Source organism: Miscanthus floridulus, chromosome 6 (genome assembly GCF_019320115.1).
Source record: "Miscanthus floridulus cultivar M001 chromosome 6, ASM1932011v1, whole genome shotgun sequence".
NCBI classification, from domain to species: domain Eukaryota; kingdom Viridiplantae; phylum Streptophyta; class Magnoliopsida; order Poales; family Poaceae; genus Miscanthus; species Miscanthus floridulus.
The window spans coordinates 145,462,422-145,533,236 of record NC_089585.1 but is presented as its reverse complement, the minus strand read 5'-3'; the positions used below and the strand labels follow the sequence as shown (position 1 = coordinate 145,533,236).

The 70,815-nt window shown below is 44.4% G+C and overlaps 6 protein-coding genes across 7 annotated transcripts; 5 read left to right on the top strand and 1 right to left on the bottom strand.

Moving 5' to 3' along the window:
* Positions 1 to 17,769: 17,769 nt before the first annotated feature.
* On the top strand, positions 17,770 to 24,402 carry LOC136457255 (amino acid transporter AVT6C-like). 2 transcript variants are annotated; one of them, XM_066457324.1, is made up of 5 exons: positions 17,770 to 18,304; positions 18,438 to 18,590; positions 23,095 to 23,298; positions 23,398 to 23,863; positions 23,947 to 24,402. In XM_066457324.1, the coding sequence occupies exons 1-5, from the start codon at positions 17,893 to 17,895 to the stop codon at positions 24,095 to 24,097; spliced, it is 1,386 nt and encodes a 461-aa protein (XP_066313421.1). In that variant the 5' UTR covers positions 17,770 to 17,892; the 3' UTR covers positions 24,098 to 24,402. The 2 variants fall into 2 exon arrangements, with proteins under 2 accessions (XP_066313421.1, XP_066313420.1); XM_066457323.1 differs by lacking the exons at positions 17,770 to 18,304; positions 18,438 to 18,590 and adding exons at positions 18,606 to 22,660; positions 22,760 to 22,909.
* Positions 24,403 to 24,710: 308 nt separating this feature from the next.
* On the bottom strand, positions 24,711 to 28,285 carry LOC136460086 (succinate dehydrogenase subunit 5, mitochondrial-like). Its single transcript, XM_066459920.1, has 4 exons — positions 28,054 to 28,285; positions 26,592 to 26,896; positions 26,326 to 26,511; positions 24,711 to 25,063 (listed from the first exon to the last, which is right to left on the bottom strand). Exons 1-4 carry the CDS (start codon positions 28,190 to 28,192, stop codon positions 25,007 to 25,009), a joined length of 687 nt encoding a protein of 228 aa, XP_066316017.1. The 5' UTR covers positions 28,193 to 28,285; the 3' UTR covers positions 24,711 to 25,006.
* A 6,172-nt stretch (positions 28,286 to 34,457) lies between these two features.
* On the top strand, positions 34,458 to 39,515 carry LOC136460084 (TOM1-like protein 7). Its single transcript, XM_066459919.1, has 9 exons — positions 34,458 to 34,740; positions 35,608 to 35,686; positions 35,805 to 35,903; positions 36,848 to 36,961; positions 37,425 to 37,573; positions 37,660 to 37,741; positions 37,826 to 37,911; positions 38,080 to 38,304; positions 38,385 to 39,515. The coding sequence occupies exons 1-9, from the start codon at positions 34,592 to 34,594 to the stop codon at positions 39,280 to 39,282; spliced, it is 1,881 nt and encodes a 626-aa protein (XP_066316016.1). The 5' UTR covers positions 34,458 to 34,591; the 3' UTR covers positions 39,283 to 39,515.
* Positions 39,516 to 40,688: 1,173 nt separating this feature from the next.
* Positions 40,689 to 41,225, top strand: LOC136461442 (uncharacterized). Its single transcript, XM_066460733.1, has one exon. It carries the CDS (start codon positions 40,689 to 40,691, stop codon positions 41,223 to 41,225), a length of 537 nt encoding a protein of 178 aa, XP_066316830.1.
* Positions 41,226 to 44,243: 3,018 nt separating this feature from the next.
* LOC136461440 (uncharacterized mitochondrial protein AtMg00810-like) lies at positions 44,244 to 44,730 on the top strand. Its single transcript, XM_066460732.1, has 2 exons — positions 44,244 to 44,371; positions 44,448 to 44,730. The coding sequence occupies exons 1-2, from the start codon at positions 44,244 to 44,246 to the stop codon at positions 44,728 to 44,730; spliced, it is 411 nt and encodes a 136-aa protein (XP_066316829.1).
* Positions 44,731 to 51,373: 6,643 nt separating this feature from the next.
* Positions 51,374 to 62,814, top strand: LOC136461439 (EP1-like glycoprotein 2). The gene is made up of 2 exons (XM_066460731.1): positions 51,374 to 51,796; positions 61,675 to 62,814. The coding sequence occupies exons 1-2, from the start codon at positions 51,374 to 51,376 to the stop codon at positions 62,812 to 62,814; spliced, it is 1,563 nt and encodes a 520-aa protein (XP_066316828.1).
* The last annotated feature ends 8,001 nt before the right edge of the window (positions 62,815 to 70,815 follow it).

The following is a 70,815-nucleotide window of genomic DNA, read 5'->3' as shown; positions in this document are numbered from 1 at the left end:
CATCACTTGACTGTTTTCATGCGACAGTCAACTGTTGAGATCGAGCGACTATGGTTGAACAGGGGCAATGCGTGGCATGCATTCATTGACCGGATGCTGGCAAGGTGCATCCGGTCGATCTGACCGGAGCGTCCGGTTACCCCGAGCTGTGCCCAGTGAAGGGGTACAATAGCTCTATTTTTGTGGGGACTATAAATAGAAGGGGTCTCGGCCTTGGGCTATAGTAGAGTGCCTAGGGGGGACTTTATGTCCATGCTTGGTAGTGCTTGGGAGCCCTCCATCTCATGTATGCTTGATAGTGATCATTCGATTGTGTGAAAGAGCGATTTTAGTGCGATTGCATCATGGGGTCGCATCGAGTGGCACTAGATGGTCGTCTTGCAAGCTAGTGGTGCTTGTTACTCTTGGAGGTTGCCACCTCATAGATGGCTTGGTGGTGATCTCCGTCGAAACCCGCAAGAAGCTTGTATGGTGCTCTAGAGAAGAGCTTTGTGAGGGGCATTATGCTCGCCCTGTGGGAGCCACAAAGAGCAACTCTAGTAAAGCAAGACGCGAAGGATGACAAGTGGTCCGGCCGAGTCAAGTGCTAGAGCTTATGGTAAGCACTCCACATGGGAGTGTGTGACTTGTGGGTCACCACTAGAAAGAGGACCGGCGGCAACCTTGGAGCTTGTCTCAACGGAGACTAGCGTGTTGTCAAGCATGTGAACCTTAGAAAAAAATCATCATGTCATCCTTGTATTCTTGTTGGTTTGCATCCTCGCTACATAAGCTTGTAATTACTTTCATATATATTGTGCTTGTGTAGTTGCTTTTGTAATTAGTTAGCTTGTGTAGCTTGCTAGTTACCTTCTATCTTATGTAGCATAGAAGTAGCTCCCTTGCATGACTAATTTGGTTTGTGTAACCTTGTTAGTCACATTGCTTAGTTTGTATAGCTAAGTATTTGCGCTCTCTAATTTGGCATTGGTTGCCTTGTTATTGAGCATTGCTAGTGAGCTTAGATGGCTTTGTGCTTTTGCTTACTAGCATGAGTAGGAGCTCCCTTATTGCTTGAAGTGCTAGTGGCATAGGTTTGTGTGACCTTGCTTCTAGAATTGGTTAAGTGAGCTCTAGCTAGCCCTGCACCTTTGTTGCTTAATTAGGATCTTTTCAAGGTGCTAGAGAACATAGATAGAGGGATATAGTCTTGGTAAGACCGATTATTTTAATTCTGCATTTGTTTTGGTTAGCCGGCGCGATTAAGTTTAGAAATGACTATTCACCCCCCTCTAGTCGCCATCTCAACCCTACAAGTGGTATCATAGCTAGGTCTCTCATTTGTGGTCTTCACCGATCTAAGAGGATGGTGTCTAGTGGGCTAGATATTTGTGAGACATATATTTTTTATGGCGCAAACTTTGCACTTTGGAAAAATCACATGCTTGATCATTTTCGTGTAATGGGACATAAGTTTTGGTGGATTGTCACTAGTGGTCTCACCCATGTCTTGGATCATAGAAATCTCACCAAAACTGAAAGAGTTCTCTATGAACTTGATGCACATGCTTGTTGTTTTCTAATGGATGCTTTGAGTTTTGATTTGATGAAACAAGTAAACATTACAGGAACCGCTCGTGAGATATGGGAGTCCATCAAGCGTACCTTCGGTGATTCCTCCACATGAGATGATGGCAAATTCAAGGAGGATGAGCCCAAGAAGGAGGCGCATGAGTGTGTCGAGCATGACCACAATTTGGTAATTGTAAAAGATTGCTCCACCTCATGGTCAAGTGATAATGGTGATGATCAATCCACCACAAGATCACTTGATAAGGTTGATAATGATGCCACAAGTGTTGAACATGAAGATTCTACCTCAAGCACACTTGATGGTGATCTTGACGATGTTGGTTCATGCTCAAGCCATGATGTTGATGCTACTACAAGCTCTCCAACTACATCATATTGCTTCATGTCACAAGGTGATACTAAGGTATCTAATGTAAATGTGATTGATCTTGATTCATATGAGGAGCTTCTAGATAGATATGGTTGCATGATCAAAGCTTTAGAAAAAGAGATGACTAAAACCGAGAAATTGAAAATTGAAAACTCTCTTCTAAAGAACACATGTGAACAACAAAAGCATCTACTTTATGTTACTACTTGTTCACATGAGGATCTAAAATTGGCTCATGAGGAACTCAGTGTTACTCATGATAACTTGGTACAAGACCATGCTTTTCTCACTAAAGAACTTTCAAATAAAAAAACTAAAAATAGTGAGAGCTCATCACATGGGTCAATTGATTAATCACATATTGTTACTAACCCTTGTGATGTAGGCAAGAAGCATATATCCACCTCTTGTGATGATTTATTAAAAATGTCATGTTCTTCACAGATAGATGCTTGTTCTACTTCTATGTCTTGTGAGACTATTTTGAAGGAGAACAATGAGCTCAATGAACAAGTGAAGAAATTGAGCAACAAGTTGGAAAGGTGCTACAACTCTTAAGTCACCTTTGAGCATATGTTAAAAACTCAAAGAAACTTTAGTGACAAGAGTGGCATCGGCTTCAAGACTAGCAAAGTCAATCATCAATAAAGCCGTAATGACATGAGTGGCATTGGCTTCAACAAGACCAAGATCAAGGGCAAGAGATGGGGTAAGAGAAGATATGAAAGAGAGATGAAGAAGCAAGAACAAGAGAAGCTCTCTCATTTCATGTGCTTCAAGTGCCATGAAGTGGGACATCTTGCAAATGGTTGCCCCAATGAAGAAAAGCACAAGTTGAAGAAAGAAGAAGAGAGGCTAAGGCATGTTAAGTGCTTCAAGTGCCACACATGGGGTCATCTCACCACTATGTGCCCAACCAAGAAATTGATGAAGCAACAAGTGAAGCCTCAACCAAAGCCATAAGTTGAGCAAGAAAAGACACCCGAAGAGCAAATCAAGATCAACCATAATGGTGGTGATTTGATGATAAAGAAGAAGAAAACTAGAAGGGGTGGAAAAGCAAGAGAAAGAGCGATGCGTCTAAGGATGAATCAAGATGCAAAGCAAATGAGCAAGAACAAATAAGAGAAAATAAAGAAGACTGCTCACATGAGGTGTTATAGTTGTGATATATTGGGTCACCTAGCTTTGAGTTGCCCAAATAAGCTTGAGAAGAAGGCTTAAGCAAACAAGGAGAAGCAAGGCAATGAGAAGCACAACATGAGCAAGGAAGATAAGGCTCAAGCAAAGAGAAAGTGCTACTCATATCGGGAAAGGGGACATATGGCACATTCATGTCCCCTAGGTAACACTCCTAAGCCTATTTCAATTGATGATGATTCTATACTTAGGAAGAATAGTAATGGTACTTCTATGATTGCTATTGCAAAATATCCCGCTAAGTATGTTGCTCCTAACTTGAGAGGACCCAAACTTATTTGGGTACCATTAAAAAGTGGATGATTTATTGTAGATACCATCGGCATTGGAGACTTGATTCAATTGATTTCATATTGATTATCATATGTTGAGTCAATATATGAAGCCTAGTGCACATCCAAACACAATGCCATGTGAAAATTGAGTGAAGTCCAAGTGCTATCAATATACAAGTGTCATATTCAAGTTGTAGTGATTTATTGGATTATTTGATGGCTTGCAAAAATATTTGAGTTGAAACTTGCTAATTGAATGATCATGAGCTAACCAAGGTATATCTCTTGTTGATCATTTCATTTGGGTGCATACGAGTTGATTGAATAGGATAAATATGCAATGTTGCTTGCTATAAGATGATTGAATGGATAATTGCTTAGTAATCAAGTTTGGTTTGATTTATGTTGGATAAGTTCATAATATGACATTTAGTAAGTGGATTGAATGGATTGATGTCTTGTGAAAGTATTCAAACAAGTTAGTTTCAAGTTTGATTCATATTTGATGAAGTATAGCTCAAGTGATTGAAATCTGTCCTAAATTAAAAATCTAAGCTAGCTGTGATCTTAACCATGTTTGAGTGATCAAAACTTATTGGATTGATGTAAAAATTAGTGTACATGCTCTAGACTTATGGTATAAGATTCTATACAAATTTCATAAGAATTGGATAAAAGATACTTCAGATTTGGAGTGGATATTGTCATCTATAGGGGAGCAGTTTTCAGTATGTAGCAGTGGTGAAAAATTTGAAATCTAGTAGCAATCTAGAAGTCAAATTAAGCTCAAATTTTACAGCTGCTATATAACTTAGTGAAGCATATCTCCACCAAATTTTGTGATATTTATATTTGTATTTTAGGAGATAAAAGAGTATAAAATCTACTAGAAAAGTGGCAAATATTGGATTGATCGAGCGTCACTTTGATTGAAAGGTCCTCAAGTTGGAAACTTGTTTATAAGTAATTGAGGCACCTAAGTTTGGTTTTGAGATGATCTAAAAGCATGACAAGCAAAGGATACAAAGCCATTTGATTGTGCAGTGTACTTTACACACATTTGATACTCAAATTGGAAAATCAAGATCAAACTCAAGATAAAGATGAAGTTTAAGCTGTAGTGACTATTGGAAATCATTTAGTAGAAAGAAAATGACTTAAAGAAGGAATCAAGGTTACTCATCAAGTTAAATCTATCACTTGGATCAATCAATCAAGTTATTTCAAATGGGTATCAAGAATGGTTCTTGGAGAGAGGTCACTTCTCCCTAGTGTAGGGGCTTGCCGCCTATGTGTAGGTAAACCAAGTGTAGTACTTGGAAGGCTAACATAGAATTGGTGATTCGATGGACATTTAAAATGCTTAGTTGAAGCAATCAAAAGGATTGATCAAGAAAAGCAAGCAACACCCAAAAGAGAGCTAGTCATGATATTTCAAGTGGTACTCTCGCATTGATGCTCTTATGCAAGCATTGATCAAAACATGAAGCAAGCTAACCACAACAAGATAGTACACTTGATCATATTAGTGGTTCTCATTTCATATGGGTGAAGAATAGAATTCAAAATGGTATCTATTGGTCTTCACTAAGCTTATAATTGGACTTCACATTACTATTGGAGTAATGGATTGGAATATAGGTGACTATCCTCTACTCCAACATATCAAAGGTATCATTGTAATGTGCATGATCATTTCATCCCTTACTAGTATGCGATTAGTGCATATAGTACATGCTTCATAGGATCATGCATAACAAATGAAATATTTAAATTCATAGCCTACCACTTTTGCTTGAATGATTAGTTGATCTAGTGGTTAGTACATGAATTTGTTCAGGAGCTAGTGAACCCAAGTACTTGATTTAATTTGGATTGCCAACAAGTGACAAGTACAACATTGGCAAGATAACCCTTGCAAGAGGTGTGAAAAAGCTTGTCATTGGTTCAAACCGGACTTGATAGCTTAGGCAAATCAATTTAGTTCAAATCAACCATAGAAGCTCATGATAGTGATAAGAGTACAAGCACAAGACAACAATATAAATAGATATCTAGTTTGTTTGTTTCAAGTGGTATCTAGACTTAAGTATTTCATTAAGAATTCACAAGTGATGTCTAAATCAACTCACAAGTGATATCCTATAAGTGGTACTCATTAAGATAGCAAATATTCAAGAAATGATCAAAATTGACAAATCCAACAAGTGGTTCCATACTAGAAGATTCTTTCAAGTGGTATCACATCTACACGTGATATCAATCATGCAAGACTATGGTTCCATAAGTGATCCTCAACTTTAAGTGATCATCAAATGAAGAATGCATCCCTCACCTACAAGAGCTCAAGTTTATCAAATAGATGACCCATGCTATGACATAAGGGGAGGTATCCCATCAATTGGTATCAAGATCAAAGATCCTATGTGTGGTATCTCAAGAAGCCATGCAAGTGGTATCTACAAGTGGTGTCATTCCAACAATGAAGTGATGTCCATAAAAAATGCAAGATTCAAGCCTCAACTATCTACCCCAAATGCAAACATTTGCATCAATGAGAAGCACACCTTTTATAGAAATTGATGACAAAGGGGGAGAGATTATACAAAGATATGAAAGCTAAAAATTTGGAAGAGTGTACAAAGATATGAAAGCTAAAGCTTTGGGAGAGATTGAGACAAAGAAGTAGAGGTTGTACATAGACATGGACAAAGAGAGAGCAATATTGAAGAAGAGAGATGGATCAAAATTCTTGGACATAAGAAGCACACAAGTAGGGGGAGCAAGCTCATGAACTTTGATTGGTTGCATTTGATATGTGCATAGTCATGTGCTTGCTTGCATTGCATAAGTTTTTAAATTCAATATGCATGCTTGTGTGGTGTATGCTAGTTGTAGAATTTGATTGATAAAATAAAAACTAGCATGCATAGGATGATAGCTAGACACTTGATATGCTTTTCAAGTAATACTAGTACCTTGCTTTTAATGTTGATCTCACGAGGTATCTAGTGCTTTGATTTCCAAGTAATATGTAGCTAACTATGGTGCCAAGGATGAACTTAAAGGTGCAACTCCAATTGGTATCACACTTCAAAGGTTTACTCTATACACCTTAGCATCATTTGGTAGTAATTACTCTCCCATGATTCTAATCTATGCATATGAGCAAGCTTTAAACTAAACACTCTAGCACATATGTAGGGGAAGATAATACTACCATTTTAGGTTTGTGGTACTTGTCCAAAATTATTTACACATGGTAAAATTGCTTGGGCAAGCAACATGAATCCAAAAGAACTTAATTTCTATATCTTTGTAGAATTGTCATCAATTACCAAAAATGGGGAAGATTGAAAGGTCCTTATTTGGTTTTGGTAATTGAGTGACAACCTAGGTGGACTAATTGTGTTTATGTGAGATATATAGGTGATTAGTCTACATGTACATGTGTATGAGCAACATATGCCATGGAGATAGAAATGGCTTGGAGATGTTGTAAAGCTCACACATGTGATGATAAAGGAGCTCATTGCACATGAGATATGACATTGAGTCATATGATCAAGGTGGAGAAGATCAAGACATGACTTGGCTTGATGGACCGGTTGCAAGCATGAAGGTCAAGTCAGAGGCTTTGGAGCGATGGACCACGTGGTGGTAAAGCTTGAGCAAGACTTAGCGCTGATGGACGAAGGCAACGGAGAAAAGCAAGTTAAGTCAAGATCGATGAACCAATACGATCACGTGATGATATAAAGTAGATCATATCATTATTGATCGTGTTGGTACATGTGTTGCATCGACATTGGAGGAGATGGAATGAAATACGCAAGGCAAAGGTATAACCTAGGGTATTTCATTTCATCAGTCATAGGTGTGTAGAGAAGTTAATGATCGAGTTTAGGATAGGTGGCCATACTATCAAGAGGAGCAAACTTGTTTGCATATTGGTCATCTAGTGCCACTCGAGTGATCTAACTTTGCATCATCGCTAGGATTGAGTGGCATGACAAGTTGAGTGGCTAATCCTTTGGAAAATATTTGTGAAAAGCTAACCCACATACACATGGTGGTATACACTTGGTGGTGTTGGCACATTTACAAAGGAGAAGGAGTTGGAGTTGAAATGGATCCACTCGGTGAAGAAATGGAGGCGAAAGGAGGTCACTGTAAGTGACCGGACGCTGGCCTCGGGAGGACCGGTGCGTCTGGTTAGTAGCAGCAGTGAGCACGCGGTCTTGGTCTTGTGACCGGACGCTGGCACAAAAAGTGACCAGAAGCTCTGGTCCTATGTCCGGTCAGTGCTGACGTACAATGACGTGGTGGCATGAGGAACGGCAGTGGCGCGTGGTAGTCGAAGAATGACCGGAGTCAGGGCTGTGTCCGGTTGTATAGGAGCGGACGCATCCGATCACAAAATAGAGGCTCGAGGAGCTCTCTAGAAATGACCGAACTCTGGCTTGTCTGCGTTCGGTCGTGATCAAACTGACGCATCTGGTCGTGCATGGAACCTATCTAGAAACGATCAGACTCGACAGAGGTGCGTCCGGTCTTGGCACTGTGCTGCGTCCGGTCATCACTTGACTGTTGGCGCACGGTAGTCGACCGTTGAGATTGAGTGACTGTAGTTGAACGGGGGCGACATGTGGCATGCATCCGTTGATCGAACGCTGGCAAGGTGCGTCCGGTCGATCTGATCGGAGCGTCCGATCACCCCGAGCTATGCCCAATAAAGGAGTACAATGGCTCTATTTTTGTGAGGGCTATAAATAGAAGGGGTCTTGGCCTTGGGCTGTAGTAGAGCGCCTAGGGGGACTTTATGTCTATGCTTGGTAGTGCTTGGGAGCCCTCCATATCATATATGCTTGATAGTGATCATTCGATTGTGTGAGAGAGCGATTCTAGTACGATTGCATCGCGAGGTTGCATCGAGTAGCACTAGGTGGTCATCTTGCAAGCCGGTGGTGCTTGTTACTATTGGAGGTTGCCACCTCCTAGATGGCTTGGTGGTGGTCTCCGTCGAAGCCCGCAAGAAGCTTGTGCGGTGCTCCAGAGAAGAGCTTTGTGAGGGGCATTGTGCTCGCCCCGTGGGAGCCACGAAGAGCAACTCTAGTAAAGCGAGACGCGAAAGGGCGATAAGTGGTCTGGCTAGGTCAAGTGCTAGAGCTTATGGTAAGCACTCCATGTGGGAGAGTATGACTTGCGGGTCACCACTAGCAAGAGGACTAGCGACAACCTTGGAGCTTGTCTCAACAGGGACTAGCATGTTGACAAACACGTGAACCTCGGAAATAAAATCATCGTGTCATCCTTGTATTCCCATTGGTTTGCATCCTCGCTACACAAGTTTGTAATTACTTTCATATACATTGTGCTAGTGTAGTTGCTTTTGTAATTAGTTAGCTTGTGTAGCTTGCTAGTTACCTTCTATCTTGTGTAGCATAGAAGTAGCTCCCTTGCGTGGCTAATTTGGTTTATGTAACCTTGTTAGTCACATTACGTAGTTTGTGTTGCTAAGTATTTGCGCTCTCTAATTTGATATTAGTTGCTTTGCTAGTGAGCTTAGGTGGCTTTATACTTTTGCTTACTAGCATGAGTAGGAGCTTCCTCATTGCTTGAAGTGTTAGTGGCATAGGTTTATGTGACATTGCTTATAGAATTGGTTAAGTGAGCTCTAGCTATCCCTGCACTTTTGTTGTTTAATTAGGATCTTTGCAAGGTGCTAGAGAACATAGATAGAGGGGTGTAGTCTTGGCAAGACCGATTGCTTTAATTTCGCATTTGTTTCGGTTAGTCGACGTGATTAAGCTTAGAAACAACTATTCACCCGCCTCTAGTCGCCATCTCAACCCTACACTCCTGCAGCTAGAGACCACGAGGGCGTCGCGGCATGCCATACTTCGCGTCTGCCTTGAGGCTCCTCGTGTCCTGGTGCCCCAGAAAAACAAACTCTCGGCAACCAAGTCTGTGGTGCTTTTTGCTCCGCCATTTCCCAGCCCCGATCTGCCCATCAAGACGGTTATCAAGTTTTTCAACACGCTTGACATGTTACAAATGTACGTTTTAAGTGTTTCAGATGTCAAATGTTTTATATGGATGTTACAAAAGTAGATTAAGTTATTGCATATGTTACAATGGCTATAAATGTATGTTGCAAACGTGTGTTCCAAATGTTTCATCTGTTTTTTTAGGCGTAAGTTGTAAGTGTGTTTATCTGGATGTTGATATGTTTCACACATATGTTGCAGGTGTTTCATGGATGTTGCATATGCTTGTAATGATTTTCGAGTGTTTTTCAAGTGTTTTGCAAGTGTTTCAGATGTATATTGCAAGTGTTTCATCTGTTTCGGACATATGTTGTAAGCGTTTCATCTAGATATTGTAAAAGTAGATCGGGTGTTACACATGTTGCAATGCGCGTGAAAAACGGAGGTAGCTCGAGTGGTCCCCAGGCGCGGTCTGTTGACGTGGGCCCATGTGGGCGCATGCGGACGCGTGCTGGCGCGAGCGAGCATGGAGTGCAGGCGCATGCACAGAAAACGGAATGTAGCGTGTCCGTCCGGATGTCCGGTCCTAGCACTACCCAATGTTTTTTTCGTTTCCATTCTTCTTTCGGACTGTACAGGTTAGACTGGTTCAAGGCCCAACTAAAGTTTTTTTTTGTGACTCAAGGCCCAACTATAGTTAGTCCCTCGCGCCGAGTCTGCGTGCTTTAACGGCCCATGTATGAACCCAGCATCTTATCCGCAGGCCGCTGGAGCCCAAAACATGCATCAGACCGAAGAGGCCACAAATTTATATTTGGGCTTTGCCGAGGTTTAGAAAGATGGAGAACGAACGTAAGCGAGGTCAGCTAAACCCGTACCAGGTCTACAGACTGCAGTCATCACATCCGTGATTCTAAATTAACCTGTTCAAGCTTCGGATAAGACTGGAAAAAACTGTTTTTTTTTTTCATCGGACCCTTTAACATTGAGCCTAGAATTTTTGGCCCCAACCGTTTTGTTTTGGCTGATTGGGTGTGCTTACTATGCGGCCGATGAAGTCTAACCAATAGTACAATTATGTAATAATTATTGGTCACATACTCACATACATCGTCTGATATAGAAACCAGGACTTTTTCATTTGCTTGATGAAATAAACTCCCTATATCTAAAAAAATGTGATTATGTCAGATTTTGTGTAAACTAAAACTACAGAACGAACCAGGCTGTTGTCACTAAAATCATGGTCCACACCCTCCCTCCCAATGCACAATAATAATTTGCTTCTAAATAGCCTAATCGCGCTCCCCCCCCCCCCCCCCCCCCCCCCCCCCTCTCTATGATATATAGATTTAAGAGGGAAATCTGCTACGATATTGTCATTGGTTCCATTATTGCATCTAATGATATTACTCGCTCCATTTTTATTTACATGAAGTTTAGGAAAACCAATCAATTTGAAGTTAGACTGATTGGCTTAGTGTATATTAACGGAGGGAGCACATATGTTAATATTTTGAACTAATACTTATTCCTTCTCAACGTATTTTGAATAGGAAAACGTTATACAAAATAGATTTTGATTCTTAATTTCTCTTCCCACGCGTTGCCATCTGCCAAAGAACCAGTTGCATCATAGAAACACTTCAAGTACAAATCTATTGATACAAGTTTCATATTCTAAAGTCACATTTATACTATAATTTAATTAGTTGTTTTGCCAAAGTTTGTAGTGTTTTTTTATTGTCCTTTATTTATATAAAATGCGCTTACCATTCCGGAATGGGTGAGTGAATATTATTTCGGGGCGTGATGGTAGAGTCGCAAACAATGGTATAACGATCCAATGTTTTGGTGAACGAAGTAATGTCTAGATCATCAGAAACGTATACGTCGAACAACGGGATTCACACGAAGATGTTAGTATCGATGTGTGTACCTCTGTGACCGTAGGATCGGGTAAGCTCCTTCTCGCCTTCACTGTTGCTGCACAGCAGCAGCGTAGACGTCGTTGTAGGGGCAGCTCCGGCTCGGTGGCGATGCCGCGAAGTCCAGTGGCTTGGTGTAGACCTTGCAGAGGCGCGACGGCGGTGTCGGTGGGCTCATCCTATCGCTGGCAGCACCTCTTTGATCGGTTTAGGGTTTCTCTGTGTGTGGGATGGTGGCTTCATCGAACCTCGTTAGACGAGCCCTGATCCCCACCTTATATTTTATATGTGCTGTGCGACAGGGGCCCACCAACCGTATTAGGGTTGGGCTCCCCCGATCAGGGAGCAGAGGCAAGGGCCCAATAGGCCGTTGGGCCTATTGGTGGAGATCATCTAACATTCTCCCCCTTGATCTCATTTCATCTTTCACTTTAATATCATTTACTTTTGTTCATTCCATTACAGATTAGCTCATAGATCATGTCTCATCGTCACGGTCTATTACCGATAGACTTAACAGCTGCAACTCACTACTCTGTTCTAAAATAGATACTTATCTTTGGGCCTTCTTTTGTCTAGGAATATTTTAGGCTTTCCCTTAAACCCAAGCTAGCTACATGTTCTCTGAACACCATGTCCTCTGAACATGTTGGGTGGTAAGCCTTTTGTAAGCGGATCCGCGAGCATCCTTTCTATTCTTATATGCTCAAGACTTATGACTTGATCCCGGACTTTATCTTTCACAGCATAATACTCTATGGCAATGTGTTTGGCAGCACCACTTGACTTATGTTGTGAGCATCCTGTACTGCCAGATTATAATCGCAGTATTACTTTAGTGGTCTATAGATGTCGTCAACCACCTTCAAACCGGGTATGAACTTTGTTAGTTAGTTCACCTGCCGTTGCCTCATAATACGCTATAAACTGTCATACATTGTGGACGATGTAGTAACAGTTTGCTTTGAGCTTTTCTATGAAATAGCTCCCCTTTGCAAGATGATAGAAAATCCACGTCTAGATATGTATTCACTCTCGCATAATCAGAATATGAATATCCCACTATGTGGAATGAATCAGATCTTCTATATGTCATCATGAGGCCTTTCATTCCTTGCAAATAATGCAAGACTTTCTTTACTAATTTCAGTGTTCTATTTCAGAATTGCTCTGGAATCTGCCAAGTAAAACCTGGTAACAAATGCCAAGTCAGGGCGCTTACATACTTGAGCATGTTGCAAGCTTCCGACAGCTGAAGCATATGGAACCACTTTTACTTTATCGATTGAGCTCATATTGGTTCCTGGGGCATTTAAAATCCCCATATATGTCGCCCTTGACTATAGGAGCAGGTGAGGGACTACATTTGTGCATACTGAATTTCTTTAAGATCTTTTCCATGTATGCCTTTTGTGACAGTCATTATACCCTTTCTCTTCTATCTCGGTGAATGTCGATCTCTAGAATGAACGAGGCTTCGTTAAGATCTTTCATATCAAGTTTTGAGGACAAAACTTCTTTGTCTCCTATAGTAGACTGACATCACTACTAGCAAGTAAGATATCATCTACATACAGGATAAGGAAGATAAACTTTCCATTCTTAAACTTTGTATAGACACAATTGTCCTCTACATTCTCTTTAAAACCCAAAATTCTTTATTGTCTGATCAAACTTCAAGTACCACTGTTTTGAAGCTTGTTTTAATCCATAAATGATTTTCTTTAGGCGGCATCCCATTTGTTCTTTTCCTTCCATGACAAAACCTTTCGGTTGTGCCATGTAAACATTTTCCTCTAAATCTCCGTTGAGAAATGTTGTCTTTACATTCATCTGATGTAATTCTCAATCGTAATGTGCCACTAATGCTATTATGATTCTGAAGGAAACTTTACATGAGACTGGAGAAAAGGTCTCATTGTAATCAATCCTTTCTCTTTGCATAAAGCCTTTTGCCACAAGTCACGCTTTATATGTCTCTATATTCCCTTGAGAGTCAAGTTTTGTTCTGTAGACCCATTTACAGCCTACTGTTTTGGTTCCTTTAGGAATTATTTCTAGGTCCCAAACTTTATTAGCATTTATTGATTTCATTTCATCTTCCATGGCCTCAAGCCACTTCGATGAATAATCATTTTTCATGGCTTCTTCAAATGAGGTGGGATCATCCTCCATTTGAAATTCCTTACTGTTGTACACTTCATAATCAGCAGAAATAGTTGATTTACTAACTCTTTGAGACCTTCTAGGGGCCTCCACATTTGGCACACCTTTTGTTTGAGGCTGTTGTTGCTCCCCCTCATGTGTGGCAATAGGTTCTATAGGATCCTAAAGAACAGGTTTCTCATTTTCATTCATTGTTGCCATAGGTGGAATAACAACAGGTGCTGACACCATAGTATCTTGTACTGTCGGTGCAGCGACAGCATGTAGTGAGAAAATTGGCTCATGAATCATTGGAGTGGGCGCATACACCCGCTTCACTTCAAGGTTAATTTCTCGAGCTACCATGCTCTCCCTCATCTTTTCATCCTCTAGGAAAATAGCGTGTCTCGTTTCCATAAACTTTGTATGTCACTCTGGATAGTAGAAACGAATACCTTTTGACTTTTCTTGGTAGCCAATGAAATGGCAACTTACTATTTTTGGATCTAGTTTCCTAATGTTTGGGTTAAATACTTTAGCCTCAGCAGGGCTCCCCCACACACTCAAGTATTTAGTGAGGGTACTCTTTCTGTCCACAACTCATACGGTGTTTTAGGCACCAACTTTCTTGATACTTTATTGAGAATATGAATGGCCGTTTTCAACGCCTCCATCCATAGGCTCAACTGTAAGGTGGAGTAACTTATCATACTGCCCACCATATCCATCAGGGTGCTATTGATTCTTTTAGCTACTCTATTCTGCTGAGGTTCACCCGGTATAGAATACTGGGCTACTATACCATTCTTTTAGGGTATACCGACCGCAGTACTCCCCCATGGTCAGACCTGACTATCTTAATCTTTAATATCTTGAATTTATCCAGTACATCTTTTCTTTCTTTGATTGGATAAATATAGCCATAATGGCAGTACTCATATGTGAATGTTATGAACGAATCATAACCATACACACTCTTTACAGGAAAGCTGATTACAGATGTCTGTGTGAATAATATGTAAAATTCCTACGCTTCGTTTATCATCTTTCTTAATCTTCTTTACAAACTTTTCTTTTATGCATTCCCTGCATTGAACTTAATCTAAGAGCTCTAATGGAGGAATAATAGCATTCTTAACTTGTCTTTCTATTCTCCCCCTCGAAATATGGCCTAAACGACAGTGCTATAATTTCGACAACGCATCGTGAGCTCTCTTATGCCACCTTTTCTAGATTAACACTCTGTGACCAGCTGCTTTATCAGCTAAGTGGCATATGTCTTTGAAGAGCCAGTGAACTGACTCTTTATTCTATCGAGGAACTCGGTGACCGTGTCACATTCTGAGATTGAGCCCATAATTGTAGGTTCAATCATGTTCTTTATCACAGCCAAACATTTCTTGTTTGCAGTGACCCACTTTCTATGCTCAAAAGCCATAGAATATCTTTTGGGATTCAAAATCCCTTTCTTTAGTTGCCCAAGTGGCATCATTCTCTTTTGTCTCCCTCACCGGTGCCACAATCTCAGTGGAACACGGTGAGGTGACTACTCAGTCCACCTTAGACAAGATGAAAACTAGGTCAAAACTTTTCTTAACATAAAAATAACAGCATTTGCATGCCTTGATTTCAACGTTGGTCAAAATCAAAACATACAATTATTCTTATACACTAATTCTACATCACCGTTGAGCAGAAATATAATTAATGTATAAATCTTTAACTTTCACAACTGTTCTTACACACTAATTCTACATCACCATTGGACAGAAGTAGAATTAATGCATAAATCATTAAAATTAACATCTGTTCTTATATACTAATTCTACATCACCGTTGGGCAGAAGTAGAATTAATGCATAAATCATTACGATATTGTTATTAACAACGTTGGTCAGAAAATAACAACATCATAATCCATGACAAATCTCTTTTTCTCCAATTAAATACCACATTGGTTCAAAATAACTGGAGAATCAACAATTTCTTTAGCAGCGGAAAAACTTTCTTTTGCTCCAATTAAATATTACGTTGGTACAAATTAACTGGAGAATAAACAATTTCTTTGGCTGTGGAAAATTCTCTTTTCCTTGAATTTTACCCACAGGGAAAATTGTTTTTTCTATTTTCTTTAATCCATTAATCAATTTCCAGGAAATAAGCATTTACTGGAAAAACTTTCCTTTTCTCCAGTTAAATATCATATTGATTCAAAATAACTGGAGTATAAACAACTTCTTTAGCAGCGGAAAAATTTTCACTCAATTTCTTGAATTTTACCCACAGGGAAAAATTACTTTTTCTATTTTTCTTTCGAGCTATTTTTCATTTTCCAGAAATTAGCAATTACTGGAAAAGAAAAAATCAAAAACTGATCTGGATTCTTTCACTGTTTTTGGCCCAACAGGCAAAGCGGCCCACGGCCCACGTCGGCGCTCGCGCTGTCCCGCGCGCTCCCCCGCGCCCAGGCCGCAACCTAGGCCTGGGTCGGGAATCCGGCCTCGCGCGCACGCCCGCCTGGGCCGGCGATGGGCCGATCTGATCTGTGCCGTTGATATCGATCCGACGGCCGGGCGCTCGTTTCGGGTGGTATAAAAACCCACCGATGCCGCAGCCGGTGCAAACCCTAGCTCAGTCTCTCCGCTGCTCTCTCTCTCTCTCTCTTCGCCCTCTCTCTATTTCTTTCTCAGCCGCAGCGCGACCGAGTGACCGAGAGCGAGACGGCGAGCGAGCGGGTGGCTGAGCGAGTGCCATGGCGCCGTCGCCGGCCCCCTCGCCGACGCGCGTGCTCCCCGACGGGTGAGCACGCCGCCGTCGAGCGGCCTGGCCGCGGCGCCCCCTTGGCCGAGCCCGGCGAAAAATCTTCCCCGGCTTGGTCTTTCTTCTCCCGCGCCGGCAAAAGGCCGGTGAGGTAGGTCCACCCCTTCCCCTTCGGATTTGGATCTCCCTTTTCTCTTATCCGAATCTGATAGGTGGGGATTAGGGTTTAGGTCTTGGGTTAGGGTTCGTGTGCCGACCCTGTTCTTTTCCCCTTCCCTTTTCGGATTTGCTTTTGGATCTTTCTTTCCGAACTGGTTATAGATCTAGGGTTCGGAATCCGATCTGTCATCTTTTCTGATTTGTCTTTGTGATCTTTCCCTTTTTTTTCTTTTCGGAGTTCATCCGAATGGATCTAGGGTTAGGGTTCGGTTGAACCCGGATTCTTTCCTCTTCCCCTTCTTTTGGGATTAACCCGATTTGGGATTAGGGTTAAAGTTAGGGTTAGGTCTTAGGGTTTGGTCAAATCCGAACCCACTCTTCATTTTTCCTTAGATCCGAACTGGATCTGTTCGGTTCTTTACTTTTGCCGTGCGCCGTCGAACGGTGCGGCTTCTTTCCCCCACGCGCGGTGGCGGTGATGACCGGTAGACCGTGATGTCCGCCACCCCGGTCACTCTTTTCTTTGCTTTTACCCGGTTAGGGTTAGGATTACACAGAGGTAACCGGCTCTGGTACCATTGTTAGTATCGATGTGTGTACCTCTGTGACCGTAGGATCGGGTAAGCTCCTTCTCGCCTTCACTGTTGCTGCACAGCAGCAGCGTAGACGCCGTTGTAGGGGCAGCTCCGGCTCGGTGGCGATGCCGCGAAGTCCAGTGGCTTGGTGTAGACCTTGCAGAGGCGCGACGGCAGTGTCGGTGGGCTCATCCCGTCGCTGACAGCACCTCTTTGATCGGTTTAGGGTTTCTCTGTGTGTGGGATGGCGGCTTCGTCGAACCTCGTTAGACGAGCCCTGATCCCCACCTTACCTTTTATATGTGCTGTGCGACAGGGGCCCACCAACCGTATTAGGGTTGGGCTCCCCCGATCAGGGAGCAGAGGCAAGAGTCCAATAAACCATTAGGCCTATTGGTGGAGATCATCAGACAGAAGAAACTGGCGTCGTCGGCCATCGTTTTGCGACCTGCTGAGAATGACCGCACGACAAAATTCGCAGGAAATGGTAGCCAAAGTGTGATTTGCTGCTGCAGGCATATAAGCCAAAACGCAAATAATGGGCAATGGCTGGCCGGCCAAGCTCGTGTCGCCGTCACTGCTTGTGCTAATTGGTAATTGCTAAACAAGTCCCGCTTCACCGTATAATCGCGAAAGACGAACCCGAACCGCGTTCCCGTCCAGGTACACCACAGCATTGGAAGAGCCCACGGAGGCCACTTCACCTCCAACTCAGTCATACCTACCTCGCCTGTCGTGTCGAACATCTGGAATGACCAAACTGCACCCCCTCCACCGGTTACGAGCTCTCCGTAGCCTTCCTCACCACAGAAGAGCAAAACAGTAATTTCAGAGCTGGTACCGGGCGCGTGCTATTTTAAGTACTGGCTCCCGGACGAGCGCCACCCAGCACCCACACGCCCGACAACACCCGCGAAAATGACGCCGCCGGCGAGCACAGGCCAGCCGGCCGGCGCGATAGACGACGAGCCGCTGCTGCCGGAGTTCTCGGCGGGCGGCCACGGCCGCGGCGGGGGGTCGGTCTCCGGCGCCGTGTTCAACGTGTCGACGAGCATCGTCGGCGCGGGGATCATGTCGATCCCGGCGGCAATGCGCGTGCTCGGCGTGGTCCCGGCGCTGTTCCTCATCGCCGCCGTCGCCGCGCTCGCCGACGTCTCCGTGGAGTTCATGCTGCGGTACACGGGGTGGGCGGCCGGCGGCGGCAAGAAGGCCAAGGCCACGTACGCGGGGATCATGGGCGACGCCTTCGGCCGCGCTGGCGCCGCCGTGCTCAACGTCTTCATCGCCTTCACCACCGCGGGCACGCTCGTCGTCTACCTCATCATCATCGGTGAGATATACTAGCTTGCTTGCAGCTTCAGCGAGCCGCGCTCGCGGGCGCTGGAGTCTATCCTAGCTTCATCGAGAATTCAGGTCGAATCGATTGTGATAATTAATGTCTGTACGTCGTGCGCGGGGCGCAGGGGACGTGATGTCTGGGAGCGTCGGCGGAGGCGACGAGCACGCCGGGGTGCTGCAGGAGCTGTTCGGCCCGCAGTGGTGGACGGGGAGGCAGTTTGTGCTGCTCGTCACCGCCGTCTTCGTTCTGCTGCCGCTCGTGCTCCGCCGCCGTGTCGGTAAGTTCACATTTCAGCTGTGCCGTGTATTGGTTGATTTTTTTTGTGTGAAAAAAAAATCTCAGAGTAATAGTTTCGTTGATATTACTCGCTAAGAAAATCAGTTCAGTTGAGATTGTATGGCAGCAATTGGCGAACTGGCCAATCTGATTTAATATAACAAAAATGACCTTGCACGGGCGATATGATAAAGTGATAGTACAACGCATGTGGATTTGGATCTGACCCTAAGTTTTAAATTAAATAGACAGTTTGGTGGGCGGTCCATGGTGATGAAGATATCATGGTATCACTTGAACTGCTAGTGTATGAGTTCCGACACGCAGGCTGTGGCCTGTGGCCACAATATTATTCTTGTTTATTTTGATATTTTCTTGGGAGGATGGGTTTAACGTTGAGGTAGTTGGCATTGTTGGCTAGCTGGAGCGCGAGCGTGTATCTTGCATGTTTCAACCTGTGGCGTGTGGCTTGCAACACGGTTCTTGCTGCAACGAAATTCATCTGTGGATGAAACAGAAAACAACGCACACAAGCATTACCCCTCTAAACAAAAACCCCAACAGCAAACAAACATAATATCCCCAAAAGAGGCGATAATCTTACCTGACGCGTGCACTGTTACAGAGCGCGCACTTTTTCTTCTTCTTCAGGAGCCCTAGCCGGCCAGCCCCACCCCCGCACGCCTCGACCGCCACCTAGGCCGCCGGCGACCTCACCACCCACCTACCACCCCTGTCGGGTGAACCCGTCCTTCCCTAATCCCAATCCAATAGTTTGTCGGCAACTCCTCGCCCCCGCCGCCGGCACCACCCATACGGTTATCTCCCTCCGCCCGTTTGACGGCACCGCCGCCGTCTCGCTCACCACCCCTCAACCCTCCACCACCATCGGGCCGCCCGCCACCCCCGGGCCCCTCCTTCTAAGGCGCCCGATACTGGATGGTCGCAAAACCTGAAACCCTAACCACCGTCACCGCCGCCTTGTCCACCGCCCCCGCCGCGACGACCTCGCCGCTGGCCATTCCGCCCGCCCCCGCCCCCTTCCTCAGTTCCGGCCATAGGGTCGTCGTATTCGTCGCTTCAGTTAGCGGCGCACGCGTGCCCAATAGTGATTAGGCAAAAGAGGCGCCAAACAGGGAATAAAAAGAGAAGACACTACACAACTTTCACTGATCTCTTGACTGCGCCAAGTGCCATGAAACTCTCTCAATCTCCCTTCGCGCCCAGCTTTTTTCCTCCTCCTTGAGCAGAATGCTCCATTTATGTGGCACTACTATAGTAGAAGTCCAATTTTAGCAAATGGCACTAGGCACCTCATGGTCATGGGACGGGAAAGTTCATCAAATGTTACATAAATTCAGCACAAGCATATCCGGCGATTTAGAAATGAGGTAGTCGCCATCATGAGCATTTGTTGGCACGATCAGTTTTGCATGCCAGAAGGTCAAAACTCAATAATGAGTGCCACTAGTATTGATCCAGCTATCGTTTCCCCTCTCCAACTAACTGCCCAGTACAGTGCAATATCATCTTATGGCTCGGCTTGAAGGTTGCTGAGATTGATGTTTATTGGCATTCGAAGTTCCAAATATGACCAACCTTCTTTCAGGAGGGAAGTTCTGCTTGTTCTGTGCTAAAGCCTAAACTCTGGGAGTCTTGGTCACGTGAGTCACGCTGAGGCAAAAGAATTGAAGCAAAACGCAACAAGCCAAAATCTGGGACATAGTCACTCACATATAATCATACTCATATCGCTTGCACTTGCACGACACTACATTACCGCAGCAGGCTATTATTGGACATCATTTTCGTGGATGACACCCATTAAAAATTCTTACAAAATACACGGGCCAGTGGGCCACTTGACATGACCAGCTAACGACAACCCCGGCCCCACTTGCCAGCGGGTTGTGTGGGCACTGGGCAGCATCAGCACGACTGCACGAGGCGCCGACGACGGCAGGGCATCTGCCTCACGTGTGTGACTCAGCTCTTATCCCAACGCCAGCCCCACGCATCGTTTTCTCGCCACTTCGCCACGTTTATACGCTCTCGACCCGCCGAATCCCAAACATACGCGCGCGCACCAAACAGTCCCAGCGGAGCTCCACTCCTCTTCTATCCCACTCACTGGTACAACAGAAACAGGTTTTACTTTTTAATCAGGAGCATGAATCCGAGACTAAAGGACCTCTTCTTTAGTCTCGCTTTCTCGCCCGGGCAGTTGTTAATATCAACCGGGGCTAAAGAGGTCTTCCGACCTGGCCACGTGGGCCGGCCCTTTAGTCCCGGTTGGTACCAACCGGGACTAAAGTTTTTTTTTATAAAGGTTATAATATGGTAGCTGTTGTTTGGTTTTTTTTTTGTTATAATATGGCTGCTGTTTGGTTTATTGTTATAAATATTAGATAAAAAGTTATGATAGCTGTTTGGATTGCAGCCGCATGTTAGTCAAAATGTCCTGTATATATTCTCACTAGGAAATGTTTGAATAATCATCACAAGCACACGAGAAGCTTAATAATGTTTACTAAAACAGTAGCATTAGAGCAATATACTATCAGCTTCTAGCTTTTACAAAATAAACAGACAGCCACTACAAAATCAACAGCCGGCCTTCCGTTCTTCATGACGAGACAGTCCTTGCCTTCCATTCTTCATGATCAGATAGTCAAAATAACACATGCAAATGTTCAAAAGAAAGATAAAATTAGTAATATAATAAACTAAAATAGCTTGGAATACAAATGTACCGTATGAGCTAATTTTGTCAACAACAAAAAAAAACTTCTAACACCACATACCAAATCTGAAGATTTCCTATATATTAGTTAACAAAAAAATTGTCTATTCGATAGCAATCTTGCCTAGATTAAAGAAACGAAGCACCTGCAATGATTTGTCCATATATACTAAAGAAAGGAAGCACTAACTAGTAAGAACCAGATGGATTCACCGTATCTCTGCATGGATTTATTCTTACAAAAATCAATGGAAAGGAAAAAATGAAAATGCCTTCTCTGGCGGCTGCAGGGGTTGCTGCGCCTGAACCTTCTTCCGCACAGACTGGATCTACATGAATCACCACCACGAGATGGATGAATCTTCACTTGGCTGATTAATTTGCCTCGGTTGTGACTTCCAATTCCATATCCATAATATCACAGCTTCTACAAGACAAAAAGTATATTTTAGATCTACGTAGATGGGAAAAAATGAGATTAGCAGATGGTAACGAGAGAGAAGATGAGAAGCTGCACAAGTTCATCACCTGTGTGGACGGAGAAGATACCTGTGCTCAGCGGGCAGGACGGTTCTTGTATATATATATAGGAGGGGACCTTTAGTCTCGGTCCTTTCTAGTCCCAGACGGAACCTCCAACTGGGAGTAGACTTTTACTCCCGGTTGGAGGGACCAACCGGGAGTAAAAGTTAACCTTTAGTCCCGGTTGGTAGCTTCAACCGGGACTAAAGGTCCCCTGCAGCAAAAGCCTGCCGCAATAGCTGTTGGGCAGGGACCTTTAGTCCCGGTTGAAGCTACCAACCGGGACTAAAGGTTTCTCTAATCCCGGACGTGAAAAATACCGGGACTAAAACCAAATTTCGAAGTGGATCAAAAAAAAATTGTTTGTCTACTGGTGACTGAAACCATGGTGTCCAAGAACCTGCCGTTCTCAGCTACGCCCAGCGCCGGCAGGGACACCGCGACACCGGAGAGGGCAGCGCTGCTGCTGCCGGAGCACGCCGGGGACGACGCCCCGTCGTGCGGGGGCGGCTCAGCTTCGGTGCTGGGCGCGGTGTTCAACGTGTCGACGAGCGTGGTGGGCGCCGGGATCATGTCGATCCCGGCGGCCATGCGCGTGCTGGGCGTGGCGCCGGCGGTGGCGCTGATCGCCGGCGTCGCGGTCCTGGCCAACGCCGCCGTCGACTTCATGCTCCGGTACACCCGCGGCGCGCCGTCGTACGCGGCGCTGATGGACGACGCGTTCGGCCGCGCCGGTGCCAAGCTGCTCAACGTGTTCGTCGCCTTCAACGGCTTCGGGACGCTCACCGTCTACCTCATCATCATCGGTAACGCCACGAGCCCCACACGGCCATGCGGCCATGCCAGCGCTAGCTGCTAGCGTGCGAGGCTGTTCCGGCCGGTGCGAGTGACTAGTCGCCGTGCAGGGGACGTGATGTCGGGCGCGGCGAGCGGCGAGGAGGCGCACGCGGGGGTGCTGCAGGAGTTGTTCGGGCGCCACTGGTGGACCAGCTGGGAGGTGGTGCTGGTGGCAGCCGCGGCGATTCTCCTGCCCCTTGTGCTCCGGAAGCGTGTCGGTACGTGAGCGGTACCTCGATGCGAATTGTGTAGAACGTGGGCAACATTGGTTGGTCCTGCTGTATGTGGGGCTATGAAAAACTTGGCTGATTCCGGCGTCGCGACTTGTCACCGTGCCAATGGGTATATGTAAAGATCTGTCGGTGTTTGCCCATGGTATTCACCAGCTTGTTTCAACATGCAGATTCGCTGAGGTTCACGTCGGCCATCTCCATCCTACTGGCGGTAGTGTTCATGCTCATCAGCTTGGGGATCGCGCTGTACGCGCTCTTCAAGGGCACTGCAACCATGCCGCGGATGCTCCCGGACTTCTCCAGACTCTCCTCGCCGTTCGAGCTCTTCACCGCCGTACCCGTCATCGTCCTCGCATTCACCTTCCACTTTAACGGTACTGCTGGTTTCTTCTGCAACCACCATGCATGCATGATGTTGCCTGGCACGCTGCTCGACTTTGCCTCATCCGAAACGTCGCTGGCAACTGATGCAGTGCACCCGATCCGCGCGGAGCTGAGCAAGACGTCGGACATGAAGACGGCCGTGCGCATCTCCCTCGTGCTCTGCGCCGCCATCTACGCCGCCGTGGGATTCTTCGGGTACCTCCTCTTCGGGGACGCCACCATGGCCGACGTGCTCGCCAACTTCGACCGCAGCTCCGGGGCCGGCGTCCCGCAGGCGCTCAACGACGCGGCGCGGCTCAGCTACGCGCTGCACCTCGTGCTCGTGTTCCCGCTCCTCCTCTTCTCGCTCCGGGTCAACGTCGACGAGCTCCTCTTCCCGGGCCGCCGGCCGCTCGCCGCGGACACGCGCCGGTTCGTGTCCCTGACGGCCGTGCTCATGGCGGTGCTCTACGCGCTGGCCATCGCGATCCCCAGCATCTGGACGCTCTTCGAGTACTCCGGGTCCACGTTCGCGGTCACCATCTCGTTGATCTTCCCTGGCGCCATAGTTCTCAAGTACGACGGCCAGATTCTGAACCACTTTTTGCATTGTCAATGCTATGCTAGCTTTAGAATCTAACACTGCGATTTTTCTGCAGGGATGTTCATGGAATAGCGAAGCGCAAGGACAAGGCATTGGCGGCAATGATGATCATTCTGGCCGTGGTCACGAGCAGCATCGCCATTGCCTCGAACATCATGAGCTCCATCAGTGACAAAGTCCGAGGAGGTCATGTAGCTAGCAGATGATGGCTCAGATCAAATCAAAATGCTGTTATTGTTTGCAGGCCAACCGCTTGAAGGTTGCTGTTATTCTTCCTTGCAGCGAGATTGCTTCGGCCCATGAGATGCAAGTTTAGCCTGTGCCCCCCTCATGTTGTAGATGTTTGTGAGGAGATACGTAGGTAGATGGCTGTAACCTGTAAGGAAATTACCAGCTGGCCAATGTTGTATACTTATACTGGTCATACATTACTGTGTAAAATAGAAATCAATGAGCTTTTCTTTTTCAGGGCTGCAAATAATTACAGGCCACTTGTTAGCCGTCTCCCTTATATGCCACCTGTCTTGTCACCTACTGTGAGTAAAGGCACCTTGTCAATAAACAAATAATTTCCCTAATATTTATAGCGTACAATCTATATCTATGCCCAATATTAAAATGAGCAAATTTACGCATATGGCATACACATCATTTTAATTAGTACATTTTATATTTTAAGTGATTGGAAAAGGTCTAAATTTAACATGCTATAATCCACTAGTTAATATAGCAATCACATATTGAGATTGTTAAACCCTTGCATAAAAGAATGGCAGGTCACTGTATTTTTGCAATGCTGAAGGAAGTTGAGTAGCGAGGGAAGGCATATGATCAGTGCTTCATGAACAAAGTATACACTTCACAACAGTTGAACAAGAAATCAGGCGCAAGCCAAAAACTAACAGAATTGACTTCACGCACATGAAACACATTCTTATTACAGACACAAAGACGGCAGTATTTGGGTTACTTGAAGTGCACAGCTGTTTGATGATCTCATTGTTATTGCCATGGTAGCTACAAAGGGGAAAGGAAAATGCAGCGCGACATATTCTGATCTACAGACTTCCTCAGCTCATCGATGATTTCCATGGTTCTGATCTGCAGACTTCCCATCATGCCCTTAGCTCAACATAGGAACCTGAGATCCCTGAGGTGCCAATCAGGGAGATCTGCAAGTAGAAAAATTAAATTATGAGTAAGGAGTCCTAAATATATATGCTATTTCACTAGCTTCAGTCCTGACACAACAAGCAGGCTCGACGTGTATCGAAACGAGAACATAATTCCATACGTGCTATGAGGTCGAGCAGGACATAATTCATTTTCATCATCAGAAAATAATCCGATGAAAAACAAACTAAAGAAGAAGGGTACATTTTCATAGTAATAACGACACGGGACCAGAACATCCTTTCCCCATAAATGGTACACTATGATTATGTGCACGAGGTGTTCGAAAAAGCACACCCATGTGATTCTTATAAAGCTGCTTGCCTGCTAGTAATGCCGTAAGATCATGGAAGACCAGAAAATATTGGCCAGGAATCAGCCTGAATGCATGCTTGTTTTGCTAGTTTATGGTCAAAGTCAGAGAAAAAGGGAAAAAATTTACCAATTTGAAAAAACAAAAGTTACACTGAACCAATAAAGCAAATCTAACTCACATATCACCAATTCCAAAATGTCCGATATACTTTTTCTCAAAATCCTACCCGCAGAGAGGATTGACATTAGCTTGTCCCTGGTGGTAACAAAACAACCGGTTGCTGTCACCTCGTCACAGGCAGAAGGGGAACCATATTTGGTACTTCAGATTTCACATGCAAAGTGCAATTGGATGTAATTTCCAGTACCAAGAGTTATATGACATACATGACAAACTAATTTAACAATCCTTGCCAGATCTTGCAATGACATTCAGTGCATGAACACTTACAGCAAGACAGCCAGCTATGGTTGGTTGTTACATATAATTTGCTTAAAATTTAAATCTTTTTTTGTACCAGGTGAAATACAATCAATATCAAGGTTTAGGATCCCACTTGCAACTGAACAATTAACACCAGTTCTGGAAACCATGGGCTTCCACATATGGAAAATAATGGATGGATGGTTGAGGAAAATACAGACTCAGATTTTTAATAGATTTTCTTGCGATAGGCAAAAGACCAAGCATGGGAAATTCAATGATACAAAAATCAGTCAAGCAATAAACAAGATAAAATTCTATTAAAAATGCAGCAACACTACATATGGAACAAAAACTGACCATCATCTTAAAGGAACTATGGCACAGTTAGAGAAACTTCAACAAAGTACAAACATCAAGAATCACAAGAGTATCAGGCAACATATTTCTAATTTTCTACAGTATAAGACGATACTGAAGTAAAACTGTACCACAGGGACAAGTAACATTCAGAAGTCATACCTTTCCCCACTCAGAACCTATGCCACTGCATCTCATCTTGAGGTGTATCATTTTTGTCCCCAACTCAGTCTCCACCTTCTTTCTTAGATAATTTTCCTCAGGGCCAAAGGACTCCAGGTATGTCATGTAGTGATTATATGCAGCTTTAACAGCATCTTCAATATAACCAGGTAAGGGACCCACATTCTGCAAAAGATTTGTCTTGATCAGACTGATATAAGCACCCCAAAAAAATACATGAGGAAACAGAGATAACAAGTACCGACTTCGCCAGTCAGGCCGCAAAGATCATCAAGAGCCATTCTTAGGGTAACCAAGGTTCCACTAAATTCTTCACACGCCTCAGCTGCACGAAATACATTTTTCAAAGCCTCTTGACCAGCCTTATCATCGGTGGCTTTAGATACTGCTTTCTTTGCTTCTGCTACGAGAGAATCTGGAAGTTCATTCCAACTAGCAGCCAACAAATCCTTAAATGCAGATTCTATCTCTGGGTCAGATATTGCAGGCAAGTGTTTTTCATTTGAACTGAAGAAGCGCCTCAGTTTCCATGAGATAGGATTGTTCCCACCTGAGCTTATAACATGGACAAGCTAATTAAGAATGAGAAGTTTTAAGTGAAGTGCAGTACTAGAATCACATCATAATAAAAACAAACAAGGCATTTGAGTCTTCTAGCATTTTTCCCCCAAATATAAAAACACAAATCAAAGAAAAAAAATCCACAGCTCGAACGATTTCACATAAAACAATTTAATCTCGTTAAAGTAAGTTTAATCACTTTGAATCCTCTTTAACCATTTCTCTCACAGAATTCAGCGCATATTTTATTAGAATGAAAGATTAGTATTAACCAAGTATTTTCTTTGCAAAATAACATGGAAAAGGCAACCTTTGTATTCCCCTATTAGTTAATGACCATATCCCTAAGTTCAAGATTAAGAACACAATATATTGGAACAGAACTATTGGGGTTACATAAAAGCACCCCCCCCCCCCCCCCCCTCCTCCCCCATCCCCAAACGTGGTGTGTGAAAAAATACAAGATGTCCCTTATTCCCTTCGACCTTCACTCAAACCAACCCTCCTTGCAGCCATCAGCACAGGATGGGCCAACCCTAAACAGTCACAATCTCATGGCACCCCTGACCTCATGCATGAAAAACATAAATAATGACTTGTTGTTGCTGACTTCCTGAAGCCCGTGTACTCAAACAAAGGCTAGACAACCTTTTGTCTAGTTGCTTCATAAGCAAAGGCCTCATTGTCAAGTAACCGATGTTCTAGCTTTCAAGTAACATCACTCGAAATACATGTGTTCTATAAACAAGAAGTGAGTGCATTCAATAGTTTGATTGGACATCAGCCTAGAAAGAAACACTCTATGACCACACATTTCACATCTGAGCAGGTATGCAGGTGTCCTGTCCAGGCAACTCTCTATCTTCATGTTGATATACACAGAGCTAGAGTATGTCGACCCCAGTAAATCATAAACTCTCGCATAGTAACACCCTTGCCTACGGAGTAATAGCTTCTGGCCTTGCAATAAATCTCCCCACGAGCATCAATCTAGAGTTTTAATCTCCCTAGTAATTAGAGCAACCATATCTAGGAGGATCCTAATCAGGAAGCAACCCGAAAGCACCCGATAAAGAGATCAGTCTGATCGAGGCACCCACATGCGGTAAAATCAACAAGTAGTCAGAGAGGCGTGGGGAGGAGTACCTGAGAGCGCGGCGATCGGGCGCGAGAGCGGCGCCATCCCGGCGGTGGGCCGGGAAGCAGCAGACAGAGCCGACGAGGCTGCCGGGGCGAGGCGCAGGAGCCGGCGTGCGGCGGAGGAGCGGAGGGCGGCGGCGGCCATCGCCGAGTCAGGGAGATCGCCGCGAGATGCAGGTTGAGGCGCTCTTGCGAAGTTGCGTGGGGTTGATGGCGATGGACGGGCTGTCAGACGCAGCGGGAGGAAGCTGCTATTTGAGGCTTTTACCATTATAAAAATTGGTAATTACCCTTGAGCCAAAAAAAAAATTGAGTTTTCACGGGTGCCATTGCTCTAAACTTTTTTACTCTTCGCGCCACTTCTGTCAGATTTGACTTTAACGGTGTCAAACAGCGGATGTGAAAAGTCAAAAATACCATCAGGTCTAAATATGCAATTAATTTTTTTGAGCATCTTAACCATCTCAAATTAAAAAAAACTCAAAACTAGAAAGTTCAATGTTTATATAAAAATTATCTTTAATTAATTCCGTATAAAAAATATAATTTTTCTAAGACATATTAATCATATCAAATCATATCTTTTTTGTGCGGAATTAAATGAAGATAATTTTTATATAAAAATTGTAGATATTGTTGAGGTCTATAACTTTCTAGTTTTAAGTTTTTCATTTGAGCTCATTAAGATGCTCAAAAAATTAATTGCATATTCAGATCTGAGGGTATTTTTTTACTTTTCACACCCATGGTTTGACATCGTTAGAGCCAAATCTGACGGAAGTGGCGTGAAGGGCAAAAGAATTCATAGCAATGGCACATGTGAGAACTCAACTTTTTAATGGCTTGTGTATAATTATCAACTTTTATAATGGTACCAAGGTAAAAGTCTCCTGCTATTTCTGGCTTACCACCGAACCAGCCCAAATGAACTTTGCTCGCGAACTACGGGCCCAGTCCGCAAAGCCCAAGAACGACAGTTGCTTAGAGTCATTTTATGCCAAACGGATAAAAGCAAATGACTTCGAAGCCTTTTAAATCGTGCTTTTCACACAGGATATGCGGAGGGTGAAGTCGAGACAATAGTGGCTCCTCCCGGCTTCACCTCGCCCTGGTGTGCCATGCATGGGTTTTTGTGAAAGCATGTTTTAAGGAGCTAGACATGTGAAGTAAAGTCATGTCAAACGGACCTTATTCTTTTCATCTATCATGTGAAGCTGTTTTATCAAACGTTTCTACCAGCAACTTTAACTCTACCTGTGAAATTATTCTAGAACTGAAACTGAAAAAGGATGATCCACCAATGAAGCGGAGCTATACCAAACACACTCTTTTTAAGCAAACCTAAACATTAAATTTAAGGTCACATCTCACTCTGAATTTTTATGTCAATCTAAGAATGTCAGTGCTCTTCTTCCTCAACTCCAGTAAAGTTAGAGCTAGGGTTTGAGGTTCATGAGGTTACCTGAATTCAACGGGCTTAGAAGGATTGTTGGGCCCAATGAGAAGTTAGGCCCGGTGCTAGTGGCGAGCATGGGTTGGGGGGTGGCATGGGGCGAGGCGATGGTGGCACCGTGACGGACAGTGGGGATTAGGCAGGGAAAGGACGAGGGTGTGATGGAGATAATTTGAGGATCTCCATCGGGCTAACGTGGTGGCGGTTGTAGGCGGTCGAGCGCTGCTAGAGACGGGCGAGAGGTGGTGGCGACAGGGGAACTTGGCCGTAGATGAAGAAGACGTCAAGGAGGAAGCACACATCTGATGGAATTCAGGACCAGGACGTGGTGGACAGCGATAACGGAACAACTGGAGCTAGGTAGGGAGGTGTAGGTGGCAGGGGCAAGCGAACCGTCAGGGGGTCAAGTCGAGTGAGGGTGCGCGGAGGAAGAAGGAAGATAAGATGGAGAGGGGGGATTTGATCTAGGACCTTTATTTTGTATCTATCTAAGGGCCAAAAATCGAGTGATGCTTGTCCTAAAATTACTCCGCTGTTGACTAGACTTGCTAAAAAAATTGTTGCCTAAACAATTCAGTGGTTGGTGAGTGTTACGAATCTCAAAACACTCTTATATATATTGAGAGAGAAAAATACTCTTATGTTGTTTTGAGTGGCTACCGGTTCTCAAAATAAATTCATAAAAGTAAGGTGGTCATCTTTGGATATAACTAGGAAGAAAATGAGATGAAAGCAAATGCGCTTAACTACAGGGGGCTGCCCACGAAGAACCCATGTATTCCGATTTGTGATAAAGATCTAAGTGTGGTGATATATTTCAAGGGATATACAATAAAATGGTCAAAAGGTGGGACCTCTAAAAAATTGATTTTAACTAATATCTGCCTCAACAATCTTCTTATGTACGCACACATTTTTACTGTCCTGCAAAGGGAGCTCGTGCAAAAATGGATACTATTGGTTTAGTTATTTTTGGGAGTTTTTTTTTCAGATGCTACCTTTGAAGTATCATATATGGCTAGATGGACTTCAATGTGTAAACCCAATGACCACCGTGGTTAACATATGAAAACAATGAATCAATGCCTAATCTATAAATGGATTTGGAAGATTGAGACATGCTCACACGACGTGTGGTGTGCACTATTAAAACTTAATATTCTAGGGGGGGACTTCTTTGGCTCCAATCATAAGGGATCTTCACAGTTTTGAAAAAAAGGTGCACAATGTGTCAATGTCAAGCATTTGTTTAAATGAGTTCTCAATATGTGGAGTACACAGAGGAAACTAGGGACAATATCATGTACGAAAACAACGAGGGGCATGCCCCCATCGAGTTTGAAACCTCCACCACTCACGCCATCATCCATGTTGGGTCTAGATTTCCTCCATACCCACCACCCGTATGGGTGACATATACCCATCGAATGGCATACGCGTGTGGACGGGGGGGGGGGGGGGTGTTGTTAAAATGCTCCATACTCATACCCTAATAGGGTTGTTTACTCTTCAGGTTTTGGGTACCCATTGCCATCTCTAGAGGAAACAAGGCAAGATTTTTGAAGTGATGCCCGGAGAAAAGGGGCGCCTCTCAAAATTCAATTCCATAAACTTTATGAGATATGTGGGAACCCAGAAGCACCAGTGCAAAGGGTATTGGGAATACGGAGAGTGGAAAGTTCTCTTCAGGAGAAGTTTGTTTAGGGAGCTGATGCAATAGAATGAGTTATGAAAACTCCTTTTGAAGATGGAAATAGACAAAACTAATAGGGATAAAGTAGTTTGGACTCTTGATAACTCCAAAATTTTATCAACTAAGTCCCTGCATTACTTTTTGAACCAAGAGGGCATAGTCAATCTGGTAGGCTTATTGTTTGAAAAGGTAAGCTCCTCTGGAAATCAAAATCTTCACGTGCCAAACTTTCTATTATAAGCTACAATGCACCACTTTCATGAGGAAAATTAATCCCCAATTGTTGCATATGCAATAAACCTGAAACTCCGAGTCATATTTTTGAATGTTGCATTTTTTAGGTCAATTACGGGGGGATCAAACCGACCCCCACCTAATTTCATTCTACAGAGATGCATGCAGAGCGGGTGGGTGGAAGGGACCGGAGCCCACCAAAGTACAATGGATGACCCTTGAAAGGTCCAATAGGGTACAAGAGGGGGGGAGAGAATAAAGACATAAACAACAACAACAACATGATTTGGCTACCAGCCCAACCTACTAACCAAAGCGAATGCAAACACTACTTCCTAACAAGTGCCACCATCAATGACAGACTCCAAAGAATTCTAAACCACATGCAGCTGTAAGGCACTGAGTGGGATCCAATAGACGATAGCCAGGAGGCTGTAAGGCATTGAGTCGAAGCCCACAGACGGCAACAGCGAGATGCATCGCCTGTGAGTGCATCTGGGCTCCAACCGACGTCCACCAACACCATTTGGGAGAAGAAAGCCTCAAAGGGGGAGGACCATCAGGGAGAGAACGAGGATATCTAGAGGAGATCAAGGTCCTCGCAACCCAGCATATGATGAAGCGAAGCACTCAAGAGATTTTAGAGGACAACAGACCAAGACGTTGTTGGCGAGCACCTGGTAGCAAGTGGTGCATACATAAGCCAAGGGGTAAGAGGGTAGCTAGATCGATAACATGATAGGGATCGAAGAGCAACTAGCACGGATAAGGACAGGTGTGCTTGTGTCGATGCCTTCGAGAAGAAGGAAAGTGACATCCATCGTCGACAACTGAAGCTACATCGACGCCTCCAGGGAAGGGAGGTAAACGGCGCCGGATGACGTCGCCGTCGATCGCACAGTTGCACGGCTTTCGCCTGAACTCCTCGTACCCATGAACTGTAGTCCTCATCTCGGAGCTACGAGGACGGCAATGGTGAGCCAGTTGGCCATCACCTTGCGGAAGCCAGCTGAACGCAGAGCCGCAGGACGCTGCCTTACCTTGCCCGCGTGCGAGCTAGGGTGGGGATAGGGCGCAACTACAGCCCTTGTGGGCGCGCGCCGGCCCGGACCCACAGGTAGCCACTCCAGCGGCGTGGACGAAGTTGCGGCGGCTGGTGATGCATAGCGCCGAATGCTCCTCGTCGGTGCGCGTCTGCGTCTCAGAGCCGGTGGTGGCCTCGAAGTCGAGGAAGAACTCGTCGCAGGTGAAGCGCCTCAGCAGATGCCTCTCCCCCAGCACATACGGGTAGCTGGCCGCCAGGCGGTGACCCAGATCTGGCCGCCCGGCCCACGTATCAATAATTTTGGTGCTGCATTCAAGAGGTCTATGGATGTGATAGAATCCCAACATCAGTACAAGGACTTTCTCTCAAACTGGTTGCCAAAGAGGCTTGGTCGCTTGGAGTTTTTCTAAGAGCGGTTTTCTTCTTTTTTATAGGTTTAACACGGGCACTATATATATATATATATATATATATATATATATAGAGAGAGAGAGAGAGAGAGGAACCGTAACATAATGATGATTAAGAACTTTTTTTCCAATAACCCCAATGTTGTGATTCATGGGCCGGGAGTATCAAGTTGCTGTAGATATGGACAAAGCTATTCAAGGAGAAAGACAAACACCCTGTTCGCTTATTGGTTTCAGCCAGCCCAAACCAGCCAGCCAACAGTGTTTTCCTCTCACAACAAACCAGCACCAGCCAGCCCAAACCAGTCCAGAAACCAACCAGCGAACAGGCCGAAAGTCAAGATGAAGAAAGGCGGTTCGCTGCTTAATTGATTTGATGAGCAAGGAAACTATGAAAGAGCCCAATTCTCATATCATGGCTCTGTAATAGGAATAGCTCTTTTGTTTGATGTCTGTTGGAGCTGGAAGCTTCTTTTGTTTAGCACTGTTAGCTGTATCCCCAGTTTGTATGACTTTTATACTGTCTTTTTTAAAAGCTGAGATAATCTCTTTTAAAAAAGTGGTTGGTATATTGCATGGGCTAGCTAGGCTGAATCTGAATATTCTTCGGTTCCAATAAAAGAATCTTGTAAAACCGTTATATTCTTTTCCTTATATATTAGGTATAGATTTACATGCTCAAGAAAATATGATATTCTCACTGTTTATCCAATAGTCAGTTGGATGTACCTGATGTACGTGTATCGCAAATCAAAAGTTGCTCTCCCTTTGTCAACGTTTTTTTCGTGTATTTGGAAGCACCAGGTAGTCAAAATCACTCGTTCCTGACCTGACACCTGTAAATGGTACATCTTTGTATTTTTTTTATTATCATGGAAGCATTCTCCATTAACAAACTACCAATCCCAATTTCACATACTCACATGAATAAATTTTGTTCATTAACAGCAAGCTTTCGCCGCTACCGGCTCCAAGGAGTGGTTAGCTGTTACATCCTTGCATTGGAGGGCAACACTATTTTAAATTCGATGATCCTGTCATCCATGACCATGGACCTCATCACCCCGAGTGGATACACTAATATACATAACACCTCGACGATGGCTCCAAAATGAATCGTCCAATCACAACAAACAAGAGCTAGCACACCGGTTTTAAGGTTCTTGCAAGGCTCTGTTGAAAGGAATAATCACCATAAGAAATCAAAAGAGTACTGAATGATGATATCTCTGGATTGTCGACAATTCGTACTTTATTTTGTTTTTTTTGTGTAATCTTATTAGAACTACTAGTAATAATAAATACAGATAGAAGGCTGAATATTTTATGCTCAAGTTTCAATGTTTTCACCGAATCGGAGTATAAAAAATTAGCGCAAACAAAGGCGGTGCTTACCACGTAATTCACCCTGGGATGAACAAATGTGCTACCTAGTTTGATGACCAACTATAAAGCGTTTGTTCTCGTGACAGGGCCCACTTGTCAGTAGCGAGACGTGTCACGAGGGCTTGACAGCTAAGCACCCCTCCTCTGCGCTTCACGACGGTTGATATTGATAACCGGAAAAGTCTGCTTCCGCAGAGCCGCCTTAACGGCCCCTGATTTTTCGCAAACCTCGTTGCTAATAACGGCGCCGGTTCCCTTCCTCCAATCCTCCTCGTCCGGTCGGAACCCTAGCCCTTCCCGCCAGCGGTGGGCGGCGGCTGGCGATGTACCCGTCAGGGGCCATGGTGGGGGCGGCGCCCGCGACGCGGCCGAGCGCGTCGTCGCGGGTGGACAAGGCCACGAGCCACCTGCTCATGGGGCCCGACTGGGCGGTCAACCTCGAAATCTGCGACATCCTCAACGCCGACGTCTGGTGAGCGCGCTGCCTCCCACTCCTCGTCGAGATGGCGTGGCGAATTTGTAGGGGATTTCGGTACTGGCTTTGGCTTTTGTGGGTGTTGGCCGGCCGGCGCAGTCGCCGTTGTGTTTTGGCCAGAATTTGGTGGGGTTTGACAATTGGATGGAGTCTGCTCCGCCATGCACATTCGAAGCACAATAAGATGACCTCTGTATCTCGGTGTAGTGGCGTTGAAACTAGATGCTGTTATTGCCCTTAACTTTAGCCTTTGGCGTACGTTGGGGAAAAAATAGTTTAGCTATATAGCTTGGCTTTTGCCCTCTCGCATGGTTATTTTTGTAGGTAATATAGCCCCTCCAATTGTGAACTTTACCTGCATACAAGCATGTGAGAATAAGAATATTTATATTTGTGAACCTTGTGTGGAAAAGGCAATCAAAGTGATAAAATTCACAAAGGGCCACAGTTAGGATTCTAGCATATATTGTTTTTTTTGGGTACGGGAAACTTCCAGTAAGTGTTGCCCTTGTTGGAATGATAAATGAGTGTGTCAATTACCTTGTTATTTTTTATTACAATCCCATGAGCTGAGTGGAACAACTGATGCTAACATTGTCTAACTTTTCTTCTTAATGATTATTCATGATTAAGACAAACTGTGGCCCCATGCCATTGACATGCAGACAAACTTGAAATTGCGGTTTGTTTTTACCTGTATGGTGTATAGGTTTTGATCTTATACTAAGATTTCATTTAGCCTTTCTGCTTGGAAGAGCCGTATGGTTTCGTTACACTACCATGACTGGAGAATTTTAAGATTTATTGGTTCTGGGCTTCCGGTACCTATCAGCTTATCGGACTGATTTTGAACATCTGAATCAGGCAAACAAAGGATGCGGTGAAGGCAGTGAAAAAGAGATTGCAGAACAAGGACCCAAAGGTTCAGTTTTTTGCTTTGACGGTATGTACTTTCACTGTGCATGATGAAACATGCGAGAATTATTTAATATAATACTTTAATACACAATATGAATACAAGCTTTATTTGTTTTATTCATATCAGTTATAAATTGGTGCAGCTTTTGGAGACAATGATGAAGAATTGTGGTGAATATGTTCAGTTTGAAGTTGCTGAACAGCATGTTCTGCAAGAAATGGTTAAAATTATCCAGAAGAAGGTATATATATAATATAGTATTCTCCTTATTTTACTTTTATATTTCCTATATTTTTTTTAGTGTACAATTTTTAACCAGATTTTCTTTAGTCTTGAACAGTTTCAGTAGCAATTGTATGTGTTGAACTAGTTCAGTGCGTAACTGGAGAGCATACTAATCCCCATGAATATTTTGGTCTGGAAACTTTAGATTCTCATTGGTGGTAACACCATGAATTAACTGGTCCTAGAACGTGATTAGATGATTGTTTGTGCCAATTTTGAACTGTTGTGCCAGAACCTCTTATCTTTCCAAAAAAAAAAAAACTAATAAATCGAAGCTACATGGATAATGTCCATCATCTTAGTAGTGGTGTCATCGTATGCCTGTTTCTATTAAATACCACACTAACGAGTCATTATTAGCATGTCTAGCTTTTCTAGATACATAAGTCGTTCTGGCTTTTCTAGGTTGAGTACATAACAACAGTTATGCATCTAGCTATAGTGTATGTTTAGATACATAGTAATAATTATGTACCTAGAAAATCTAGAACGACTTATAATTTGGCACAGAGGGAGTACGTCATTATTAGTATCAGAGTGTCAAAGTAGTGAGTTTTTTCATATCCATATGCCTACAATTCCATATTCTGCAGCTACCAGAACACACCTTTTCCTTTGTAAGTATTTTTTTTAAAGTCCTTTGCAATGAGAAGCCATAAATTATTGTTTTTGTTGAGTCGAACCATCATTGTTAGAGACCTAGAGCAGCTTCTCCTTCTCTAACTATCACGACATTACGTATGTTCCTTTGGATCATCTGACATGCCATAGTTTTTGGTTCTGGAAAGATCCATTTTAATTTATTTGTGATCTATTCCTTTCTTGTTTTCTCACTACCTCCAATAACCTGACATCCATTTTAGGATTTTAAGCAATCTCTCTTTTGGAATTTGCTTTCAGAATGATATGCAGGTAAGGGATAAAATATTATTACTTCTAGACTCCTGGCAAGAGGCATTTGGTGGACCTGGAAGTAAATACCCACAATATCATTGGGCATATCTTGAAGTAAAGGTATGCAACTGATCTTTGTTTGAAATATCTTTTATGTTATATGTTGTCAGTGCATGGTTTCAGAACCATGTCCTGCGTTCAACATGCATCAATAATGTGGTTATGCCAAAGCATCCCCTTCTTTCTGCCAAATTTGATTTTAGCAAGCTACTAAAAAACATGGCGCTTGAAAAGAAAAATGTCACTCTGTTTCCTTTTTTTGAAATGCCACTCAAGTTTCTCATTGCTTTCAAATCTATCTTTCTACTTTTGTTTCAATCCCTGCCCTTATCTCTCATTTCTAGGAGAGAAAGATGGGAAATAAGAAAAGGGAGAGAAAATGTGATATTTCAAAGCAACAGAGAATTTGAGTGGCATCTTCCCAAGTAAAAAGTACTGAATAGCATTTTTTCCCCAGATTCTGTTTTTTTAAGTGGCACTTTTGGTTGCAAGTATCTCTGCTAACTGACAAACTTTGCTGCAGACGACAGGTGTGGTGTTCCCAAAGCGTCCTATAGATGCCCCACCAATATTTACTCCTCCAGCTACGCATAATTCTCAGACCTATGGTTCACCCAGATATGCTGTGGGAAGTCTAAGTGACAGAATGTCCTCAGATGTTGAGACTCTGAGGTTATGCCCTTTTCCTTACTAATTTGGCCTTTTCTCACTCAATTAACCTGTCTCATGATTTTAGCAGCGTTTTTCTTTGGTTACAGTTTAGGAGATTTGAGTAAGATTCGAAATGTCACAAACCTACTGAATGATATGGTGTATGCTTTAAACCCATCTGATCGAATGGTATGTAAGAATTATCTTCTCTAATTATTCTTGCTAACTCTAATTGATGTGGGTGACTGACCCCTTAAATTTGTTTGGACCTAGGCTATTAATGATGAAATTATCACAGATCTTGTGACCCAGTGTCGCTCAAATCAACAAAAGCTTCTGCAGTTTGTCAGTACATCAGGGTAAATATTTTGCGGTGTTAATATTGCCACTCCTGTCTCTTTGATCTGCAATGGTCTTGCATGGTTCCCATTATTCTTTCATATCCATTGTAGTTTATTGGAGTCATGGCATTGCTGTGTCTGCTGTATAGCACGCGTGTGACTTTTGAGATGTTTGATGCTATTTAGGAACGAACAGTTACTAAAGCAAGGACTGGAGATAAATGATCTCTTACAAAGCGTACTTTCAAAGTATGATGCTGTGGCCTCTGGTGCTCCTTTGGCGGTTGAAGCACCTGTGAGAGAGGCAATTGAGGCTCCTAGGGAGGCTCCTGCAGTAAAGCCATCTGCAGCCCCTGAACATAATGATAATGTTAAAGAAGAGGAAGATGAGTTTGCCCAGCTAGCTCAAAGGTATGTCTGAGCAGCCTGTAGAACGCCAACTTTACTTTCCTGCACAGTATGTTAACGCTTCATGCTTTATGCATCTGCAGGAAAAACAAATCCGTAGTAAGTAGCGACGATGCATCATCCAACACTGGGGCGGACCTTGCCCTTGTACCCATTGATCAAGCAGTTTCAGAATCGTCATCTTCTGTTGCAAGCAATGCACTGGTTCTTCTTGATCCTGCTCCCAGTACTAGCACTGAATCAAAAGAGCTGGACATGATCGACCTTCTAAGCCTCACCTTGTGCAGTCCTACTATTGAAACCTCAACAGATTCTTCAGCACAGGATCAAAATGGACACCAGCAACCTGCAGTTACACATAATCAAAATGGGCCTCAGGAACCTACAGTTACAAATGGGCAACAATATCCTTCTAGTGTGCCACAATATCCTTCAAACTACCAGCCTCACACTGCAAACCAAGGATATGCTCCACAGAACAGCAACTACGTTGCACCTTGGGCCCAGACCGGAGCATATCCACCTCAGCCTCCTGCATATGCAATTGGCTATGTCTACCCTGCACCACCATGGGCGGCACCTACACATCCTGTTGATTCTAACCCTTTTCTTTCGGTTAATTACCAAGATCCTCGCCCTGTTGCCACTCCTGTTGCTCAAGCAGCCACCTATGCACCTCCCCCAGCTTCATACCTCCCTTCTTCAATATCTTATACACCATTTGCAGCCCCCCAGTTAATTCAGCATAACAGTCCTGTGGGTTCACCAAGCAATGGGCAGACTGCAAATCAAGCACAAATGAATGTGAATCAACAATCAAAAGATTCTTCGGCAGCATCTAGCAGACCATACTACATACCTGATAATCTATTCAGCGATTTGATCGATGTGAAAAGTTTTGGTGGTGGAAATAAGATGGGCGGGCCCACTGCAATGGGTAGCTCAAATGGTGGTCAACCTATGATTGGCGGAAAGAAATAGGGTTATTTGTCTATATATACAGCTGATGGTGATCGGTAGCTGCCTTCTTGTTATTTATTACTACTTGGTTCGGTGTACATTTACTGTATATCGCCATTCCCTCCTTTGACAGATTTGGCTGCATTGGTTGATTCGTGGGTGCTACTGTTAAGTTTAACAGAGATGTGGACAATTGCTCATGTACATAAATGATTAATAGCATTGCTCCACTGAGGTGGATGGTTGTGGCGAAATCTGTTTGTACTGAATGTCTTGAGTCCTGACGGTGGTCCAGTGCTGTGTCATTCTATCAAAGAATGGTAGCCGTAGAAGTACTCAGGAAACGTTTTTATATCCGTCCCCAAATAAATGTAATTATGAAATAATGTCATGTTTTAGTATATCAGGTTTGATCGATGAAAAAATATAAATATTTATAACATCAAATAAATACCATTAGATTAATTATAAAATGTATTTTCATAAAAAAATAATTTGGAGCCATAAATATAAATATTATTCTTATAAACTTAATCAAACATGAAGCACTCTAATTGACACGTAACCGATAGTTGCATTCTTTTAGGGACATGTAGTAGCAATTATGATGTGTCTTGTCAAAGAAGTACTCCTAGTACCTCAGTAAGCGTTGATTTTATTAGGAGCAATATACACTCCTAAACGCGACTTCCTCTATGTTGAAGACATGCAACTGGCATCTCAAACTGCTGAAGCGATTCTCTCGACATGTATCCACGACCGCGGCGCGCCCTGCGAGCACTCCCGGAGCGCACTCGCCATCGCCACCGCGGCCACTAGCCCGCTACGTCTGCTGCGCAGTGCTCGCATGGCCCATTAGCCATTCTTCTGTTGTACATGTATTTATACACAATGGTGAATATGAGATAGTCTGTTGGCTCATACGAAGGACGGGAAATGAGGGCCGGTCCTGATGCCGCTCCCATCTCTTTCGACTGTTCGGCTCGGCTGACCACTCACTGCTGTTGTAGCAGCCGTAAGACAGTAGGTAGAAATGATTTACTTTAGCTATGTAGTGTAGAGATGGCTGAACTAAGTCTTATATCTTAGGAGTAGGTAATTGGTGTACTCATCAACAACTATGTACAATAGGAGTAGGTGGTTAGTGTATTCACCAACAACCATGTACCTAGTAGAGGTACACCTAGAGTTGTATATATTCCATCCGAAGACAATGGAAAAACTTAGTACAGTTTGCCACATTCAGAAGCAGAGTTTTCGGCAAGTGCTGGGCTTGTGCTGTGTGTGAGTTGTTCTCAATATCTTCTTCTACCTATAGCCATAGTAGGTGTGCTGGTAAGCTTACTGTTTATCTGTGTAGGGCAGCCGAGGGACCAACAAGTGGTATCAGAGCCATACAAGTGCTGTCGCCGGACTTACCGCTGGCGATGACGGACGGTTCGGAGATGGGCGACAGCAGCGGCGCTGATGTGGCTGCCCAGCCACGACAGGAGGTCGTCGTGCGCACGATGCGGGAGGTCAGCGACACTAGTTGGTCGACGCTGACTCGTACCAACTATGGCGAGTGGGCGGTGACCATGAAGGTCAAGCTCAGAGCCCGACAGCTCTGGAATGCCATTGACAAGGGCACCGACAACGAAGAAGACGACATGTCAGCGTTGGAGGCTATCCTCGCTGCTGTGCCAGCGGAGTATAGGGAGCTATTAGGGGCGAAGAACTCTGCTAAGGAGGCGTGGGAGGCCATGGCAGCGATGCGCGTCGGCTTCGACCGCGCAAAGAAGGCGATGGCCCAGCTGCTGAAGCAGGATTACGCCAACCTTAAGTTCAAGAATGGTGAGTCAGTGGAGGACTTCTTCCTCCACTTGCAGTCGCTCATTAGCAAGCTAAAGAGACACGGCGTCACCATCGACGAAGAAGAGGCAGTCTCCAAGTACCCCCACTCCGTACCGGTGAAGTACATCTAGATCGCTCTCTCCATATAGACGATGTTGGACTTATCCACCCTCACCATTGAGGATGTGACAGGCCATCTACGGGCGGTGGACTAGCACATTGAGCAGGCCACAACAATGACGGATAGCGGCAAGCTGTTGTTGACAGAGGAGTGGACTGCCCGAATGAAGGAAAAGAAGTTCGAGGAAGCCTTCTCCAGTCACGGTGGCGATGGCAAGCACTGCGGCAAGGCTTCTTTGGAGAAGAAGAAGAAGAAGGTCGACCCCAACGCCTACCGGCACTGCGGGAAGACGGGCCATTGGGCAAAGGAGTGCCCAAATCACAAGCTAGAGAAGAAGGCTGAGGCTCATTTAGCGTAGGTTGATGAGGATGATGAGGCCACTCTCCTGATGGTGACGTTCTATGCACTGCACAACGTTGAGGCCAAAGAGAAGGGAGAGGTGATGGCGGTGAAAGGGCACGACAAGTCTCTAAAGGCTGTCAACCTCGACGAACCGCGCGCCCAAGTCCACCTCAGACGTGTGGGCAACAAGCAGGAGCAGTGGTGGTATCTAGACTCCAACGCCAGCAACCACATGATAGGCTCCTAGGCAGCCTTCTCTGAGCTCGATGGCAACATGATCGGCACGGTGAAGTTCGGTGATGGCTCAAGGGTGGCGATCCGAGGGCGCGGCACCATCATCTTCAGGTGCCAGAACGGCGAGCACCGCACACTAATGGATGTATATTACATCCTGCAGCTGCGTTCAAGCATCATCAGCATTGGCCAACTGGATGAGCGCGGCAGCGAGGTACTGATCAAGGATGGCGTCCTCAGGATTAGGGACAAGGAACAACGACTTCTTGCTAAGGTGAAGAGGTTCTAGAACCGGCTGTACCTGCTCGACTTGAAGGTAGAGCAGCCCATCTGCTTGGCTGCATGGCACATGGAGGAGCAGTGGCTGTGGCATGCCCGGTATGGCCATCTCAGCTTTGACACTCTTGGTCGGCTAGAGAAGATGGTGATTGGGCTACCTCATATCGAGCACGCTAGCGAGCTATGTGACAGCTGCCTGGTCGGGAAGTAAAGAAGGCTGCCATTCCCGAAGCTGGTCCATGGTGACCTATGCGGGCCGATCATGCCAGCGACACACGACGGGCGCAAGTACTTTATCTTGCTGGTGGATGACTGCAACCGGTTCATGTGGCTGTAGCTTCTAACCAGCAAGAACAAGGCAGTGAAAGCGGTAAAGAAGTTCAAGGCACGCGCAGAGGCAAAGAGTGGCAAGAAGCTACGCGTGCTGCGGACTGATCACGATGGTGGAGTTCATTACGTACTGCACGGATTAGGGTGTGGTGCAACACCACACTGTACCGTACTCACCATAGTAGAATGGCATGGTGGAGCGGCGGAACCTGACGGTGGTCGGCATGGCTCGATCCATGATGAAGGCCAAAAGCATGTCGGCAAAGTTCTGGGGAGAGACGGTAACCATGGTGGTGTTCATCCTCAACCGCACGCCCACCAAGGCCCTGAAGGGCAAGACGCCATTCGAGGCTTGGCATGGACGCAAGCCAAATGTGTCCTTCCTTAGGACATTTGGCTGCGTCACCATGTGAAGAACACCAAGCCTCACCTCGACAAGCTAGAAGACTGGAGCACGCCGATGGTGCTCTTGGGTTATGAGGAGGGCACCAAGGCGTATTGGCTCTATGATCCCAAGAGAGGCAAGGTGGTGATCTCTAGGGATGTGGTATTCAATGAGATGGCAGCCTAGGACTAGGAGGGTCCGGGCATGGGGGAAGCTGGTAGCTTGAGCAACACCTTCATCATCGAACACTTAGTCATCCATGGTGGTGGAGATGCTGGAGAAGAGGTGCCAACCACTCTAGGAGTGGTGCCGAGCGGTCCAGCAGCAATGCCGACCACTCTAGAGGGGGTGCCAAGCACTTCAGCAGCATTGCCGAGTGCTCCAGCAGTGGAGCTGACCACTCCAGGAGTGGTGTCGACCACTCTAGCAATGGATCCGGCCACTCCGGCAGTGGTACCGAGTGGTCTAGCAGCGATGCTGACCACTCTGATAGTGGTGCTGAGCGGTCCAGCAGCGATGTCGACCACTCCGGTAGAACAGGGAGGCCGGGGACCATCGATCGAGTTCACCTCCCGTCCAAGCAACATCAGCAAGTTTGTGGATGCCTTCCACGATGGCGAGGATGTGTGGTTCCATAGGCTGGACAATATCATCGGCAATGCTAGGGCCACAGGCCTGGCGAGTTGGCTGCTCGATGATCCAAAGCTGCTCCTTGTTAGTTTCGAGGTGCCATCAACATTTGCAGTGGCTGAACGTGATGCCAATTGGTGATGTTGGAAGAAATGAATACCATCGAGGACAATGGCACATGAGAGCTGGTAGATCCACCGGTGGGCTGTAGGCCGATCGGCTTGAAATGGGTCTACAAGGTAAAGCGGGACGAGCGAGACACCATTATCAAGTACAAGGCTCGGCTCATCGGCCGTGGCTTTGTGCAACATAATGGCATCAACTTTGAGGAAGTCTTTGCTCCACCTTGACGTCAAGTCTATGTTCCTCAATGACAAGCTCATGGAGATGGTCTTTGTTAAGCAAGCTATGGGCTTCACCATTAAGGGCGCTGAACACAAGGTGCTCAAGCGGTGCAAGGCGCTCTACGGGCTGCAGCAGGCCCCTCGGGCATGGAACGCCAAGCTCAACACCACCTTGGGCGAGCTTGGGTTCACTCGCTGTGCTACAGAGCACGTGCTCTACACGCGGCTATGGGGGAAGGAGGAGCTCATTGTCGGCGTGTACGTGGATGGCTTAATCATCACCGAAGCACGAGCAGAGGACATCGATGGTTTCAAGCACCAAATGATGGCTCATTTCAAGATGAGTGACCTCGGCGCGCTCTTCTACTACCTTGGCATTGAGGTTAGGCAGGGAAAGTAGAGCATCTCCCTGGGTCAGTGTGCCTACACGGAGAAGCTGCTGGAGCACGGTGGCATGGTGGAGTGCAAGCCATGCACGACTCCGATGGAGGAGCGGCTGAAGCTGAGCAAGCACACCACTGCTGTGAAGGTGGACATGACACGCTACTGGAGCATCATTGATGGGCTGCGCTACCTCACTCATACCCGACCGGACATTGTGTTCGCGGTTAGGTACGTCAGCCATTTCATGGAGGACCCGTGCGAAGATCACTGGTCGACAGTGAAAAGGTTATTGTGCTACGTCAAGGGGATGCTCAATCAAGCGATCATCTTCCCCAAGAGTGGCAGCAAGGGTGGGTTACGGCTTACGGTCTTTAGTGAGGCACACCAAGGCAAAGGAAGGTGAGCCGGAGCTCACTGTCTTCAGCGATGGGGACATGGCGGGCGACATTGATGGGCGACGGAGCACCTTTGGCGTGCTCGTCTTCTTTGGAGTGGCCCCTATTGCTTGGCGATCGCTAAAGCAAAAGATCATGGCACTGTCGACGTGTGAGGTGGAGTACGTCGCAGTGGCCATGGCAGCATGCTAGGCTATCTAGCTGCTGGGTGAGGAAGCTCACCCGCCAGCTCTGATGGTGGACAACCAGCCTGCCATCGCCCTCGCCAAGAACCCTATCCTCTAGAACCAGAGCAAGCACATCGACAACAAGTTCCACTTCCTCTGGGACTACATCGATGGAGGGCAGATCATCATCGAGTTTGTCGAGACTAGCAGACAGCTGTAACACCCTCGGTGTTACACCATAAATTATCTACTAAAACATGTCATGATCATCATGTTTTTGTGATAATGCATGTGATAAAGTGTGTAGATCAATTTCCGTAACTCAAAATGATCAATAAAAATGCTAAACGAAAGTTATTTCGATAGTTCATGCATATCAAATAGGGTTTGAAACTAATTTTTATTGAGCAAAAATGTTATAGAACATGTATGTGATACTTAAATAAAGTTTGAAGTGCAAACTTTGTAGATGGCAGTGAAATACTTACGGTCAAAAAATGATATTACTAGCTAATATTTCCACTAGCTTAGAAATCGCAAATTGAAAACAAATCCAGCTCAAAAACTTAGAAATTTTCAAGTCTGCCAACAGCTAAACATTTTTATGTATAGCAATTTATTGTAAGAGATTGGGTTAAAGGGTGGTGTAGTGTTATAGCTCGATTTGGTAGTCTCATATGCCATCTTGAGCATGGTGAAGCTGGTTTGACTCCTAGAGCAACCGTTTGGTCGTGTTGAGCGCTTTAAAAATCGTGCTCGTCACATGTCTCGGGTTGGTTGGTGCTGGGTGCGTGGTCACCGCGTGGCCTCCCCACGCCGTGCACGTGGTCGCACGTGCACGCGCTGCCACGTGCGGCCGGCCATGTCCGTCTCTGGCCTGGCCATGGCTCGGCTGCCGCTGGCCCGCCACGTGGAGCCGCCGCTGCTACCGCCTGCCCCGTCCGGTGCTGCGCTGCCATCACGTCTGCCACTACTGCTGTGTGTCGTGATGCAATCGCTGCCGTCGCATCATCATTGTGTCCGCACCTATTTGCTATAACCGCTGCACCGCGCTGCGTTGCTGGCCCGCTTTGATGCCGCGTGCACGTGGTCGTCCCGCCGTTGCCATGTCATTTATGACACTGCGGCCGCGCGGGCCACGCTGGTCGGGCGCGCGTGTGCCTGTCTGCTAGCATCTACGTGTGGGTCTCCATGAACTCACTGATCGTGTCCCACCAAGGTGAGGACGAGCCGAGCCCACCGCCGTGCCTCATTTCTCTCTTTCTCCCCCTGTTTTTCCACCACCATCGAGTCATTTCACGATGAGCCAGAGAGCGAGCACCTCTCATCAATTCCTTGTGCTCACGTCTTCTCTCTCACGTCCCCTCTCCAGCCACCCCACCCTACTTTGATTGCGGCTCAGTCGAGCTCCAATTTTGGAGCTTTGCCCACCACCATGTTGTTAAGGCCCGTCGCCACCCATGACGTGGCCAGCCTCCACCACTTTACCCCACACAAATTCCTCTACACCACTAGCTCGCCTTATCTCCCTCTCCACCGCGCGCACACCAGTGGGAGCGCTATTGCCTCCCCGTTGCTGCTGACGTGGTTGTGTCCACCGTGGTTTGTCGCCGTGCTCATCGTGCGCATGTGGCCAGCACTACTTAGGTAGTCGGCCAAACCACCACTTTGGCCGTGTTCGTGGTGTGCCCTGGTGATTATCTCCTATCTCTATCATCCTGTTAGCGCTCTGGCTCACCATAACATGGTTGCCGTCGTTGTAGGTCACCCCGTTCATGCAACCACCACCCATCGTCGCACGTCGGCCTATAGGTGAGCATCGGTCCTCTAGCTAGGTTTGCGCGGGTCCTAGGTGCCCGGCGTAAGCGCTTAGTGTCGCCGCTCGCCGCGCCGCCGTGCACGAAGTCACCGAGGGTGCGTGCGGGTGAATTAGGGAAAGTCTAGGGGGTTAAGTGAGAAGTTATGAGAGAGAGGGAAATAGTGTTAGTATTTAGTTGTAATTCAGAAGAAGTGCGAGGACAATTTTGCAAAAACATCAGCGCGCGCGGGATTTCCCCATCGCGGCCGTCTCTGCGCGGGCTGGCGCCGTGTGGGCTGCATCGTGGGCCGCCGCGCGCTCGCGCGCGCTGCGTCGCATGGGCCACGCGTGTGGGCCGCATGAGAGAATACATTTTTATTTTTCATGAGGAATTAGAAATAGTTTTCTAATATAATTTTTAAGCTAATCTTTGGTAAATCATATAAAATCATGTAGGTATCCAAAAATTATGTAATAAATTTTGTTAGGTTTCTAAAATTGTTCTCTACCTGTTAGTGTATTTAGTTTATATATGTGCTTGTTGATATCGGGAGCTATTAAATCATTTGAGAGTGCTCAATATTATTAAGTTAATTATTGTAGGAATTTTTATGGTAGATTGGTGATTACAAAACCCTAAAAATTTTATAGTAGCTTCATTGTATTATTATATGGTCACTGTAATTTTTGTAGCCCTAAAATAGATTATTTAATATGGTGGCTAAATACCCATTAAGGCTAAATGGATAATGACATGATATTGGTTTATAAAAATTAAGCACTTGTAGGGTGAGCTTGGAATCTATTAGGTAAATATGATAGTTAGCTTAGTGCCTTAGTCATTAGAGCTAGCTTAGTAGGTTAGCATGTGTATTCTTATTTTAAGAGTTGTTGTTGCATAAATACTAAATGCTGCATCATCATTGCATGCATATAGAGAACGAGTTGGTGGAGATCGTGACCACCGGTATGAGGAGGAGATCCTCGTGCTAGAGGAGGTCCTAGAGCTATCACTAACTAACTTAGCTGACAACTCGCCTGCCCAAGGCAAGCCTCGGTGCATAATCCTTATTTTGAATAATCACTGGATATATATATATATATATATATATATATATATATATATATATATATATATATATATATATATATATATATATATATATATATGTGTGTGTGTGTGTGTGTGTGTGTGTGTGTGTGTGTGTGTGTGTGTGATGTGCATTTTACGTTACAGAATTTATATTGAAACTACATGCATAGATGAACCTACCTATGAGTTCTACTAGCATAGGTCGAGTAGCTGCTATGCTTAGGCTATCGATAACGTGAGTAACCTGTCGTTACTCACAATAGATGGTTATTATTACTCTCATGATAAAATGGTAAAAGGAAATGGAGACCGGGTAGGGATATTGTATGGGTATTGGTGGGTGTAATATGTTTTGTCCCGCAGCCAACGGGGTATAGCTTAGTTACACTGTTTTCCCTATCCGTGTCGGTTAAGGATCGTTCGTTGCAGTGGATTCTAGTCAGGTCACAGACTTAATATCTTGAGCACATATTTGCTTATGGGAGCGAGAAGGCTCGTTGCTCTCTTATCGTGGGTTCCAGCTCTTTTCAGATCGATTGATTGGAGGTGAGGATGGTGGAGCTCTAAGCACCACACTGAGTCTAGGACTCAGGAGTGGGGGCTTGGAGTCCAAGTTTAGACGAGGACCTAGACCCCTTGATAGGAGAGTGGTGGATTGATCTTGCTTGTGCCTAGGGTACAAGCGGGGCGTATGTTTTGGGGTACCCAGCTGAGATACATTAGTTTACGAATCGCCATGTGATACAGTACGACTTGTCTACGATCTAGCACCATAGTAAGAACTGGAAGATGAAAGATGATGAAATGGATCTAATTACTCAACTATTGCTTAAAAGTAGAACATGTGCTTACATAGAATGGTTAGATAATAAACTAATTATGACTGCTAATAAGAAACATACGTAAGGATTCACTACTAGTAATGCTTTTCGCAAAAAGAAAACCCAGCAAACCATAAAGCTTATCATATCCTTTGGAGTCAGGAAATTATTCTCACTAGTCGGGTAAGTCTTACGAGTATATTGTGTACTCAGAGTTTATTTACCTCTGTTGCAGGTGCCGTTTGAGGAATGGTTGTTGTGTAGAGGATTCTTCTAGTGGGCACAGATGGATCCTTGCATCTTATCGTTAGATGTATATTTCAATTCCACTATTTAAATTCTGCACTCTGAACTTGGTATTATAATAATGTATTTTTGAGAACTATTGTTGTATGAAATGGACTAAGTGATGTAAACTCGTTCTCATTATTGGATCCTAGATGAAAAATATGGATTGTTCGAGTTCTCCCTTGGGGTATGCTCGACGGGATCGTCCGATGTAGCTAACTTTCGGGGCGCTTAGTGTCTGGTGGAAGACGTGCGCCTCCGGAAGCATGCTATTTTGGGCGGTTTTGCCACAAAAGCTCGCTAACATACTCAACAAGTCACTCGGACGCCTGCGGTTCATGGAGCTGAGGAAGATGGTTGGTATGGATGAGGTCAAGGCGTAAGGTTAGCAGCAGGATTAGGAGAAGAATTGTTAGACATAATCTGCTTCTCCCATCTCTGTCTTTACTGGTCGGCACAACTATCCTCACCTGATTTAGGAGATGGAACTGGTCGGCTCAGCTCGGCTGACCACTCATTGCTGCAGTGAGGCAGTAGGTAGAAATGGCTTACTTCAGTCATATAGTGTAGAGATGGCTGAGGTAAGCCTTGTACCTTAGTAGTAGGTAGTTGGTGTACTTACCAACAACTATGTACCTTAGGAGTAGGTAGGTGGTGTATTCACCAATAACCATGTACCTGGTAGAGGTATAGCTAGAGTTGTATATATTTCATCCAAAGACAATGAAAAAACTCAGTTCAGTTTGCCACATCCAAGAGCATAGTTTTTGGTCAGCGTTGGGCTTGTGCTGTGTGTGTGAGCTGTTCTCAATATCTTCTTTTACCTCTAGCCATAGTGAGTGAGTGTGTTGGTAAGCTTACTGCTTAACTGTGTTGGGCAGCCGAGAGACCAACAAACTTGAGGGCCTGGAGAGAAACAATGGACCGAGATCTTTTTTTTCATTCTCACTCATGAAATTATAAACAGAGGTCCTTTTTTATATTACTGAATGAGCAATGAGCAACATTGTTAAATCATGGAATAAAATTAGAAAAATTTTAGTACCCATATCAAGTCAAAGATTTGCACTTGGGTGGTTAGGTTTACCACAAGGAATCCAGCTGAGCTATGCTTAGTTTGCAATTTCATTGGATGTTCAAATCTCAACACCGTATGATCATACAGGCACATGTATACAAGCATAGGTGCAGAATTTTAGAAAAGATTTCACTGGATATGTTCAACTATCAATCTGCTAAAGACGCCCAAGAGTGAAACACAAAGTAGAAGAACAAAAACGTCCGACTGCTTTTCACCTCCGCCTACCAAAGTCGAGTATTCATTGAGACAACGCCATAAAGTCAAGCCAACCAGGCCATGAAATTAAGGGCCGGCTCTTCCTCGGCTCTGGCCTCTCCGAAGGAGTCCTACCAAACATTTTATAGGAGGAGCTGTTTTCTAGTGAAAAATAGAGAAGCTAAAGTTATTTTAAAGTGACTTCTCCTAAACAGCTTTGGCTCTTCAGAGTAGCCTTACTAAACACCTCCTAAAACTGACCACGTGCCTAAACCTAGGTTGTTTCATTGGCTGGCAACCAAGGCAGCGTTGCCTTTAGATTCCTAGGATGGGCCATGGATCCGAGGGCCCAGTGCAGGACCCTCGCAAGGGCTGGGCCCGCAAATCTAAACACTTCTTCCATGGTGGTTACACATTCATGCTGTAACTACACAAGTACTACTATCTATTTTTAGCGCAAAATTTATAGTTGTGCATATATGTTTTCTCCGTGGTCCTCTGTCATTTCCTTTTTTTATATATATCTGCATAGCTTCGCAGGGAAAAAAAAGAGCACAAACAGCTATTGAGAAAGTGAAAGTTACTGTGTCAGCACGTACACGATGAAGTGCTAATGAATATGAAAATACCTCCAAGTATCAATGCCAAAGTTCCATTCAAATTTTCAAAACCTGTTCCGGACGTGCAGCTGGTTGCTTCTTGTAAAGTCCTTTTTCTCTCTTATTAATGAAACGCATGCTCAGCCATCGATTTACATGCTGTTTTAAATAGAACAGAAAGTGAAAGTTACAGTGTCAGCACGTACACGATGAAATGCTAATGAATATGAAAATACCTCCAAGTATCAATGCCAAAGTTCCATTCAAATTTTCAAAAGAAAATCTGGGCCTTATAGAAAATTATGTCCGTTTCTCTCGGTGTCTCAATTATTGCAGCGGCAGCAATGACACTCTATTCTGATATTAACGTACGAAATCCGTTCGAATTTTCACTATTATATATATTCAATCAGATCAGATTGGCAAAGAAGTTGCAACTGACACGAGACGCGAGTCAAACGACGACCATTTTTCTTCCAAGAATATCAGATTTCTTTTTTTCTTTTCCAAGCACGATGACACTGCGGCCGTTACTTCTCCTGGCTGAACTACCATTTCTGAACGCCAATCCTGCCACGGGATTAACTCCTGCCAACCTTAGCCGGCCGCCGTCTGGCATGCATCTCTCTCTGGACAGTTCGATCGCTGGAAATTCAAATTCAGAATGTAAACACGAACGCGTGTGAGTAGAATAAATCGAGTTGAAATCGAAATCTTCGATGGCATTTCATTCCCTGCTACCATATCAAACGAACCCTGTAAAAGAGGGATTTTCTGAAGTCTGAACACCGCGATGGCCATGGCGAGCAACCGCGCCCGCGTTTTGCCTATGCTGCTCGCCGTGGCCGTGCTTCTCCTCGAACAAATCGCCCTCTCATCGGCAGACTTCCCTCTCGGCGGCCAGGCCACGGTGCAGCTGCCTCCGGCGCCCTGCCAGCCGGGCTTCGCCGCGAGGGCGGTGGTGCTCGATGCCCAGGGCCATCGGCAGCCGGCTTTTGTCGCTGCCGTGAGCGCCGCCGAGGCCGGCGTGGGGCGGTGCACGTGCTCGCTGGTCGTCCTCCTGGGCGGCGTTAAGGTCTGGGCCTCCGACCATCTCGAGAAGTTCGTGCCGGCCGCGCTGTGCCGGCTCGAGCTCACGGAGGACGGCCAGCTGCGGCTGACGGACGGCGCCGGGAAAGTCGGGTGGCTGTCCGGCACGGCGGGGCAAGGCGTCAAGGTGATGCGCCGTGATCTCTGTCGACTCTTTTCTTCATTGTTTCAGTTTTTGTTTGCTTCGTTCGTCCATTGTTTAGCCATTGTTCTGCATTTGCTACCAGGAATTAATGATTGGGATTTGTTCGTAGATTTTCATAGGGGTAGACGATAAAACAGTGCTAGGATTGGCTGTGCATGAGTGCATGGGTAGACCAAGTCAATCATCAGCTATCTGGGCTGGGGTAGGCGTCTACATCGGCAGTTTTTTGTTGAGAGAGATGTCATCCATGGTGCGGTGCTCCCAAACCACACAGGCGCAATCCTACTCATTGGGTTGTCAACACAGAATTTCGTCCCGTACTGAGGATACACGTAGCAAGCCGGAAGGGTTCGCTCGATGGAGCAGATCCGTCTAGCTTCAGCGTAGGGGTGGTCGATCCTGCGCAATTCTCCCGAGGCGTGCCAGTCAATTTGACCCTGCAATTGACAAGGAGAGAAAGTTCATCAGTAATTAAGGGCGGAACTTACCGGTGTTGCCAGACAGTTCCAAAAGTACGGCTATGAGAGCCGATATGGAAGGAAATCGACTAAATAGCCGATCCCAGTATATTCATGAGAATAAGTCAGTTAAAGCCCATGGGGTCGTGTGAAGAAGAATCGGTTATCATTCAGAATAAATATCATTTAAGCAAACATTAATCAATGGCAATAAGATATCGATAATGATTGGTTTATACTGGGCCAATGATTACAAATAACCGAACTCCTGTTTATGTAAAGATGAATTCCATGAAGGCCTCTTACTCTGATTTTTATTACTCTTATTTTGATGTTTTTCTTGTTTCGTGATTGTCAGCCCTGACAGCACAGTTGGAATCTCTCCAACTGGCGGCGAACGTAGCTGTGGACGCCGTCAATGCCCGGGGTTCCTCCACCGACATTCATCTCCAAGATACCTCGGCCCGTGTCCAGGAGATTGCCCTTCATGACGTTTGCCACGGCGCATCAGTGGCTCTAACTACAACACAAGTCTAGACCGGGCACGATCTTCATACTATGGAGGTTGGTTTCCCGATTGGTGATGGCCCTAAGGAGCACGAAGACCTGCTCGAAGAATTCATCATGGCGGCGGAGGCCATAGTGGACATCACATCCGCGCGGGATGTGGTGAACAAGGTTTTTGAATAGTTTGTACTTAGGGTAACCCTGATGAACAAAGACTCCTGTTTCTTTCGTGGATGCACCTCGGTACAATGTTCTTGTGTATGATTGTTTCTATCTTTTGTTTTTTGCTCTATAGGCGATACATATCGTATCGGCTTTTATTGCCTTTGAAGATTTTCATTTTTGAACTAGAGGTGATACCCTCCTGGTATTGGCTATTAGAGCCGAGAATGAATTGGCTACCAAGTGTTGACTAGACGCTAGGATAACGTCCCGCAAAACTTTCAATATAAAAGGTCAGATGAGTAATCAACCTAGGTCAAGCGTCCTATTAAGCGAAACAGAACTTCTCTTAAGAAATCCATTAACTCTAAGTCACATTTACACTTTAACTCAGCCTTCACGTACGTCGGCCTAAACCCATCTCCAAGACTTAATACTCATTTTCCTTTGATCCAACGGCCAACGTGAAGCTGTGACTTTTCTACTAAAACAAACTCTTAGAGCCGATCGCTTGCATCGACTGTTGGCTTTCATTGCTGATTTTAATGAAGCCTCCTTCCCATGTCTTGCCAGAAAAACACTCGAAATCTCCTAGTTCCCAAAAGACTGGATTAGCTGTCGTGATGCTTACGGACTCATCAGCACGAACCAGTTAGACATCATCTCCATGCCATTGAATCAAACATTGATGCATGGTCGACGGTATGCAACAATTCACATGAATCCAATCACGACCAAGGAGTAAACCGTATGATCCTTTCCGATCAATAACGAAGAATGTGGTGAGTAGAGTTTTACTCCCGATTGTCAGTTCAACGTTTATTGCTCCTCGGGTCTTAGACGTGTTACCTCCGAAGTCTCTGAGCATCATGTCGGTTTCCAACAGATCTTTTGGTCCTTTGCTAAGCTTACGAAAAGTAGTATAATGCATAAGATTGATAGATGCACCTTCGTCCACCAACATCTTGCTCATCGGCTTTCCATTAACAAAACCTTTCATATAAAATGCCTTCAAGTGCTGATGTTTGATTGGTATGTCAAATATCACTTGCTGCATGACTGTTAACTTGGCAACTATCTCTTCATACTCTGACTCGTCGAAGTCTAAATAAACTTCCTGATCTGTCGGAGCTCTGAATTCTGATGGTAACAGAAAAGCCATTTGAATATTAGCCGATGGTTGCCTCTTATCAGCTATTTGCTTAGTACGCCATACTTGAGTTTTACCGAGTGCCTGAGCCTGTTCCATCCCTCTGTTCCTTAGGCGCTGCACCCTCCTCTTTTGGCTTCTCGTCAAATCTCCTGGGCACCACTGGCCTTCCTGCCATGTGTATATACTTTCAGCGCCTTCCTCTTCATATCAGCCCAGTTCTGTCCATTGACTCTTTTCCCCAACAGATTATGAACACTTTTGTTTTTTAAGCGCTGATCCATGTTGTTATAATGATATGCATCTTGAGCGTGGATAGACCGATGGTTAGTTCAAGATTGCCTATACTCCCGATATTGATTGCTGCATTCTGGACAGTCATGTCTGGTAGGCAACTTCAAACCTTCATTCCAACAATGTCTAAAGAAGAGACAATTCCAATGTAATTTAACTTGTTCCCTTTCATACTTCTCTTCTTCTAATTGATGCTGGTATGCTTGATCTTTTAACCAACGCTGATAATCCTTTTCCTTCTGCCATTGCCATTTATTCAACAGAATCCAAGATGTGACCCACGACTTTGACGTCTCTGCTTTCGATGACTTCCCCTGCTCATATTGGCTCTTTTGTTTGGCATGGCGTCTTCTAATCTCTCTGTACTCATCAGCCGATATTTACATCTTAGGATCAACTGTTCCAGCTTCTTTTGATTTGGCTGATGTTAGAACCTTAGTTTTTTCTTTGAACAGCCCAGCATCAACCATGTTCTGATCTCCTAGGAAAGGATTATCATCGACTTTCATCTTTCGAGGTGTATCAAATTTGAGCCTCCCTTGCTAAATAGCTCTCTGTATATGCTGCCTGAAGATTCTGCACTCATTAGTGGAATGAGAAGTAGCGTTATGGAATTTGTAGAACTTCTTGTTCTTCAACTGATTAGGGGGCAACATGACATGACCATCGGGCAACTTGATCTGCCCCTTCTCAAGCAAGAAATCAAAGAGCTTGTACGATTTGGTAACATCAAAGTCATAACTCTCCTCAACTCCTCTTCCCCAAGGATTTGGCACCATCACTATCTTCTTGCCCCAATTCCATTCAGCTGTAGCAACCTCTTCTTCTTCATCTTCATAGCCATCCTCGGCTGAATATGGATCGTAAGCTTCGACCACTGAGGTGCTATTCTAGAATCGGGTATCTCTACGTATGCTCTAGAATTGGCTATTAAGTGCTGCCACTCGTTGAGCCAATTGACCCAAGTTGTCAAATTCCTGTCCCAACCGTTTCTCTTTCCACATTGGCAGCATTCCTTGGACGGCTAAAGCAGCTAACTGATCATCAGCCAAGCTCAACGAGAAACACAGATTCTTAGTCTCTCAAAATCTCTGAAGAAACTCAGTGCCCGATTCATTAGTCCTCTGTCTCATGGTTGTCAAATCAGTTATTTTCTTCTCTCCAGTCCCAATGTAGAAATATGTATGAAACTTCTTCTCCAGGTTAGCCCAATTGGCAATGGAGTTGACTGGTAGTGATGAGAACCAAGTGAAGGCCGGCCCTGACAGGGACAAGGAGAAGAAACGAACTCGATGGGCATCCTCAACTGATGCTTCGCCCAATTGTGTAAGATACCGACTGACATGTTCTATTGTGCTTGTACCGTCTTGACTAGGGAACTTGGCGAATTTTGGGAGCCTATAATTTGTAGTAAGAGCGACCAAATTATACCACTCTGGATATGGGCGTTTGTACGAAAAGGTCAGCCTTTTTGGCTTCAGACCGAACTGATTCTTCATCATCTCAGTCACCTTCAGCAGCAACTCGTCAGCTTGTGGATTTAGATTTCTCGGTACTTGCTGACCCATCTGTGGATTGAAATCCTACGTGCCTTGATATCCTAGATTTGGTATCATGTGGAGGGTGTTATAATCCGTGCCATAATGATAGCCTTGTGGAATCTCAATCTATTGGGTCCTTTGCTGGTTTGCTGCTTGAAGTCTCTGATTATAGACATAAGGATCTATATCTCTATGGATCCTCTGAATGGATGGTGCTATCTTCTGATCCGACGATGGTATGTGGCCTGATGTGCCAAAGTTGATCATCTAGTTCTAACTTTTCCCCGCTGGCTGTTGCACATGCTGTATTGACGGTCCAGGATTGTACTGTATCTGATTCGTGGTAGTACCTGGAGTTTGTTCAGATGAACCTTGAAGTGCCTAGACTTCACCATTACCAGCTGGTGCTGCTTCTTGATGGCTGGTGCCGACTTGATTAGTCCCTTGGGTCAACGGATCTGGAATGCTGTAACAAGTCAATCCAACCTGACTAACTGGAATTCCATGAATCATCTCTTTCATGGCGTTGTGAAATGCATCAACGAAAGCTTCATTGCGGCTTGACAGGGCATCACGAACAGATTTGTCTATGGCTTTCGTAAAGAAATGCTTTTCTTCAGCTTCGACTGTATCTGTCTGTCTATGTAGTAGAACTCTTGGTAGTGGAAATTTTTGAATAATCATGCTGTCACACGTTTTAGTATAGGACAGCAAACACTTCTTCTGAAATTCTTCCGTAGCTTTGTTGATGGTATCCCTATCTTCGTCAGGCAGGTCTTCATAATGTACCATAAGGATGTTGTCGTTGTTGTGAACCGCCATAACGATTGTGGTGTCTCACTGGGCGTGCTAGAAACATGTGTCGATACAGAATTTCATCCCGTGCCAAGGACACACGCAGCAAGCTAGAAGGGTCCGCTCGATGGAGCAGATCCGCCTAGCTTCAGTGTAGGGGTGGTTGATCCTGCGCAATTCTCCCGAGGCGTGCCAGTTAATTTGACCCTGCAATTGATAAGGAGAGAAAGTTCATTGTAATTAAAGGCGAAACTTGCCGGTGTTGCCAGACAGTTCTGAAAGTACGACTATGAGAGCCGATATAGAAGGAAATCGGCTAAATAGCCGATCCCAGTATATTCATGAGAATAAGTCAGTTAGAGCCCATGGGGTCGTGTGAAGAAGAATCGGTTATCATTCAGAATAAATATCATTTAAGCAAACATTAATCAATAGCAATAAGATATCGATGATGATTGGTTTATACTGAGCCAATGATTACAAGTAACTAAACTCCTGTTTATGTAAAGAAACAATTCAACACCGCTCAACCATCTAATAAAGATAAATCTAATGACCATGTTAGATCTCATCTATCGCCATGACCAGTGGGGCATGAGGCAGAATCATGCAGGTCGTAGAAACAACAATAGACTCAACGATCCTAACTCATTACTAATATCAGTGGGGCATGAGGCAGAATCATGTAGGCCGTAATACAATAACAAGATCATGGGGCTAACACATCTTTCAACTTATCTCTACTTCAATGATCTTGTGATGTGAACTGTTCGTGAAAGCATTCGATATCGGTTAAACAGCCGATTTAGGCATAGCGCACAGTTAAGGTCATGCCTTCTCAGGAATGGATCTACCAACTAACGATCCCCACTCCACGGTGCCAATAGTGGGGTGAGAGGCAGAATCCCATAGGCCATGATGACAGGCCATGAAACGGTTCTCGCTAACCAATAGATCTACTCAAGATCGAACATGCCTTAACTGCACGCTATACACGATTAAGATTGATATAAAACAGCCAATAAAAACATAACTCATCGTTTAAGATATAGATTAGATCAGTTTAAGATTAGCAAACGATGGGTTAAATAAGATATAAGGCTGTTCCAGATCAATCTCAATCGGATAGAGTGATATTGCTGTAATTAGATAAACAATGAAAGCAATAAGCAATATCGGTAACTTAATGAATCTACCAAAGACTGCCATTCAAAGGTAGAGCCGATAACTTGACCTCGATCTAATTCAAGCAGTGGGGTGTGAGACAGAATCACACAGGCCATACTTGAATTAGGCAAGAGTCGATAACTAGCTTATACCAGAGCCGCAGTGGGGGTCGACCGGATCGATGCAACTATACGAATAGAGGTATAAACCATGATGGTACTTACAACAAGCAGTGGAGGTCGAACGGATCGATGCAGCCGTACTTGCTGAAGAACTCATCGAGATCTACTCTACTCCTACTCCTAAGGGGTGGCCGGAGCCAAAAAAAGTAATTGACTTGTATTTGATTGATTGGTTCCTACAATAGCCAGGGTTTGGTATTTATACCCGGAGCCTAAACATGAATCCTATTTAAGCACGATTTGTTACAGACTTTGGCATAAAAATGAAAATATTCCTAATTTAAGATAACTTGGACTCTAATCTTTCCCTTTTTGTGGAGCCCAACATGTTTTCATTCTGGCGTTGATCGTAGCCTTGTCGTTATCTGCTGGCGCTGTCCGAAGAAAGCCGATTCCTAGATTTCATGTCTGAATCAGCTGTTTCTAATCCACCCACAACTGATCCCTTGATGATACAATTCTAGGAGCTTCTGGGTCTCTGTGACTCTCCTTCCAAATTTTGGTGTAAACAACTATATTATTACACTAACAGGGGAATTGCCAAATCAAGCAACAATAGTGTCGGGACCAATACTAGGGTACCCTAGGAGAAGGAGCTAGTGACCATCGATATTGAGTCATCCATGTGATCAAGAGCGTGACTACACCTCTTGTTGGGCTCTGCCTCGTCCAGCCACCGAGGCTAGGGGCTCCGCCTCGTCTGACCCCTGAGGGTTGGCTCTGCCTCGGTGGACGCTGCGGCCGCAGGCTCCGCCTCGCCTGACCCTCGAGGATTGGCACCACCTCAGCTGACTCCTGAGGGTTGACTTAGCCTCGTCCAACCCTCGAGGGTTGGCTCCATCTCGCCTGACATTCGAGGGTTGGCTCCGCCTCGCTCGACCTCCGAGGGTTGGCTCCGCCTCGCCCGATGTCCGAGGGCTGGCTCTGCCTCGCCCGACGTCTGAGGGCTGGCTCCGCCTCGCCCGACCTCTGAGGGTTGGCTCTGCCTCGTCTGATGTCCGAGGGCTGGCTCTACCTCGCTCGATGTTTGAGGGCCGACTCCGCCTCGCCCGACCTTCGAGGGTTGGCTCTGCCTCGCCCGACGTCTGAGGGCTGGCTCCGCCTCGCTCGACATCTAAGGGTCGACTCTGCCTCGACCAACGTCTGAGGGTTGGCTCCGCCTCGCCCAATCCCTCGGGCACGAATCTTTACGGAAGCTCACGACAACCACTACGGTCCAGAAGGTGTGACCATGGTCAAACTTCTGGCATCGTGCAGGGAGCAGTCACATCTCAGCATGACCCGTCCCCGCAACATGTCATTCTAGGGAACTCGCATCACCCATAGTGACAGACGCGCGGTCACTGTGCTGCCTACTCCATGTATGGCCGCTGATCAGCACGCTGGTTCGTCGTGCCGCCTGCCGGGGTGGAGTGGGATGTGACGACCCGCTGACAATGCTAGGGCATGGCATTGTCAGCGGACAGGTGCCCGGTGTGGCCCTGTCATGGTCAGCGGGCATGCGCCCGGCGTGGGGCTATCCCTGTCACCGTCTGCTATGTTAGCAAGGCCTGCACGGAGGAAAAGAAAGACCCGACGACCCTGAAGGACCTCCTTTGTCTCTTGTTTCTCTTTTTTCTTCCATCTGTAACCCATGCTCTCCCTTGGCCTATAAAAGGGAAAGCATGGCACCCCACTAAGGGGCATCGATTCATGACATCGCACATCACACTGCATCACAGCAGAACCACTAGCATCGAACCTCGAACCCATAGCTGGGCAATAACTGAGCTCTCGGCACCCATTCGATCTTTCCATCAGAGATTTAGGACCTGTCCCTTTCTCGCCCGTTTGTAACCCCTACTACGAACTTTTCAGCGCTAATAACACGAGCAGCAGGCACGAACTAGACGTAGGGACATTCTGCTCGAACCAGTATAAACCTTGTGTCTCTTTAGCACACCATCCGGGCCAGATACACAATAATACAAATTTACTCGTTGGCGTTTACTCGAAACACCGACAAATAGCTACCTACCAGATCTGATAAAAGAAATAACTCCTAGAAATGAAACAAAAATATATGAACTAATATGTTGTTACGCGAAATTGGCATAGATGTAGATGATGAGAAGGTTTATATCGATCGAGTCTGTTGTAAAAGCGTGGGAAAGACATCAAGCGGGTTTTTAAAAGACCGTTGGACTAAAATAATACTTGCCTTAATAGTAGATGTTGCGAAAAAAGAAAATATGTTTCTTTTGGCGCGAAACATGTATGTGCCTATTAGAAGGCCTGGCGAGTATTCCACTAAAACTCTATAAGGACTTGAAAAACTACTAGACCAGAATTAAAGATCAACTTAGTAGTGGATGGTATGGAAAAAGAAAATATGGTTTTTATGGCATAGAACCAGGCATTTAGAAGGCTGATCTCAAGTATATTTCATAAAAGATGGGGAAGGGCATTTATTATTTTCCTTTTTAAAGATGCCCATTCAACTAAACAAACAAAAGCTTGTACCGTCTTAATAGTTCCATGGGCTTAGAATATATGCATGCATTTTGTACTTTAGCACCTCCTCATCTTCAAATCCTTTATTTTGTCTTTATTCAAAGTCACACTTCTCTAATTTTAACTAGGTATTATAAAACTATTAATATCTGCAAGTTTTAAAAAAATATACTATCAAGATATATTTCATAAATAATTTAATGGAACTAATTTCATATTGTAGATGCTTGTGCTTTCTTATAAATTTGTTCAAACTAGAGAAGTTTGACTTAGAAAAAAGCAAAATAAACTATAATTTGGATTGGAGGGAGCGGTAGTCAACTCTTTTTTAGCAATTCTAATAGTCATTTAACATTTGGGATGCACGGTTGGATGTTCTCTCTTTGTTTTCTACAAGTTAAATATTTGGGTAAGAGTTTTGCAGCCCCTAAATGGACTTAGTTGTTTGGTTCATGGGCTCATGGTCAAGCTAGGTTGCCAAGCAATCTTAAGTCTTTGATTCATTGTCACCACTTCAGCTGCCACATTTTCTTAGCTCTGTCTCAAGTGCTATAGATTTATTTTATAGCCACAATTTATCACTATTGTGGAGTCCAATTTTTTCGTCACAAAAAGTGCGTGTTGCACTTAACTTTTGTGGAGTTCAAATTCCCCGCCACAAAAAGTGTGGCAAGTTGCACTTGACTAACCTTAGCCGTGGCAAGGTTAGGCATGAAACAAACTATATAACCGATGGCACTCCTAGCTACCAGTATCATGGTTAAATTTAATTAATGTACCCAAAAAATCCATTGATACAATCTTGGTGAATGAGCGGATATATGGAACTTTAATGCTGGGAAGGAGGGCCAAAATGTTTGATGCATTCTTACACTCAGCGTACGACACACGGGATACGTTCTCACACTCGGCACACGACATAGTACACCACCACTCAGACAGGTCTTAAAATGGGACAGACATATATATTCCTGCTTGTGTGTGTAGAAACTTTTAATTTTACAAAATGCGGGGTAAACATTTCATGCAGATGTATACAATTTACGAGTGAATCATGGAATTATCTGTTCGTATCTTATCGTGTACTACCTTTATAAGGCCTTATTAACAGTGGAACGTCTACCATCAGGCGCTGCACTTGGATCTCAAGATCGGCAACCTCGTCTTACTCGACGCCCAGAACTGCACCAGGTGGCAAAGCTTGGACGATCCGACGGACACATTCCTACGCGGCCAGCAGCGCAGACTGCCCGTGTACTTGATCGCGCCCACTACAAAGGTGGCGTCGTCCTCGGTGTTCTACTCCTTCGAGCTTGACGGCGACAAGATAGCCGCCTACTCCAACTTCGGGGAGACCAGGTACTCCTACTGGGAGCTCGCCCCTCCGGCCAACCGGACGATGGCATCGGCGAGGCTCAACGGGTCTGGGCTGAGAATGCTGGACCTTCAGGGAGTGACGGTGGCGCAGATCACGCCGCCGGTGAAGAAACCACCGGTAAGCTTCCTGGCGCTGGGCGACGATGGCAACCTGGTGATGTACTACTACGACACTCAGCACCAGAAGTTCAGGGCCTCGTACAAGGCACTCGGGTTCTGCGAGCTCCCGCTCTCCTGCAGCATCCACGAGGTGTGCTCGTCCGCCGGGAAATGCAAGGACTTCTCCGAGTACGCCGATCGGCCGCCGGCGCGCGCCGGCAACGCCAGCAGCAACCCCTGCGAAGGGGCCGGTGATAAAGCGTGTATGGTCCACTTGAGGGGCGTCACCACGGTGCTCCGGACCGCGTCGCCGCTGACCAACGTGACGCTCCGGGAGTGCGTGGTGCATTGCGCGCGCAACCTCTCGTGCAACGCCGCACTCTACGTGAAGGACGACGCCGGCGTCGTCGGTGCGGCTGACCACGGCGTGTGTTCGCACTACACGCTGACGGCGGGGGCAAGGGAGGTGACTGACGGGAGTCGCCGGTACAGCTACTGGGTGAAGTTCCCTGCAGCAGCAGGAGGAGGTGACGAGGACGAGGACGACGACGACGACAGCTCTCCCGGCAAGCTTAGCACTAGCACGATATTAATGATCTGTGGGGCGATCGACGTGGTGTGCGCCTTGGTGTTTGTGGTGCTCATAGCCTTGTATTTTTGTCGGCTTCGTCGGCTGGCAGCCGCGGTGGACAGAGTCGTCGAGCTCCAAGAAGGCGAGGCCGAGGGCGCCGGGGAGCAAAACGACACCGACAGTAATGGGTCCCAACACAACTGATTGATCCACTGTTCGGGGAATAATATGGACTGTATACTTCAAATTACAATAGATAGTTGCAGTTTTGTAATTGCTTTTAGTAAAAGCTATGTCACACAGGGGTATTAGCTTTACTGGCCACACCCGAAGTTTTTGTGATATTTTGATGATGGTTGACAAAATGTGCACATTACACAATAATGCATACATGTGAATGTGGACTAAACATATTGGAATTTGTAAATGCATCTCAGATCTAACAGCAACCCCCACGGCCCACTCAGCTGTCTCCCTCTACCAGTTCACTCGTACACTCTGGCATCTGTATTTCACTCACAAACCGAGCTTGGTGTGTGAGGTACACTATACACATAAGCTCCTAGACATGACCGACAACTTTCACTTGGAAATCTATATTCCTTTTCTTGAGGAATGAAAATCAAGCTCGACATCACCAAAGCGTTCGATTCAGTCAGATGGGAATATCTCCTTACTTTGCTGAATAAACTTGGATTCCCTTGTCGATGGCAAGACTGGATTGCTGCGCTTCTCTTCACCTCCTCGACGAGGGTTCTGCTGAACGGCATCCCAAATGCACCTACCAAGCATGGCAGAGGGCTTCGTCAAGGTGATCCACTGTCACCTCTGTTGTTTGTCATAGCAATGGATCCACTGCAAAAACTGTTTGATCTAGCAACAGAAAAAGGACACCTATCCAAGCTGAGGGGAAGAACGACTCAACTTAGAGCTTCAATGTATGATGACGACACAGCCCTTTTTGTCAAGCCAACAAGGGAAGACACCTTGGCTATGGCCGAGCTCCTAACATTGTTTGGCGAGGCTTCAGGACTGAAAACGAACTTCCAGAAATCCACGATCATCCCTATACGATGTGAAGGATTAAATCTAAACGAAATCCTTGCTGGCTCTCCGACGGAAATTTCATGCTTCCTGTTGGTATTTATTAACACAAATAGAATTTGAAGGATTCCGCAAGCGCACAGAATACCATAGTAGCATTTTACCGGAAATATTTCATGTATCGTTATTTATATTTTACCACAGGTAAACAATGGAGTAAAAATTTATTGGATAACAAAGGAATGTATACTAATCAACATACTAGCATATCTAAAGCAAGGGGTAAAGGTAATGATAAGAATTAAGTATAATGACACTCAGGGGATAGGTCACTAAGATAATGTAAACTAGTCAACTCGGGAGAACAACGGGTTAGATAAATTCCTATAATATTGTTATTACAGGATCGAAGTATATATATATATATATATATATGGAGAGTATATTCAGTAGCCAGCTACAGAATAAGTTATTCTGTAGCCACCTCCATTTATGATAATTTTATATACTAATTTACGATAAAGCGAATACATATTTACGATAGTTGTGTTACTATAACACATGAGGATATTTACTGTAACATTATAGTAAATCATATAGTAAGGAGTTATCATAATCTCGTGAATTAGCATAGTAATTATCATAATTCAAAGTGGCCACATAATAAGTTATTTTATAGCCAGCTGCAGAACAGTAGTTTTCTCTCTCTATATATCTCCGACTATAGTTAAGACTAACTCTACTCTTGTGCACTTCGGGACGCCGCTTAGACGATAAAGCACCTACAATAGATAACTCTACTGACGCGACTACGGTCTTACAATTTAAGAACCTGCTCAATTCAGAGTGGACTACAAAGGATAGATGGGGCTGTCACCTCCTGCTGCTACCACCCAACCAGAGAACATGATGTACTATAGGTAGAGCATCGTATAAGCACCATGCTTACACGAGACTCGACTACTTAGCCCAATTGATAAACTATAGTAAGCTAAGCGCTCTATGAACCATCACACAAAAGCAATGATAATCTTAACTAAGCAAGATATATATTCAAAGTAAGCATAGCCATGTAGATAAGAATATGATGAATTAATAATAAGTCTTACAAGATATAGAAGTGAAGATACAAGGCTTCGCCGAGCCTCCAACACTAGATCCGGATCTTGAGCATGAGCCTAACTCGACCCTCACTCCCGAGCTACTAATCTACTACATTGGAGAGCTCTAGACCTAATCCCTGTAGTGTATGCTGATCTGAAGGAGAGATATGAATTAGGGTTTTAGGATCTGCTAAGAGAGGGGGGCAGGGGCTGGTATATATAGCTCTGAGGGTCCAACGTGAGCCCTTAGATCAAACCGACTTAAACAACGACTTAGATGCAATCCTTAAGGCAGTGGGGAACCGACATTCGAAGAAGGCTAATAGGTGGGGCCCATCAGGGCCGAGCGGCCCCACCTACAGGCCGGTTGGCCCCACATGGCAGTGGGTCGAGCCCCGCTTCGGTGATTCGCCTTCTGGACCCTTCTAGAGTCTTCCCATGTTGATACCGCGATAGAATTCCATGATTTCCTTTGACGATTAGGTCCTCTTTGGCGGTTTTCTGATTAAACCCTGCTGAAAATACAGATTCACCAAAACTCGTGGAATTTATTAGTTTAAACCCCTATACCTATGTTTGGTGATAGAATTAAGTATAAATGCAGGTTATGTTGATGGTTTATAATTGATGTTAGTGACCATCAACAACTTTTTATTTGTTTTTAGTTATTCATTTTTTTTAAAACAAACAAAGAATAATAAAAGGAAAAGAGATACTTATCTAGATACACGGGGATGCCTTCTCCCCCAAGCTGGATGTTGTCGTGGTCTTTCTTATCCGTCCAGAAGTTGTGTTCCTCACGTAGCGGGTGTAGCAGCGGTTCGAAAGAATGTACTTCGAATGGATGGCGTTGCTCTTGATAATCCTGGAAAATACTCCAACAAGAACACCAAAACTCATGACACATATTAGGATAAGGGGTTAGCGGTCAGCCATTCAGAGATTTATTGTCCTTGAAGGTTTAGAAAGATTTCCTAATTGACCAAGTTCTACAGGATGTCTATTTAATATTTTTGGATTTTCTTATTTATATAATGTAGACAGAAATGTGTATGTATGGTATTTTTATATTTTTATGCCACCACGGTAAATATTTCTATGGGCTTTTACACACCATAGATTTATTCGTATGGGGCTTTAAGCTTTAATGATGCAATGATGTAATGCGGTAATGAATTTTTTTATTTTTCTTTTCTAAATGCAATACTAACGTAGGAAAATAATTATGCTAAAAATGAAAATAATTCATGCAATGCTAAAAAGTAAATATGAATAACTACCGATGTTACCTCACGGCCAGGATTCGGATTTTTAAGTCCTCCGGACAAGACTCGGCTGGAGAAGAGTCCTTTACCTTTCGGGTGCATTATCCGGTCTCAGCGATGGAGACACAGATGGCTGCATATCTTGTGACAGTGTCTCTGATGATGATGTTACCTTCTGTCGTCAAACCCATCTTGGTTTTGGGTTTTGATTTTTGGCTTAGCAGGTTCAGAACCTTCACTTGTAGAAATTGGGGAATCAACGACTCTCCCACACTTTGCTTGAAGTGTGTCCTGCTCATATAGACAAGGTAGAGATCAAGTGCATGGGCTCTATTGGTGGAAAAACACAAACAGAACCAAAACTTTACTTATTGTTTTCTAACCTTAGGCATATTGAACAAGATGAAGTTGATGTTGTGTGCTTTGTTCAATTATAACATGGGTGATAAGATTAGAAGGATGAGCATGAATGTAGCATTTTGACTGTGACAAAAAGTGTGGAGTTGCTTAACCTATGGAGGGATTATCCATCTTTATAATATATCAAACTTTACATGACTATGACTATCATCTTCCAAAGATAAGATATGCAACATTTTAGCTCATTTGGTTAAGACTATGAGATCAAGAAAATGGTGTTATGAACAAACTTAAGAAACAAAATATGTTGAGTTAATCAGGTTGAATCAAGCAAAGTTGTAACTCAAACATATTTGTTTTTTCATTTATGTAAATAGCAAGATCAAAGGAAAGTTTTTTAAATAATGACCACTTACCTTATGATGCTACCTTCAGTAGTGTGGTGTAATGACACCATATGATGGAGGGCAGATGACTTATGCTGGTCTTCTCTTCCTGCTTGAAGCTTTCCTTGCTTGAGCTGTTCATGAGCATCTTGTCTTCTATGTCACACTCCTTTTCTCATCCTTTCGTCATGCCATCTTTTTGTTTTTTTGGCATTTTGATTGGACCTTCTGCTCCTCTCATTATTTCTTCTCTGCAAGGGATTAGTGATGACATATACCCGAAGGAGTATACAAATGATTCAAAGTAAGGATAGTGTTGTCATAGAGCTGAAGGTCATCCTCTATGCTATAACAGAGTTGGTTTTAACATTTTAATTAGCATAGAATCTCTATCCCATGTTTTAAATAATGTGCCTTTATTATTCACCACTACTTCAATCTTTCAACAGGGCTAAGGCAAAAGTGTGCAAAAATTGTTTTGAAGAATTTCTCTACCTTAATTTGTTTCTACGAATGATCTCCAAACATTCCCAACAAAATTTGAATATTTTCCTGCAAGGGTTAGTCCACATATACAACCGAATTTTATACAAGTATGTTTTGATTTAATGATTATGTTCGAATAGTATTTCAAAGCATACTTATAATAGAATAAGGAAGCTTATAGATTCATTCTAGTAGAAACAAGAATATGTGTGGTGACCTAAAGAGCATGATTATTTAAATTTTTACTTGTTAGAGATTTAGCAAGTTGAGCTCATCATAATGGCAATAATGACCAAGACAAATTAGCAACATGGCATGAGATGATTTTAAGAACTCCATCCCCCATACTTGAATTTTGCAAAATGCAGAATCAAGTTTGGATGATAGAATTCTCCTGTGAATGAGATTTTATGTTGCATAATGCTTGGTTGGATAAACCTTATGTTTTTCTTCTTTTTATTGAAATGATTAGTGACAAACATACCTGAAGGAGGCTAATCCGATTTACTTGTTGGCGAGAGCTCGTAGTCCATTGAGCAAGACATTTCCTTACATTAAGCTTTGTCTTTGCACCATCCAATGAAGATACGAACAATTGCATGCTCTTCTTCCATCAACCTTTCTTGATTTTCATTAATTCTTGGTTGACAAGTTGGGGTCCATTGGAGATGTAAACTCAAGTTTCTCCTTGGTTGTCTTTGTCCTCTAATGGCATGATGAAGAGTTCTTCTTTGTTTGTTAGCGATACGCCAGCTGTCTTGATGATCAAGGACGGAACTTCATTGGATTTGCATGAAAGCTTCATCTCCAATGGCTTAGGGGTGTCTTTTGTGTGCTCATGGTTGTTCACAGTCTTACGAGACACCATAGGCAGACCATTGATCGAGAATGTATGCCATGATGTGGCGGCGTCCTGTCATCTTGGTCCTTATTGCCGATGTGCGAGTTGGTCTTTTCAAAGATGATGAAAGCAGGTGTACTCTGGCTAATACGAGGTGGGTTGCACCTTGCTTCTCATCAGCCTCCTAGCTTGAGTCCTTGAAAAGCTCAATGCTAGGTCGCTTTTTACGTTACTTGCGGCCCGTTGATTTGTTCGTCCAGTTCCTATGAGTGAGTGCTTCTATTGTAGATCCTTTTTGTGGCACTTGTCTCATTTCTCTTTGTTCCATAGCTGAAGTGGTGGTTTGGTTTTGTATGTCCATACCAAACCATGGATAGGCACAACTTATATTCTTTTTTTCCCTGCAAAATGTTAGTGGACACATACCCAATTGTATACAATAAATTTAAAACGCGGGTTGTTGTCCATATCTTTTGTAATTTTTCTCTTTGCTAATGAAAAGATGGTTTTAAGATTACTTTAGCATAGATTTCATTTATCATGTTTTATAATAAATTTTATTTGTTTGCTGCATTCTAGCATGGTTCAAGGCAAAGATAACTTATAGCAAAAGACAAAGTGAATAAATTTTAATACTCATAGTCCTTCCTTCAATGAAGTATGAGCTGTATCTTCTTTTGCGCATAGTTGTTGGAGTTTATGGCCTGCCTTGATTTATCTCTGATGTGAATTCATCTCTTGACTTACCCAGATTGAATTTGAAAGTTTTCTGTAGGGGTTAGTTCTACAAAATATCCAGTGTCTACACAAGCAAGTTTTAGTTCAATGACCAAACTAAACTTCATGTCTAATTTGATTAAGGAAGACTATTTAACCTAAGCACCATGCTTAATTTAGAAAGCCTTTGGAAGTATGTCCAGTACTTACAAACCAAAGCATACTATGGCAGACAAAAGGAACATGAAAGCATTATAGAGATTTATTCAAATAGAGATGAAAGAGCATAATCATGGTGAGAGATTTTTTAATAAATGATGCAAGTGGCATGAATGTATGCAAGGAACTAAATGTGATGTGAATTTGATATGAGAGAATTTAAACTAAATGGGGTGAATGCATGGATCTTTTAAAGTAAACATGCAGTGGTATGCACAAATTAAAAGATAACTACTCATCAAGTTTAAAGTCTATGAGCAAGACTATCTCACCTTTCTTGATCATACTAACCATGACTCACATGATGGAATTTATGAGTAATGCAACATCTATTTCCATCATTTGAGATGTGATTTGAATTCTTATGACATCGACCTTTTTCTCCAATCTATATATATATATATATATATATATATATATATATATATATATATATATATATATATATATATATATATATATATATATATATATATATATGTCTACACAAACCCGTGAGATGATCGGGTTCCAATGTTGATGGATCTTGAATGTTTAGATACCCTGGGTTCTTCAATGTTCTTCTTCTTTTCTTGTGGATGTTTGCCGAAAGGTCGAAATGATGTCTGCTGTCCTGTCTTATTCCACAATTCAACAGAACAGGAGTAATCCTACTAAAGCTAGTGGTATGTTAATGATCTAAATCTTTATGCCAATTGTTTCCCCGGCAACAGCGCAAAAATGCTTGTTGATATTTATTAACGCAAATAGAATATGAAGGATTCTGCAAGCGCACAGAATACCATTGTAGCATTTTACCGGGAGTATTCCAGGTATCGTTATTTATATTTTACCATAGAGAAACAATGGAGTAAAGATTTATTGGATAACAAAGGAATGCATACTAATCAACATACCAGCATAGCTAAAGCAAGGGGTAAAGGTAATGATAAGAATTAAGTATAATGACACTCAGGGGATATGTCACTAAGATAATTTAAACTAGTCAACTCAGGAGAACAACGGGTGAGGTAGATTCCTATGATATTCTTATTACATGATCAAAGTATATATATATATATATCCGACTATAGCTAAGACTAACTCTACTCTTGTGCACTTCGGGACGCCGCTTAGACGGTAAAGCACCCATAATAGATAACTCTACTGACACGACTACGGTCGTACAATTTAAGAACCTCCTCAATTCAGAGTGGACTACAAAGGATAGACGGGACTGTCACCTCCCGCTGCTACCACTCAACCAGAGAACAGGATGTACTCACAGGTAGAGCATGATATAAGCACCATGCTTACATAAGACTCGACAACTTAGCCCAATTGATAAACTATAGTAAGCTAAGCACTCTATGAACCCTCACACAAAAGCAATGATAATCTTAACTAAGCAAGATATATATTCAAAGTAAGCATAGCCATGTAGATAAGAATATGATGAATTAATAATAAGTCTTACAAGATGTAGAAGTGAAGATACAAGGCTTCACCGAGCCTCAAAGACTAGATCCAAAACTTGAGCATGAGCCCAACTTGACCCTCACTCCCGAGCTACTAATCTACTACATGGAGAGCTCTAGACCTAATCCCTCTAGTGTATGCTGATCTGAAGGAGAGATATGAATTAGGATTTTAGGATCTGCTGAGGGAGGGGGGCAGGGGCTGGTATATATAGCCCTGAGGGTCCAACATGAGCCCTTGGATCAAACTGACTTGAGCAACGGCTTAGATGCAATCCTTAAGGTGGTGGGGAACCAACATTCAAAGGGGGCTGATAGGTGGGGCCC

Bases quoted from the DNA above. Each gene is read 5' to 3' on its own strand.
- LOC136461440 (XM_066460732.1), top strand. From the start codon at position 44,244: ATGGAGGAGCGGCTGAAGCTGAGCAAGCACACCACTGCTGTGAAGGTG. The intron at 44,372-44,447 runs GTACGTCAGCCA...TGCTACGTCAAG, and splicing joins GACATTGTGTTCGCGGTTAG to GGGATGCTCAATCAAGCGAT.
- LOC136460084 (XM_066459919.1), top strand. From the start codon at position 34,592: ATGTACCCGTCAGGGGCCATGGTGGGGGCGGCGCCCGCGACGCGGCCG. The intron at 35,904-36,847 runs GTATATATATAA...ATTTGCTTTCAG, and splicing joins TTAAAATTATCCAGAAGAAG to AATGATATGCAGGTAAGGGA. The intron at 37,574-37,659 runs GTTATGCCCTTT...CTTTGGTTACAG, and splicing joins TCAGATGTTGAGACTCTGAG to TTTAGGAGATTTGAGTAAGA.
- LOC136461442 (XM_066460733.1), top strand. From the start codon at position 40,689: ATGACGGACGGTTCGGAGATGGGCGACAGCAGCGGCGCTGATGTGGCT.
- LOC136460086 (XM_066459920.1), bottom strand. From the start codon at position 28,192: ATGGCCGCCGCCGCCCTCCGCTCCTCCGCCGCACGCCGGCTCCTGCGC. The intron at 26,512-26,591 runs GTCGGTACTTGT...AATCTTTTGCAG, and splicing joins TTTGCGGCCTGACTGGCGAA to AATGTGGGTCCCTTACCTGG. The intron at 25,064-26,325 runs GTATGACTTCTG...TTCTACTTGCAG, and splicing joins TAGGTTCTGAGTGGGGAAAG to ATCTCCCTGATTGGCACCTC.
- LOC136461439 (XM_066460731.1), top strand. From the start codon at position 51,374: ATGGCCATGGCGAGCAACCGCGCCCGCGTTTTGCCTATGCTGCTCGCC. The intron at 51,797-61,674 runs GTGATGCGCCGT...CCTTATTAACAG, and splicing joins CGGCGGGGCAAGGCGTCAAG to TGGAACGTCTACCATCAGGC.
- LOC136457255 (XM_066457323.1), top strand. From the start codon at position 22,240: ATGGTGTCCAAGAACCTGCCGTTCTCAGCTACGCCCAGCGCCGGCAGG. The intron at 22,661-22,759 runs GTAACGCCACGA...GTCGCCGTGCAG, and splicing joins CGTCTACCTCATCATCATCG to GGGACGTGATGTCGGGCGCG. The intron at 23,299-23,397 runs GTACTGCTGGTT...CAACTGATGCAG, and splicing joins ATTCACCTTCCACTTTAACG to TGCACCCGATCCGCGCGGAG.